Raw genomic sequence first — 72,089 nt, forward strand, 5'->3', positions numbered from 1 at the left:
AATTGTTGAGAGTTAGCATCTATTGTCGAAATCAACTCCCGTGCTCTCTGAGGTGTCATATTAACTAGTGCCCCTCCACTTGTAACATCTATCATTTTCATTTCCATCAAAAGTAATCCCTTTTAGAAATACTGCAAGAGTGATTATTCAGTCAGTCCATGTTGTGGGTAACTTGCAAACAACTATTTGAATCGCTCCCAGTAATCGTAGAGCGATTCAATCTCCTTCTGACGGATTCCTACGATGTCCCTCCTTAGTTCGGCTGCTCGAGCTGCAGGGAAGAACTTGTTAAGAAACAAATGAGAATGTTAGACCATGTGTTGACAGATCCCGGAGGCAAATAAAATAGCTACTCTCTAGCAAAGTTGGCTAGTGAGAAATGAAAAGCACGAAGTTTGATTTGGTCTTCGGTTACTCCCTAAGTCTTCATGCTTGTACACACCATATGGAACTCTTTAAGGTGGGTGTACGGATTTTCGTTCTGTAGTCCACGGAAAATGGTTAGTAAATAAATCAAACCCAACTTTAACTCGACCGGCGTTCTTCCTGCCAAATAGGTTATACATAAGGGTTGTTGTTCATCTGGTGCTACAGCGAGTCTGTGTATCGTCTTTTCAGCCATCTAGTTTGGTTCGTTGAACAAAAAAATTTTCTCAGTGTATGATATGGTTTCGAATCCAGGATTTGGCCATTTACCACATCATACAGCTTCTCTTCGTAGTTGTCGGGGCAATTTCTAAATTTTTTGTTCAAACTCTAGAGTTCCCGATTCTGATCTGGTCATAAGGTAAACAAAATTAGAAAAATATCTCTAATAACGGTGCCAAAATTTGATGAGCGTCGAAACCAACAAAAATAATTCTTATAAAAATAACTCTAAATTGTGGTGAATAGTGGTGGTAGGGTCAAGTCCACAGGGATTGTATGTTGTAATCAACTTCCGTGTTCACTTATGAAAAGAATGTTCGTTGTGTCAAACGTCGTGAGACAAGAGTCATGCCCACGACTCCAAACGTACCTACAAAAAAATTAAACAAGTAATCGGGGGGTTTCGAGAATGTTTAAAAAGTAAATAATCTATCAGCGTAAATAAACAATTAAATAATATTAGATGTCGAAACCATTTTCTTATTTTGAAGAAAAAAACGGGAATCAACTTTTAAAATCAAATGCGGAGTCGCCACCAATCTTTTTGTTTTAGGTGTGATTGGATCACCTAATAAAACATTTTGCGCCATTTAAATCAATTTTGATCTACGCAAGTTTAAAAATGGGTTCGGGAGTCGGTTACACGTGAGGAAGGGTTAGCACTCTCACTACGCCCAAAGATTGGTACCAGATTGATTACGCGCTGTCCTTATGTTTAAGGTTTTAGAAAAGAAATTTTGAAATATGATTATTATTAAAACACATGTGTGGTTCAAATTGGTTGTCAAAATTCTCTCGTTTCAAAGGTATATAGCATCACATCCAGCACAATTGGACAAGATTCTTCATACCTTTGAAAATATGATTGATTTTTGACTTCCAAAAGCTTTTAGGTTAAAAATTATAAAAGGATATCCAGATATTTAGTCCAACGAAAAATCAAAACCCAGCACGATAGGGCATGATTTCTCGAACTTCCAAATATTGCATATTGCCTGGCTTTTAACAAAGAATTTAAATAAATGGTTGTAAATTATCTCAAAACACATTGATCTTATTGGAAATAAAATGGAATAATTGATTTCAAAGAGTTAAAAACCACAAAACAACATTTTGTAAATCAAGAGGAAAATAAGTAATGAATATGGGTTAATATGCATGAATAACGTACAATACTTGATAAGTGCAGATAACATAACCTTATTTAATCAATCAAATCAAACAAACAATTAATTTAAAACAACAAAATTTACAAGCATGGGTGAACAACAATTGATTTAATAATACATAAAAACAAGTAAACGCGATGTAGCAAATATACATGAGATGATGTGAGGACAATTAACTCATGAAATATCAAACAATATAAAACCAATATAATACTAAAATAATTTCTGAAAATGAAGTACTAACGAGCAAATAACATATGCTAGGACTTGAAATAATTTATAAAAGAAAAAACTAAGAATATAAATATATAATTAAAAACATTTGAATCAAATAAAATGCCAAATATTTAGAAATAGAACATTTATTTGAAATTAACAATATCTATACAATAAAGATAATTTTTTTAAAAAAAACATAAAATATGAAAAGATTGCATTTGTATAAAATATGAAACTAAATAATTGTATATGTGAATAAATTTCAGAAACAATTATATACAAAAATAACATGGAATTAAAATATAAACTATAAGATTAAATTAAGTTCACCATAAGTTATAGTATACGTAATATATTTTAACAACATAATTATATATACAAATAGATTTCTTTTTAAAAAACTATATATTTAAAATAACATGATCAAATATATGCACCAAGTATGTGAATAATAATAGTTTAAATGATACATAAAATATATGGATTTTCCTTCAAATAAAAAAAAGAATATATAACAAAATATAGGAATAGGTTTAAAAGAAATCATATGTATAAAATAATATAAAATTAATAATGTATATAGAATAAAATTAATTTTATCATGAACCATATATATATAATAAAAATATATAAGAACATTTATACAAAATATTATATAGAATATTGAAATAATATGATATAAACAAACTTTACAATAATGATTTAAAAAAAAAGTAAAATTATCAAAGTAGCTAGAAATATAAAAATAAATAATCAAGAATTAAAAATGTATGTTAAGTGGATTTTTAAAATAATAATGAATTATACAAAATAAAAAAACTCAATTAAAATAAAGTTAAAATGAAAGGGATAATTAATAAATTAAGCCATTGAAATCGAAAAAGACTAAAGCGCAATGCGCGCGAATGTGCAGGGATCAAAATTGGAAATATTCCAGATCCTAAAACGCAGAGTTTATGCGCGAGCTAAATTGCAATAGCACACAGATTTTAGGAAAAAATAAAAAAAAACAAATAAACACAAATAGGATCCAATTGAAAATCAGCGCGAAAGAGAGGGATCAATTGCACAAATTAACCATCCGCAACAAAAGAGCGCGGATCCGACCTGCAGATAGGGTCTATGCGCTGATCCCTTTCCCTTCGAAATGGCGTCGTTTCTTCCCTTCTATAAAACCAAACATTTGCTTCAAAAAAAAACCAAAGAAAACAATCGGCCCCTTCTAAAATAACCCTAGCCCCTTTTATTTCCCCATAATTTTCTCCTTGGTTGACCTTAACCCTTCCCTTTGAATGTCGATCCGCCACCATAACGGCGACAAGCCTTTCGGTTATTCAGCCTTAGGTTCCCTCTATGCCTCGACTTTGACAAAGCAAAAGGAATCCACGGCATTTGGTAAGGAACCTCTTTAATTTTTGTTTTCAAATGCTTTAAAACTATAATGGAAAAGAATAAAGGAAATAGAATAAAAAAGGAAGCATAAAATCCAGAAAAGTTGAACCTAAAATCACCTTTTGAGAACTAATTTTAGATTGCTCTCTATTTTTCTTCAATATGCGTGTATTTCTGTGAAAAAAATCATCCCCTTTACATCGTTTTCATTCGGTTTTATAGCCGAAAAATAAAATAAAAAATAAATTTCCTTGCTGTTTGCTGCCCATGGCTTGTTTGCTGTTTTCGTTTGTTAATCTATTGCAGGAGGAGCTAGCTGGAAGTGGTGGCGCACATGGAGACCTATTCCATACGAGGCTGCGGCGCAACTTGGTCCTAGGGTTTCAGCTCCTAGTGCTGAAGTTTGGGCCATCTGGGCTGTTTTAGGAGTGGGCTGGGATTTGATTTATTTAGTAATTGGGCTGGGGGTTTCAGGTTTTGGGCATTGGCTGTTAATTTTGTTAGGAATTTGGGCTAATGAATGTAAATGGACATTGGACCTTATTTTATTTTTACTATTTTTATATTTTGGTTTTTTGGTTCTTGTATGGGCCCGGATGAAATGGGCCTATTACATTAGAAATAAATTTAGTTCGAGAAATAAATTCAGAATTTTGAAAATAGGAATAATAAGCCTTAGCCTTAGACTCGGTAAATTCTGTATCAAGAATCAATCCTCGAAAATTAATATTCTACTCCAACGATAAGTTGGTTATAGTAGTTAAGAACGTCATAACCACCAGTTCTTCCTCTCGTAGCTGGTCCCGGTACGACTTGCAAACCAACCCTTACTGATTAACTAACCGAGATACATGAGTTCCAGATTCAAGATTCCGGCAACCTTGCGTTCTGAAGAACCCAACTCGAATTAACGATCTCAACCGCGTGGGTCATTTAAACTCGATCACTTCTTCTTTAATTTGTTCTCGGAGATCCGAATACAGCACAGCCGACTGGTCTCTCCAACTGTTAGCAAACATGACTTCAACCCAACTCGCACTTTGACTTGAAATTGAGTTTAACTTTAAGGGATGATTGGTCTATCCCGATACTTAGGAAAAAATGAATACCGATTAGAAGAATTTTTAGCACAAATTCGCATCTCACGATTCCCAACCGGGAAGAGCACTGGCCTAAGGCTAAGATGAAATTTAGTGAAGCATGAAATTATTCATTCTTTGTAGCTTTGGAAAGTGGTTTGATGATTATGGTGAAGAAAGGAATAGAAATGACTTGGAAAGAAATTAGCCCAAATTTATAAAAGCAAGAAAAATGCAAATGAAAGTAGCAGTATGCTCATGCCAATCTGAAAGACAAAAGAGAATAATTCAATTCCAAATTGAAGTAGGAATGTAGAACTAAGTGATGCTTTTCCTAAGAACATTAAGGCCTATTTATATACATAAGATTTGCTATTTTTGGCCTCAACTAATTTAACATAAAATAAATAATAAATAATAAATAAAAGAAGATTTTTTTTCCTATTTTTGGCTTTTTACAAAGTCAAAATTCTGATGAGTCCTTGGCTTTCTCCACATTTTTTATTCGGCCTCATTTTTATCGATTGTGTTTCAATTTAGTCCTTTTTTGCTTGTTTTTGTCTCTTAGCGTCCCAATTGCATCCCTGACAAGATAAAAACATAAAAGTACTAATTTAGCATGGATCAATTCAGAAATAAACTGAATTAAACATAAAATAACATGCAAATTAATATGTTATCAGTGATTATATAGGTGTATTAAAATTTGGTTTTGACATTTAGATAGTTAATTAAGTACAAAGGACTAAATTATAAAAAGTGTCAAAGATAAATAATATTAGTTTAATTGATCCAAAGGGATGAAAAATCATTATAGTAGAGATTTATATGACAATTAAGCCATTTCTAATTTAATGGACGGGATGTATGTATGTTTTAAATTAAAAATATGTTAGTTAATGACATTTTTGTAACTTAGTGAAAATCATAAACAAAGTAAAAACAAAAGAAAAGCTATCATCTTTATTCTTTTTCATTTGGAAAAACCTAATACACCATTGAAGCACCTCCAAGCTTTCCATCATCATAGTTACTCTTGCATGGTAAGGAATTTTAAATAGTTTTTTCATGATTTTTATGTTTTTGAGATCATTATAGCTTAATCTAGCTAGTATAGGGACTAATTCGTGAAATTAGCAAAGTATAAAAAATATATCATTGATGTTTTTAATTTATTTTGATGTTTATTGGTAGAATACGATGTTTAGGTGTTTAATAGAAATATTTTGTTGAATAATTTTATATAATTTTCAAATTTAAGGGTTTAATTGAAAATGAATTAAATTAGACATGATTTTATTGTGAAATTTTAGTATGTCTGGACTGATTTGGTATATTTATAAATTTGGTATAATGAGTATAAAGTTTAATTGTATAAATAATCATGTTTTGGTATTAGGGACCAAATTGAGTAAAATGTGAAAGTTTGGGGTTAATGTGAAAAGTTGTAAGTAGAAAGTTATATGTATTAAATTGGAAAATATATGAAATTGAGGCTAATAATTGAAATAAATTATATTATAGATCAAGAACAAATAGATCATTGAGGAAAAGGGAAAGTTGTTGAATAGTCTTTAAAGTTTTGCTGACTTTGCAGTTTAGCCTTAGTAAGTTCATACGGTATTGTTTTGACTATGTCTTAGTAATGTTAATATTATGAATTATATTATTTGTTAATATTAGATATATATATGAAACATTAAGTTTGAATTGGTGAAAATTTGATTAAAATGGAAATTGTTATTTGATTTTCTATATTGGGCCCGGATAAACATAAGATATGATACAATTGGCATGCCAATAGGTTATATTGCACGTTGTATGGGTCTGACTTGAGTTGAGATGATGATTCCTGATTTATTCCTATCCACTTAATATACTAGAGTCCAACATTTGCTGCAAACTTTCGTATTATATTTACAGTGTTTCTGGCATGTTATCGTGGGTGGATATAAAGCCTTCAAGCTTGACAATTGGTGCTGAGGTGTGTTTTTGGAGGGATGCTAGCCTATAGGCTAGGCACTTGGTGCCAAGGTGTGTTCTCAGTTGGTTTGGCTTGTTGGATCTTTGTGGTGTGTTACGGTGGATAACCACGTATCCATATATGTGATATCTTCAACGGGTAGATTTTAAATGGTTAAATGACTTACGTATTGAATTGTATAAATGTTTGATTGATTTTCGAGAGTATATAATGAATTGATATTGATTGAATTTGTACTATTGAACGAATTATGCAACTTATATATTTGTATAACTCACCATTGATTGATTGTGGTTGACAGGATTAAAGGTTTATTAACATTTTAATTAAATGATTTTGTATGTTTATTCGGTAAGTTTTATCATTTTAACTTGTGAACTTACTAAGCTTATTAAAGCTTACTCATGTCATTTTTTTGTTTCCTTGTAGATAACATTTTGCGAAATCGGGCGATTGGATCAATGCGAATATCACACTATTTGGATTCTTTTGGTAGATTTTGAAAAAGTTTTATTGTGGGATATGTGGCATACAATAAGAGTATCTCGTATATGTTTTAAGTACTTACTACAAGTGGTATGTTTATACTTGTGTGATGAATGTATGCTTTAGTTAATATTTTGTGGCATATAATAGGAATATTTCGTATATGTTTTAAGTACTTACTACAAGTGGTACGTTTATACTTGTGTGATGAATGTATGCTTTAGTTAATATTTTGCTTGTTCATGGTTTGATATGAAAATACAAATATGGTATGGAACTTGTCATGTAATAGGTGAAATTGTTTAAGTTTTGATTCTGTCATATATGTGGTAATGGTTAGATTGATGAAATAATGTTTATGTTTTGTAATAGCTATATGTGATCATGTTCTATACATTGTGTGATTATGGTATTGTTATGCTATTTGGTCACTTAGTATAAATCTTATTTAGGTGGTTAAATTATGGTTCATTTGAATGAGAATAGATGAATAGAGGAAGGGTAAGTTTTATCTTGAATGTAAGGTAGTTTATGAGATTATGTGCTACCATTTGATATATGCTTGTGACATAATAACATAGCTTTAAATTTTGGATTGTTTAAGTGTTTGAATTGTGGTGTCAAGGATGACACATTGGTTAACCACATAGGTTGATTATTTTAGGATGATTTGAGTATGTTTGATTGTATTTTGAAGGCTTGTAAACATGTGTCTTTGGTATGTCTTGACACATAGGCAAGTGGGTTGAAAGTGGCTTGTTTTAGGAGTAATCTAAGCAGTACATGGCCTGGGACACAGGCTATCACACGACTTTGTGCCACACACGGCCACCCCACACGACCGTGTGTCATTATTGTTTCATATGCATGTTTCACACGGTTTGGCACATGGCCTGCGACATGGTCATGTGTCCATATTTTGAATGTCTACACGGTCTAGGTTATGTCACACAACCGTGTGACCCTTATTTCCCTAACTTTCAAGTTTTTTTTCAAAATTTTCTGATTTGTTTCAAATTGATTCAAAAATGTTATCAAACTATTTTTAGAGCTTTTGTAAGCTTGATTTAAGGCATGTAAATGTACTTTTATCCCTATTTAAATGAATTAGTGAATGTTAATAATTATTTTGCATATTTGTTATGTTTTGAAAATGAATGTTTTGATTTGCTTGGTAACGCTCTGTAACCCTAATCTGACAACGGAAATGGGTTAGGGGTGTTACAAGTTTGATAAATTATATCTTGGGCATACCATTTGAGTTTTTTTTTGTACTATTGGGATAAAAAAGCTAACAAACAAATACATAATAATTACAAATAAAATTTAGAAAACATCACATTTTTTCACATAATAATCTTCTTTATACTAGTTAAGTAAATAAAAAAAACTCTCAGAAATTTCAACACAACGGGACCATCTATTAAGTACATAAAAAAATAAATAATGTTAAAAAAACAGAAACATACCTGCCCCTTTCTTCAAAACACCCTCCCTACAAAACAAACTATTAAAAACAAAACTCATACTCTTTCTGTTACTTGCATCTAAAAAACAAAAAAACTTACACCCTTTCTACAAAATAAAAACTCAGCAAATTCAACACAACCATTTGCAAAATAAATAAATCAAAAACAAAAAAAATCATAACCTATAAAACAAAAAAAATACATGTTTCATTTCTTTCTTCCTATTCTATCAAAAGCAAAAAAAGCAAAAAAAAAATCTAACTACAAACCTCATCCATATACACTCTCATATATATGCTTAAAGGAAACAAAAAAAAAGCAACTAAAAAGTCAATTTCAAGCCCTGCGACCTATTGGTCTTGTCCGCTACATGCGGTCACTGGGCAAAACTGGTGCTGCCTATCGCCAATCCTCCACCCCACCTGACACATGCATTACAAGTCTCATAACCCAAGTCCCCATAAACCCCTTTAAATTTATTATTTACTAAACGATCATATATGGTGTAGACACTCAATTTTGCTCGGGCCCAGAAATAATTTCAAAAAAAAAACAAAGTCCAAGTCTAGTACAAAATTACAAACATATAATTTGGCCCAATCGAAATGGCCCATTACTTGAAAAGATTGAAGGTTCATCTATGAGCTTGACTCATATGGAAATATAATCTTTAAGGATATGCAATCTTAGATATGATATGCAATCTTAGATATGATACAATCTTAGATATGATATGCAATCTTAGATATGATATGCAATCTTGAAGATATGATCTTGTAATCTTGGAGATTTAATTTGTAGATATCCTTTAATCTTAACTGTTGATGTAATTGATCTGTATCGTTGGATTTGCGGAGGCTCAACTATAAATAGAGGCCTCTCCATTCATTGTAAATCACTTGAGTTTTGGGAAGCAATAAGAATTCTTGAGAGCATTCACTCAAATTTCTCTCCCTCTTGCGTTCTTACTCTCTGTGGTTTGTTCTTATTTTATTCTTCGTCTATCTTAGTTTTTCAACCTTTTTTATATTTTAATTTCTTCATTTTTCAAATATGTATATTTATTCCTATCTTTTATACATTTGATTATGTATTTTATATATTATAATATTTAACCTTTTTATATAGTTTATTTTCAAATATATATTTTCTATGCATGTATATATATTATATTATAATTTCATGTATTTTGAACTATTGCATTATATTTTTATAATTTGTAAATGTTCTATTTATTCATTTTTTTAGTGTATGTCATTTATCTTATTTGTGCATAGTTTCTTTTTTTTATATGCTATGTTTAATTATTTCTTTTATGTGCTATTTTATGATATATATATATTGTTGTATAATTTTTGCATGTATTATGTTTTTATTTTAGTTTACTCATGTTTTTATTTGTTTATTATCTTATATTTACCCTAGTATTTTTTTTCCATTAAACGTATGTTCATGTTATTTAGTTTTGTCTTAATGATATTATTTATGTTTGTATGGAAATGTTAGAATATTTTGTACATCTATGCTTCATGATGCATTAATATGTCATCCTAAAACGTCATTTAAAATAATATTCCAAGGTTTTTTTAAAAATAAAAAAATAAAAGGCAATGCTTGATGTTTGGAAACTTCGAGAAAGGTAGTGCCCTAACTTACTAGGTTGCGACTTTTCTCGTTGAATTCGAATAGTCAAGCACCCTTCTAAATGATTTTGAGTTTTCAAAACTTAAACAATTATTTCGAGATTTCAAAACATAGTGTCCTAACTTACTGGATATGGCGTTTTGTTGTTTCGAGATAGAAATTTTCGAAAGACGAGCTTAGTTTTGAAGGTTTTAAAATGTTGCGTCCTAACTTACTGGATGTGATGTTTTGACTCGTTTAAAATAAGTGAGCCTTAATTTTCAAAATTGAGACATTCTAATTAAAAGAGGTTTGCATCTTAAAACTTTCAAATTTCCGACATTAAAGACACTTGATAATCAATTAGGTACCAATTTTTGGGCGTTACGAGGGTGCTAACCCTTCCTCGTACGTAACCGACTCTCGAATCCATTTTTTCGACTTTCGTAGACCAAAATTAATGTTTTAAAACAAAACATTTTATAAGGTGATCCAATCACACCTAAAAAGATTGGTGGCAACTCCCGTTTTTGTTTTTCTTAAAGTCGATTCCCATTTTCCAAAACTCGATTTAAAAATGGTTTCGACAGCTTGGCGACTCCGCTAGGGACTAATAAGAGAGTCAAGCCGTGTACTTGATTATCTCTTGTCTTAATGTTGGAAATTAAAAATTTTAAAATTTAATCCTCTTTGCATTACATGTGTTTGTATTATTGCATATGTTATATATTCTGATACGCATTGCATTTGCATGACCGTTGTGGTCACACCCTTAAGTGGGAGTGAGAAACTACGCCTTCGTGAGGTTTTCGCCTCCGTGCAGGATAGTGGATCACTTTTGGGATACATCCGTACCTATGGTTTCGTGAGATTTTCATCTCCGTGTAGCCATAGGGAAATGTATTCCCCTGAACTGAACTCAATTCAAATGAGCCTATAATGGGTGAAGATCGAGGAATCTGCTGGTTCGGATACCTCAAACTTTAGAAACAAACCACATATAGAAAAACAGTAAGAGCTCAATATAGACAGAATTATACTTAGGTTATCTTTGTGTTTATTAATATCATATGATACTGATTGTTTTCTTTCTTTTGTGCATGTCATATTGCATTTAAAAGGTATCGATTCACAGTCAGTTTCTAAGTTAGAAAGTTTTATTATGGAGAATGGACTTCTTGATAGAATGGAGGGCAACGTTAATGTCCATAAATGGTCAAAGGAAATGCTGAAGGATATACATCAGAATTATGGGGTTACACTCGCATCAGCGTGGCGCAAAATAATCTCCAGGAGTTAAAGGAAATATGAGATCAATGGAGTAATGAAGCCAAGCAGTTGTTCTACAATAATTAAGGGGACTTGCAGTATTTGCTTGACAGGAGGATAGATGAGCAATTCAAAGTGAGTGTGGGAGTATTGATGGACACTTCTACCATTATAGCATTTCTCTTTCATATGAAGACGGTTGCCATGTGGATGGTAAGGGTATTGGAAGGAAAGTGATTGATAGAGTGCATGAGACCTACAAAAATGAGTTGGATGGAAAGAATTTTGCCTATGATGGTAAAAAGCTCATTTACTATAGGACTGCTACCAAACAACAAGCTTGAGTTTACTATTGTACTTATCAGAAACAATGGAAATGCAAGCCCCGATGGCCTGGATAGCTCAAGTAAGCATGAAAGAAAGCGATTAAAGAAGACCGTATCATACAAAGACCTTTAGAAATTAGCTATGCTGTGAAGGTACCAAGGCAGGATGCTCTGCGTGGGTAGAAATCTAAAAGCTCTCAAGAAATATTAAGGATATAAGATATTATTTTAAGGTAGCATACTGCAGAATGGGATACCTACCTGTTCGCTAATCTATCTCAAAATAATCAGAACAACTTCACAGGTATTGGAGGAGGTGCCCTTAGCTGCACGGATTACCCCACAGGTGAGGTCGTAGCTCAAACTCAAGAGGCAGCTGATTATTTACAGACATTGGCGGCACAGGCTGACATATTGAGCACCAATATGAGCTACAATCTGATCGTGGCCAAGAGTTTGTTTTGTTAAAACTTTAGGCATTAGGGCGAAAGCGTATTTGAAATCCATTTATATGTAAAGATATTCTTTTTCTAAATAAAGTTTTCTAAATGAGATTGAATCGAGATCGATACCTTTTGCATTCATTTGCATCTTATAGCATTTCATTGCATCATTTGCATTCAAAATTATAAAAAGACCCTAATTAGTTAAAGTTATTAAAAAGAGAAAGAAAAAGAGAGAGAGGGAAGAGGGTCACAGCTGAGTGAAAAAGAAGTTGAATGGGAATTAATGACGTTCCCTTACATATCCCCGACTTTTGTGTCAGGAGGGATAGCTTACCTGGAGAAGGGGGTTTGGAAATGAAAATCATCCCATCAATGTCATACATGAGAAAGGAACTGAACAAAGAAACCTTGAGGGCATTCGCCCTTATGAACTGGGAAGTTCTTTAAACAATTGGACTGCAGAAGAACTTCCTATAATCTTTAGGAATTTTACGGAGTAATATTCAGAACATTCTTGTTGTTCTAAAGTCTAGGAGTAATGAGATTTCTTTTGATAAGTGGACTCATGTTCAGAATTTTTATTTTCAATAAAATATACTTTTATTATTTATCCGAGTAAATATTCTTTCATTCTGATTCTTTTGACCTTTAACATTCTTTATAAATTTTCATTTCATGTAAATAGTCATTCTTGAATTCATTTATTCCTTGTATATTCTTTTGTGTGCCTATCATAGATCCCTAGATATCAATGACACGGGCAACGATACTATAAATTCAGAGTTCCTTTTGAGTGCGATATGTGTTTAGAGGAATCTCAGTACTTTGAAGGTGACAGAAATTGTGACTTGTTTCTGAATTTGTTGAAAATGGTTTTTACCCCATGAAGTGGTGGTAGGAAATATAGCCTTAGAGGAAGGAAAGATTGCGAAATTGGAATTAGTTGAGGAGACAAAACAAGACCTTGTTGAGAATTATAGGAATTCAAAAATATGGTCTAAAGACGCATGCAGAAGGATTTGCAATTGCCAGGATAAACATGAGGTTTTGGGGCACTGTTGGTCCACCATGGAAAGGGATCGCATAGTTGTACAATGAATGCCAAATTTAAAGGAGTCAAGACTTATGAGGCATGTATGTTATGGGCCCGAGCTCGTCAAAAGTTTCAAGCTGACAATGACTCATCTTTGTAGACGTCAACTACTCCATTAAGAGGGCTAGATAGCTTCATATGCCAATATTACAAAGTCAAAAGTCATCCATTTCAAAAAAAAAGAAGAAGATCATATCCAACTGCATAATGCCAAAAGTTTGCAGTCTTTTCAAAGATAAGGCGCCATACCACAGTACAACAAAGGTTGCCAAAAGAAAAGAAAAAGAAGAAAAAATAAATTACAGAAGATGACTGAGATTGGTAAAAATTGGCATAAGAAACTACCTCTTACTCTCTATGCTTACGCTGGGGCAAACACCTTCAATTCCAGTTGTTTTAAAGGTTCCAGTCATCATCCTTGGAATGGGTGCATTGTTTGGCTCTCCTGAGCAGTCTGATGTGCCGTCAATAGCTGTGATGGTTAGCTCCAGGCGTTGGCCATTGATTTCCAGGGGCATCAGGTCGTACACAGTCTCTGAAACTTAAAATGATAGATTCTTTCTTCAAAACCAATTTCTGACAAAGTGGATGACAGTATCATGAAGGAAGCTCTCTTAGACTTCTATACAAGTTCAGGGAAGAGAAAGCCTGATCAAATCATTATTTTCAGGGATAGGGTTAGCGAGTCTCAATTCAATCAAGTTTTGATCAAATTATTGAGGCTTGCAAGTTCCTTGACGAGAAGTGGAACCCTAAAGATTGTGGTTGTTATTGTACGAAAAACCATCATACCAAGTTTTTTTCAATAGGGATCTCCTGACAATGTGCTACATGGTATTGTCATTGACAACAAAGTATGCCATCCAAAGAACAATGATTTTTACCTTGGTACCCATGCTGGAATGATTGGAATCATGAGGTAGACCCGCTATCATGCTCTCTTAGACCAGGCTGGGTTTTCGGCTGATGATCTGCAAGAGTTTGTTCATTCTCTATCCTATATGTATCAAAGGAGCACCACAGCCATATTTTTTGTGGCTCCTATTTGCTACGCTCATTTGGCAGCTTCACAGGTGGGGGCAATTTATGAAGATTAGGGATGCTTCAGAAACATCATCGAGTCATGGTGGGATGTATGTTCCAGGTTGAAGGATAAAGTCAGCAACTTCATTCTTGTCTGCTGAGAATCATTGAACCATCTTTTTGTAGGGTTTGACAAATAACAACCAGGACTACTGCTGGGGCAATCCCTTTCTCATGGGTTTATGAATCAAGATTTTTCCTCCAAGCTTTGATGGAGTCAAGAATTGAACACCTCTAGTAAATTTAACTTGAAAGTATTCATCCTAAACAAATGTACCAAGAATGGATGACACAGACTTATGACAAAGAAGGTTCGTCTAAAAGAATTTCATAAAGGAAACCTTGTGCTGAAAGAGATCCTTCCCATGCAAAAGGATTCTGAATTGGGAAGGGTCATATGTTGCGAAGAGGGCTTTCTCTAGAGGTGCACTAATTTTGACAAGAAATGGATAGGAAGAATTTATCTGATCCAGTGAATTCAGACTCGGTCAACGAGTACTTTGTCTGAAGGAGAAGGGAAGCCAACGTGAAAACCCGCAAAGGGCACTTTGGGACTTCTATTTCAAAAAAAAAGGAAAAAAAGAAAAAAAGAGAAAAAAATAAAAAGAAAAAAGAGAAAAATGGAAAAAGAAAAATGGAAATGCTAAGGTGAAAACCCGCAAAGGGCGCCTTGAGACCAAAGGGGTTTTGAGTTGAAAACCCGAAAGGGCAGCTCAAATTTTGAAGAGCACACGATAATCTTGCTATATCTGATTCAACGAAGAGTGAAGCGCGTTGCATATCGGGGCATCAACAAAGTACTTTGGATCTTTTAAACACATGTTGAATTCAAGAAAGTCTTCATGGAGCTGGCATATAAACGCTCAAGCGGCGATATCTAGGGCATCTAACTTTTGTCCTGTTTGCTATCTTTAGATTCTTTTTCTTCTCAAAGATAGGCTTTCAGATTAATGTCCTTTGTATTTTTGACAAATTTATTCAAATCTAATTATTCTCAAGATTAAATTATCTTCCATTATCCTTAAAGTATGTTGCATTAAAATAATGATAGATGAACTAAATATCTTTACAAACGAAGTTTTACATATTACTCTGGAAATTTCTAGATAATACAAGAAACTGAAACAAGACAATTGTTTAAAGAATTTCCATATTTAAGGGTCAGATGTACTCAGGGAAATTTCTTCTTCAGTCCAAAAGGTGGTTGGACATTTTAAGCAATATTGATCTTAAGAAAGGATCATTCCATAAACATCTCCAGCGGGTCACAACATTTGGAGAATGGTACAATAGGAGTAAGTTGATTCATCAAGATAAAACTTCAATGAGAGAATAAGTGATGACGTCTGAAATAGGGGTCATATTCATAACATTTTGCATTAGGAGAATTTGACTCACTTCGATCATAGCATCCTAATTATTAGACACGAACTCATATGCATTCTATAGGTTATGTCTCTTATGGGGCAATCTAGATCAAAGAAACAAGATTTGGCATCCCTGTGTTTATAGGGAACAAATCGCAGATAGCAGATCTGACACTCCTGTGCTTACAGCGAAGCAGATCGAAGATTTTAACATGGCATCCCTGTGTTTATAGGGAACAAGTTGAAGATTTCAGCATGGCATCCCTGTGTTTATAGGGAACAAGTTGAAGATAGCAGATTTGGCATCCTTGTGTTTATAGGGAACAAATCGAAGATAGCAGATCTGACATTCCTGTGCTTACAGCGAAGCAGATCGAAGATTTCAGCATGGCATCCCTATGTTTATAGGGAACAAGTTGAAGATAGCAGATTTGGCATCCCTGTGTTTATAGAGAACAAATCGAAGATAGAAGATCTGATATTCCTGTGCTTACAGTGAAGCAGATAGAAGATTTCAGCATGGCATCCCTGTGTTTATAGGGAACAAGTTGAAGATAGCAGATTTGGCATCCTTGTGCTTACAAGGAACAAATCGAAGACATAGCTGATTTGGCTTTCACGGTTTACGCTGAAGCAAATCTAAGATGATTTGGCATCTCTGTATTGTCAGAGAACAAATCGAAGTTTGGCGTCTCCATATTCGACAGAGAGCAGACACATAGCAGATCTGGACTTCATATGTTTATACTAAAGCAGATCCAAGGTGATTTGGCATCCTTGTGCTTACAAGGAACAAATCGAAGACATAGCTGATTTGGCTTTCACGTGCTTACGATGAAGCAAATCTAAGATGATTTGGCATCTCTGTATTGTCAGATAACAAATCGAAGTTTGGCGTCTCCATATTCGACGGAGAACAGACACATAGCAGATCTAACCTTCAGATGTTTATACTGAAGTAGATTCAAGATGATTTGGCATTCTTGTGCTTACAAGGAACAAATCGAAGACATAGCTGATTTGGTTTTCACATGCTTACGATGAAGCAAATCTAAGATGATTTGGCATCTCTGTATTGTTAGAGAACAAATCGAAGTTTGGCGTCTCCATATTCGACGGAGGGCAAACACATAGCAGATCTAACCTTCAGATGATTAGACTGAAGCAGATCCAAGATGGTTTGGTATCCTTGTGATTACAAGGTGCAAATCGAAGACATAGTTAATTTGGTTTTCGCGTGCTTACGATGAAGCAAATCTAAGATGATTTGGCATCTCTGTATTGTCAGAAAACAGATCAAAGATAACAGATTTGGCGTCTCTGTATTAGACAGGGAGCAGATCAAAGATAGCAGATATCGCCTTCCTAAGTTGCAGTGAAGCAGATTGAAGCCGTCAAGAGGCCATTTAAAGAAAATTAAGGATCAAGAACTCAAGACTCGACGAGCTCGGGCAAAATTGTCCTTTTATAGTCTTTGCTCTATTCCTGTTACACAGCAATGAGCAAAGAGGGGCAGCTGTAGACATTCAATTTTGCCCGGGCCCAGAAATAATTTCAAAAAAAAAAACAAAGTCCAAGTCTAGTACAAAATTACAAACATATAATTTGGCCCAATCGAAATGGCCCATTACTTGAAAAGATTGAAGGTCCATCTATGAGCTTGACTCATATGGCAATATAATCTTTAAGGATATGCAATCTTAGATATGATATGCAATCTTAGATATGATACAATCTTGGATATGATATGCAATCTTAGATATGATATACAATCTTGAAGATATGATCTTGTAATCTTGGAGATTTAATTTGTAGATATCCTTTAATCTTAACCGTTGATGTAATTGATCTGTACCGTTGGATTTGGGGAGGCTCAACTATAAATAGAGGCCTCTCCCTTCATTGTAAATCACTTGAGTTTTGGGAAGCAATAAGAATTCTTGAGAGAATTCACTCAAATTTCTCTCCCTCTTGTGTTCTTACTCTCTGTGGTTTGTTCTTATTTTATTCTTCGTCTATCTTAGTTTTTCAACCTTTTTTATATTTTAATTTCTTCATTTTTCAAATATGTATATTTATTCCTATCTTTTATACATTTGATTATGTATTTTATATATTATAATATTTAACTTTTTTATATAGTTTATTTTCAAATATATATTTTCTATGCATGTATATATATTATATTATCATTTCATGTATTTTGAACTATTGCATTATATTTTTATAATTTGTAAATGTTCTATTTATTCATTTTTTTAGTGTATGTCATTTATCTTATTTGTGCATAGTTTCATTTTTTATATGCTATGATTAATTATTTCTTTTATGTGCTATTTTATGATATATATATTGTTGTATAATTTTTGCATGTATTATGTTTTTCTTTTAGTTTACTCATATTTTTATTTGTTTATTATCTTATATTTACCCTAGTATTTTTTTTCCATTAAACGTATGTTCATGTTATTTAGTTTTGTCTTAATGATATTATTTATGTTTGTATGGAAATGTTAGAATATTTTGTACATCTATGCTTCATGATGCATTAATATGTCATCCTAAAACGTCATTTAAAATAATATTCCAATGTCTTTTTAAAAATAAAAAAATAAAAGGCAATGCTTGATGTTTGGAAACTTCGAGAAAGGTAGTGCCCTAACTTACTAGGTTGCGACTTTTCTCGTTGAATTCGAATAGTCAAGCACCCGTCTAAGTGATTTTGAGTTTTCAAAACTTAAACAATTATTTTGAGATTTCAAAACATAGTGTCCTAACTTACTGGATATGGCATTTTGTTGTTTCGATATAGAAATTTTCGAAAGACGAGCTTAGTTTCGAATGTTTTAAAATGTTGCTTCCTAACTTACTGGATGTGATGTTTTGACTCGTTTAAAATAAGTGAGCCTTAATTTTCAAAATTGAGACATTTTAATTAAAAGAGGTTTGCATCTTAAAACTTTCAAATTTCCGACATTAAAGACACTTGATAATCAATTAGGTACCAATTTTTGGGCGTTACGAGGGTGTTAACCCTTCCTCGTACGTAACCGACTCCCGAATCCGTTTTCTTGACTTTCGTAGACCAAAATTAATGTTTTAAAACAAAACATTTTATAAGATGATCCAATCACACCTAAAAAGATTGGTGGCAACTCCCGTTTTCGTTTTTCTTAAAGTCGATTCCCATTTTCCAAAACTCGATTTAAAAATGGTTTCGACATATGGCCTATTTTCTTACTGGGTTTTTTCAAACCCTGATATTGGTGTTGCCTCTCATACGTCCTCCACCCATTTAATATATATATATTTTTCACAAATCATATGCTAATGATGGTTCCATAATTGCAACAAAAAAAAATGGTGGTGTCGCCACCCTAACTCCCTCCAACCCCAACACTATTAAAAACATATCATTTTGGTAAATAATGGTATTGGCATACCATTTAGGTATTTAAATATTAATTTTGTATTATCTAAGTAAAAAAGCTCATATTTTCCTTTAAAAAGTAATATTATATTTGGTACTTGTATTTTTATAAAGTGTCTAATATGGTACTTATACTTTAAAAATATCCAATGTGTTACATGAACTTGCAATATGTGTTTTATTATGATACTTGCACTTTCATAAAATATCCAATGTATTACTTATATCTTGAAAATGTCCGTTATGATACCTAAATTATCAATATGTATTTTATTATGGTACCTAGTGTTAAGAACGTTATGGTGAATTGCTAAATCGACTAATAAAAATTAAACAAATAAATTTTTTTTCCAAATCATCAAGTGTGTATGGATATTATAAGTTATAACATTATGTGAAAAACTAAAAAAAATTTAAATCTAATTAAATTTAAAATAAATAACTAACTAACATATGGTTAATAAAAAGAAGTAAATATTAAATTTACATAATAAAAAGAATACCATCTATTTAAAATAATATTTTTTATTATCCAAGAAAGTACATATAAGTTTAGTATTTACTTCTCTTTTTATTAATCATATGTTTAGTTATTTGGAAAAAAATTACGTACCAAATTTTCATTTATTAGTTTAGCAATTCACTAACTTCCTTAACATTAGGTATCATAATAAAACATATAGTAAAAGTTCAAGTATCACATTAGACATTTTATGACAGTACATTTATCATAATAAAACATATATTGAAAGTATTGATATCAATTGAACATTTTCAAAGTACATCTACTACATTAGACATTTCATTAAAGTACAGGTATCAAATTAGACATTTCATTAAAGTACAGGTATCAAATGTGACATTATCTTCTTCTTCTTTTTTAAAAAAACCTTTAACTACTTGAAAAAAAACCTCTTTATAATTATTATTTTAAAAATTCATATCCATTTATAAAATATTGTTATTTATTTAAACTATTTATTATTATAATAATAATTTTATAAAATTCATATTCATATTGCAACATGTTGTGACCTACTCTGATGATATGTGCAAGTATTAATTTGCCAATGTCGTGATTATCATCTTTTGTTGAACTTTCATTTTTAATGATTATAGTGCTTTTTATTCATTCTATACATTTTGAACAAGGTAATTTAAAGGTTGAACACTAAAATTCATTCAGTTTGCTCGTTGCTAATTCTAGTATCAGTTTGATCAAGAAAATTGGGAAACATTTTACATTTGACACTCTCATTCTTTTCTCAAAAACTCAACCCTTCATCCTTCTCCACCCCTCTTTCCATTCTGAAACACATTGTCTCAGATCAACATAAAACAATTTTAAATAAATTCATTTAAACCCAAATAATTTCAAACTCCTTTCTAGTTTGCACAACAACATTGAATACCCCTGTAACCATCGCGAGATTTTGAACTTCAACTCAACATTCAATAATCTTTTGCTGAAATCACCTTCAAAATTATTCAATTTTTTGGGTTCAAAACCAACAAAAGAATAATAATTTGAAGGTGAATAGATGAAGATGGGCTGGGTTCATAACCCCTAAATTTTTCGGAGCAGAAAAATTATGAACAAAATTTTTAAACATATTATGAACGTAATTATGAAATCACATATTATCCTAGTGTAACCAACCGAAAAATGAGAGAGATTCATGCAATGCGTAGTTAATGATATAATACGAAAAGTAAAATTATGTAGCATTTGGGACTACAAGCAGGAGAGACACTAAGGGGTGAACAAATTATGAAGTATGAAAGCACAATAATGAGTTGGGAGATCAAACCACACCGATGCAAGCATCGGACTCAGACCATGGTCTTATGTTCAGGCCTATGTGTAAACTCAAAATCGATATGCACAAAGGCTCGCTCAACTTCTGGTAGCTGCTCTAGCTTCTCCTGCAGTTTCTCACCAATGTTGTGTGCTTTGTTCAGCAGCATGTCTTCAGGCAACACTATGTCAACCTCCACAAAGTAATGGGAACCAAATGTATATGCCCTTACTGTGTCAATGTGTTGTATCTCTTCATGGTGGTTCCATATCAGATACGTCAATTTTGCTAGAAAATCAGGTGGTGCACTTCTTCCAATTAGTGACCATACATTCTCAATCACTGTTCTGGCCCAGGTACTCATCGTGTATAGTGCTATCTGCAATTATGAAGCAATGAGCTAATAAGGATATTAGTAGCATGCATGTGATTGAGAGGAAATATTTTATTTAACTCACAATTATAGCTCCAGTTGGATCAATCCACCAGCGGATATGAATAGCTAGAACAGCTGTTGCTAAACCAACTGAGTTAGTAACCACATCGAAGAAATGATCCTGCGCGTAGGCTCTAACGATTTCGTTTTTGAACTGCCGGCAATAGACCATGAGGACGAACTTCACCACCGTCACCAAAACCATAATCCCGATCATCCATTTCTCTTGCATATGATTGATCTCCGGGTGGGACTATACAAAAGGAACCAAATAAGTAAAAACGTTGTGGCCAATGGCCATACCAAAATGACTTGATGGTAGCTGAGTAGCACACACCTTTGCAATCAGTTCCCTGACAGACTCCAGCAATATTTGTAATCCTAGAGTTGCCATTACTGAAGCAAAAACAATGATACCCTGGAAAGTCAAAGCTTGGTTAATGGACATATTTGCGGTGACAGGAAAGAAATATATATACATTTATTTTATCGAGAAATAACTTACGACGGGCTGCATTCGTTTCTTTCCAATTGGATAGTGATATTGATTGGGGGTTCTCATGGCATGCGCAGTGAACCATAGAATAAATCCCGACAGGAGATCCAAGAGTGAATCCAAAGTTGATGCAATGACTGCCAAAGATTTGCTTTCAATAGAGGCAAATACTTTGGCACCAAAAAGCACCAAATTGGCAGCGTTAGACACATGAACTGCCATCCTCTCACTCCTTGCAAGTTGCTTCATTTCATCCTGAATACAGCAAGGTATTCACTATTAATATAACATTTACAATGCATTGATTTGTTTAGTTGTATTTGATGTTTAAGGCATAATGAGAAGCAGATGTAAAAACCAGTGAAGAAGAAACAACCTCGGTTAGGCTATCGGGCAAACAACCCATCTCATTCATGGTCTCCATCTCATTAAATCCTGCAAGGAGCCTTTCTTGCTTTTTGTAGTACTCTGAAACCTTCCGCTGTTTCTCTGAATGAAAGGGAACCCAAAAATAACCATAACATCATTACAAAAAGTCTTCATTAATTACTACATGGGAAACAACATAGGGTAATAACGAAATCAGAGTTTTATGTATCATTCAATATCGTCGGTATCTATTGACACGTATTGATTTGAAAGGTAAAATATATCTATAGATAATAATGTTAGATTTAACTATCCACCTTTAAAAACTGTCAAATTTGACTTTACACCTTTTGAAAAGAGTTAAATTGCTATTTTTAATAGAAGTACTGACTAAAATATTAAAATTTTAAACATTTTATAAATTTTAAATTATTTGTTAACATGACAAATAAGACAAGTAAGGTCATGTGGACATGAAATATCCTAAGATTGTCATGTGGGTTGCCATATTAATATCGTTAAAATTTTAATATTTTAGTGTTGTTTGAACGGGACTGAATCGATCGGTCAAATCAATTGAACCAGGAACCGATCAAGGACAGGTTTGGAGAGTAGCTTTGAGTCAGTTAGATTGAGAACTGACTAAAATAGATTTTTTTAAAAAAATTTATAATAATTTTTAATCATACCGATTGGACCGGTTGAAACGATCGAACCAGCAAATCAGTAACCTAATCAATTTGATTATCGATCCGATTTAAATAACATTACATTTCTATTAAAAATACATTTTAACGTTTTTAAAAGATTAATAAATAAATTTAACTAAAAAAAGCTAAAATATCAAAAGATATAAAGTTAAATTAAGGGGTAATATCAATAAAGTAGCATTGTGGTTTTAGGTACCACTCATACCTGCTTGGGCCGGTTTATAGCTAGCTAGTATTAATCTATAACAAGTTTCCTTTTTTAAAGGCAATTTTAACTGTTTTTATTTATTTCATAATTAAATTTAAAATAAAATATGATTTTTGCATTTAATTAATATTTTAAAGTATTTTTATATTTATTTAAGTTGAAAATTAAATACTTAAAAATTTAAAAATTTTATTGGCGTATTAATATATTTATACATATTGGATTGATGTATCTTTACATGTGTACATAATAATATGCGTCCAGGAAAAAAAATATGTTCATAAAATACATCAATAACTGGAATAGATGTTGGTCAGCTTCTTCCTGACTGTCTATGTTGCAATCAGAAGATTTCCTTTACAGCTAGCAAATGCATACACAAAATCTTGAGATGCTTTTTTTCTTTTCATGAAGAATTATTTTCATCCTTCAATTTTTAAGGGAAAAAAGTATCTTATTTATTCATTTAATTTTTATTTTTTAGTTTTTTTAATAATTTTATTATAGGTTCTGATCTATTTGTTAAACTCATAAATAATAAGATAATACGCTTTAGCACATTCAAATATACATCCTCCTATATTGGTAACAATGTCTATGTCAATCGAGTTAAAACTCCATTAACTTATCTCTTTTAGTTATTAAATTTATATTTTTTTATCAAATTACTCCAAAATAGATAAAAAAAATAATGTTTGTTAACTTTTTTAAAGTGACATACACATGGATTACTACATAGATTACATGCCAGCATTTACTTAATTTTTTAAAATTTTAAAAATTCAAAAAAATTATAAAAACTATTTTAAAAATTTTAAAATCATTAAAGTTATTAAAAATTATTAAAAATTAATTAGATGTTAACATATTATCTACATAACAACTCACGTATATGTATTTTTTAATAAAGTTAACAAATATTAATTTTTTCATCAGATTTTAATAAAAAATACAAATTTAAAAAATAAAAACAACTTTATCTATAAAGCTAAAAGCGCTAAAAAATTCATTATATATATATATTGTATAACATTACAAAAGATCCCATAACTAGTGTCAGCTTAGCATTTTGTTTATAATTTAATTTCATGTGTAAGAAAAATCAATTTAGGCCTTAGAAATTCACCACAAATAGAAGAAATTAAGCTGGATCCTCGATTGCTCTTCAATTTTGTCCTAGGTCTCATCTCTTAAGTGTTATTATTATTATTTATTATATTATTTCATCAAGGGCTGAATTCCCTAGAAAAGTGCGCTTAATAATGATATTTGCATATATTGTTGGGATAATGGAGAAAAACACTTCTGCCTCTATAGCACCTAATATTCTATAATTAGTTTTTTTTTTGTTCAATAATATTCTATGCTTAGTTTATTAAACAACAATGGCCCCTTCGAAAAAAAAGAAAGTTTGCTATGAAATTCATGTTTTTTTTTTCATTTTTCGTGTTAGGGGAAATGGAGAAAAGTTTTTGCAGTGTTATTTTTTAGTAGTTAATTTGAACATTGAACGATAAAAACATTGTACTCAAAGTGTTTATGATTAATTTTATTGATGGACCCTAGGCGTTTCGATAAATTCTATAAACTTCTTTGAGCTCTCTTCAGATTTTTCTAATAGAGACACACTTCAAGGACTTCTCTCAATAAGAGAGTTGATTCCTCCTCAATTGTAGTTCATAATTTATTTTCTCAACAATATCATTTTCAATATTCGAATCTACATCTCCTTTTAGAATATAATGTATATTACCATTGCACCCAATTAATAGGAGCAAATTAAATCACTACTAACACTCAACAAATAACACTCTTACGAATTGAACCTAAAACAATTTCTAAATAAAATAAACAATCAACCAATAAATTACAATTTAGGTTCAAAATGGTGTGATTTTAAATAAGGTAATTATTCCCTATATAATTAATAAAATAATAAATTTTATAAGTTGATTTAAGATTATTTTTTAAATATATTATTTGGATACATAATTTCATTTTAAAATCGATAGTGATTGTTTTCTTTTTCTTTTTCTTTTTTAATATCCTAGAAACTTTATGAATAGAAAAAGAAGATGATGACAAATAAGGTCCCTAAAGCTTTATAAGTGCTAAGCTACTTTGGCCAAACCTGACCTAAAAGTTTGAGAGACAATGTAGTAGGATTCCACTAGCTAATTAGGAAAAATTGCCTGGATCATGTACATATATATCAGTATAAAAAAAAAGTGATAAAATTATTAACAATAATGCACTGATTCTACTAATATTCATCATATAGCAATTAATTCGTTATAAGACTCATCTAATCATTATTAACAATTTCCTTTTATGGATTGTCAGAAATTCAAATTTCAAGTTGCTACTTAATGACTTACCTTCTTCAATCATGGGATTTCCTTACCAAAAAGTAGAAAGATAAGCATTAATAATACACATGCAATTTAGGCAAAAATGAGGACTCTGAATTTTTAAGTATCGTTTTGTATATGACTCTTCGCACAAACAAGGACCAGCCAACAGTTAGAAATTATGCAAAAAATAAAACAAAATTCTCACAATATTTCTCTCCACAGTAAAGCTGTTGAAACGAAATTCTTCAGAAAAGAGCATAAACCAGTATTTCATGTGTAATATTTAATTCCTCCAATCAATGTTCTTGTTTTCCTCTTAAAACAACAGAAGAAGAAAAGAAAAGAAATCAACTAAAGGTTTGGTTGAAAATCAGCTAACCATTAATATGTTACGTTGAAATCTAAACAACCCTTTCTTTTAAGAAAAAAGACTGGATTCATCGGACTTCTTTCTCTTCACAAGAGAAAAGAGAAATCTAAATTTGGAGTTCAATTCAATACTATTTTGAAAGCATTTGTTGTTCTTCATAGATTGCTCTCCTTTTATAGGTAGAAAGGAAGCAGAAGGAAAAAAGAGAAGAAAGGAACTTACTAGGGGTACAAAGCAGGCGAGAGAAAGGATCGTCCCGAGAGGATAAGCTTTGTTGGGGAAGGCGAAACTCGTCCAGGTTGAGACGCCATGAAGACGACGACCTTTCATCTCGCTGAGGCAGAAGTTCTGTATTGTAATCGTCGTTAACGTTGTGGATGCCACTCTCATTGCGCTCCATTGTTATTTTTACTCAAACTACTTCCCTAAAACCGCTCCTTCCTTTCCTTATTATATATTTATCACGCAAAGTAGGGGAAGAGACAGCTTACCCTGTATTTCCTCCTATTTTACTCTACACATGACATGCCCTTCTCTTCCTGAATTTTGTTTTTGTTTTTTTCCCAGATATTATGGTTACATTGCTCAACTTTTTTAAATGCCTTTTTCAGTTTTTCTTTTCTTTTCATTATATCCAAATATTCTTTTTAAATTCATTTTGTGTAATATTTGATTCCTTTTAAATAGCATTGTTACATTAATAATTTCATCCTAAATTTTAAGATTTTAATCTGATTTGATTTTTTTAAGATAAAAATACTAAAATTTATTATGAAAATGTTAATATGACATAAAACTATTAAAAAAAAGATAAATGACAAACGTCATTATTTTATATAATCTTTTTCCACATTGCAACAATTTATAAATATTGGTAGCTTTTTTTTTTCTGTAATAGATATCAAATAATATGCCATTATTATTATTTTTTTGTGTACAACAACACAAAAAAAAATCACAGCTTGGAAGATTTAAGTACCAGAATGCTTAGAAGGGTTGAAAGAGTTATGCATTTCGAAAGATAGTAGTGAATCAAATATGTACTAAATTCTATCAAACATAAAAATTAAATTTACAAATTTTTAATGTGACTCTAAATAACATGTTGAAAGCTCTTAAACAAGACAAGACAAAAACATGTGATGCATTTGAGCAATTGATTTGATGCATCAAAAAAAATTACAGCTTTTATTTTCCTCTCTCGGCAGGAAGTTGTCTTTCTTTTCCTTCGATTTTTTCAAGAATACAGAACATTCTTGGAAAACGCATGGATGAACATAAATTAGGCAATATGTGGCTTTTTTTTTAATATAATTTTTTTTATGTATAAAAACAATTATGGGTTGGTTTATTTAAAAAAAACAATTGTTTATAATTTCAAGTTTTTATTTACGTAAATTATATATGTATTTTTGGTTTAAATTTTTATTGTAGTTTAAATCTTATCTAAATTTACTATAATTTATGTTTAATTACCAATTTGATCATATTTTGTGATGGATGTATTAATTTAGAGGAACAAAAATTTGTATTTAAAGATGGTGGAAAATTAGAGATATTAAAGTTGAAATATTTGAGGAAAAAGTGCAACTTATTTGTCAAGAGTTTAAAATGAAAAGGTATTAGGGAAATTGGTTGGGGACCATGAATTAGGGTGTGGTATGAAATTGAAAACTATTCCTACCCTCTCCTTTGGAGGGTGGTCCAATCTTCCTTGTACATATCCTTCCCCTTCTTTATCCTCTTATCAAAATCATCTCAACTTTGTTGAAGTATGATGTTGTTGAGGTACACAGTTGATCTAAATAAGTTACTTAAAATTTTTAAAACCTTGGGTTTAAGTACAGTTACTTAATTGAGTTGGTATTATTTTTATCATATTAATATGAAGATTGTGGATTTAAATATAGTTAAAAAATATAATATCCTGTGATTTAAGTATTTGAAGAGTTTATAAATTATATAACAAAATATTGCTTGAGTCCTTGTTATCAAGCCGTATATGCCTCAAAATATTCTATATGCACATTACCTCATATTACATAAATGACTTAACGTATTATGAAACACTTTCGTTCCAACCAACCACAGTAATGCAATTAAGTTTTAAAGTCTGAATTTTTTATGAAATTCAATCTTTACATTCAAAAGGCCAATTTTTATTAAGAAAATAGTAATAAAAAATTATTATTTTAAAAAATAAAAACATATAAAGTGATATATGTTTTACTGCTAATATATTAATCATCAAAATAACTATTATCTCTTATAGTTTTTAGTTTTTTTCACTTTCGTATTTTATTTTTAGCTTAAAGTATCATTTGGCCATTAAAATATACTATTTTTCTCATTTTGGTACCTAAATATTTTTAGCTCACATTGATACGTAAATTTTATATATTAGAAATATATTTTTTAAAATTTTAAAAATTATTATGAGGAAAATATTTTTAAAGTTTTAAATAATTTTCTAATATAAAACTTGAAAATACTATTAGATAATGCCAGTCAATGGTCGAACAACATCAGTAAATGATCAATCAATTCTAGCCAAAGTTAAAGGGTAGTGTTCTATAATTTTTTTATTAATTAAATTATTTTTAAATTTTTATAATTTTTATTTGTTTTTTAAAATTTTTAATCTATTTTTATTGTTATAACATATGAATGCTACGTGGCACTTTCTAATTGGAATGAAGTGCCACATGGCACATTCTATTGAACCACAGTTCAACCCGTTTTTTCAACGGTAATGAATTGAATTGATTAACAGAATGTAACTTTAGATAGAGACCAATTTGAACGAAAAAAAATTATATACTAAGAAAAAGGGTATAAAAAAATTATATACTAAGAAAAAGGGTATACTTTAAATGCCAAATTATACCGTCGAAACCATTTTTTTAGAGAAAAACGAGAATCGACTTTTTAAAACAAAAATTTGGAGTCGCCACCAATCTCTCGGTTTAGGTGTGATTGGGCCACCTACTAAAATGTTTTGTTCCATTAAAGACAATTTTGGTTCACGTAAAATAAAAAACAAATGGGTTCGGGAGTCGGTTATGCATGAGGAAGGGTGAGCACCCTCATTACGCCCAAAAATTGGTACCAAATTGATTCGATGCTATCCTTATATCAAAGATTTTAAGAAAAAAAGATCTTTCAAAGCATGATTCTTTAAAATGTGTGAATAGTTCAAGTTAACTGTCAAAATTCTCTCGTTTCAAAGATATGCAGCATCATACCCAGCACGATTGGATACGATCCTTTATACCTTAAAAAATACGATCGATTTTTTACTTTCAAAAACTCGTACACTAAAATTATAAAAGGTTATCCAAATATTTAGTTCACCAAAAAAATCATACCCAGCACGATTGAGCACAATTTTTCGAATTCTTAAATATTGGATATTGTCTTATTTCAGAATTTTTGAATAATAAGGAAAATTGAAAATTCACTCAAAACACATTTATTTGTTTTTAAATAGGTAGAACACTTAATGCATTGTATCGAAACATTTGCATAGAAAAGGATCAATGAACAAGAAATGATATGATATAATAAGCCTCAATTTAATAAATCCAACAATTATGTACAACTATTCTAAGTAAAATATAACCAAATTCTTAATCATGAATGGAGAGTAATTGATAAAACAGTGACTAAATAATATACCACAACAATAAATGTAAAACAACCCACAAAACATGTACAAAATAAAGCGGAAATTAGCAAAAGATGTAGTATAAGACCATTTTTATAATAATTATGAATTAATGAACACATAATATACATACTATATGAGTAGATTAATTTGCATAAAAACTAAGAATATATAATTATTGAAATAAGTATTAAAACATTTGAATTGAATAACATGCAAGATATTTTAAACACAAATTCATTTAAAAATTAACAATATACATAATAGTTTATATAAAATATAAAAGAATAATAAAATACATGATAATAGATTTACAAAACATGCATATGTACATAGAAATAATTATTTGTAAAAAATAGCATGAGATTAATAGTATATAATAATTATGTATGCAAAAACTATATGTATAAAATGTATGAATTGAGTGATGCTTATAAATCAAGCATATGTTTTAATTTATGTATGTATGTGTAAAAAGAATTTTGAAATAAGCAATGTATAAAATAAATTTATATGAAATAAATTAATTTTGGATTAATGATACGTATTGATGATATATGGACAAAAATAATAAGATATGGAAGTTCGTAAAATAAGTAAATTGTACAACTTAAATATAGTCCTTAAAAGAAATAAATTATACACATAAGTAACTTTAAAGGAATACATAGAAAACTATTTACATGGAATAATATGAAATCAATGACGTGGACTATAGCAAAAATAATCTAATATGAATTATTTACATATGAATAAATTTTAGAAACAATTGTATGCTAAGATAAACAAGGAATTAAAATATGAAGTATAAAATTAAATTAATTTTATCCTAAATTATATATGTAATAAATTTTAAAAACACAAATATATATAAATATATTTTTAAAAAAATTTATATGTATAAAATAACAGATGAAAGTGTTGAAAATATATATATTTATTGTCGTAACCATTTTTTGGAAAATAGGAATCGACTTTGGTTTTGGAAAATAAAAGAACGGGAGTCGCCATCAGTCTTTTTTGATGAGGTGTGATCGGGTCACCTCGTAAAAGTGGTTGTTTTTAATAAATGGTTTGATTTATTTCAAAAACGATTTTGGTCCACGTAAATCAAGAAAATAGGTTCGGGAGTCGGTTACGCACGAGGAAAGATTAGCACCCTCGATACGCCCAAAATTGGTACCTAGTTGATTAATTAGTCTCTTAGTGTCGAAGATTTGAAAACTTGAAAGAATTTAAAACACAATCCCTTTTTGAATTAAAGCTGATCTAAAAATGATCGAACAAGTTAAACGGATGTTAATGACTCCCTCATTTCGCAATAATAAAACGTCACGTCCAGTAATGTTAGGACATGACATTTCGAACTTTGTGAACAAGCTTGCCTTTATTCGAAATTCATGTATTTTAACCCTTTTTAAAACAAGGGGTATTCGATTAGTTAGGGTGAACAAGGAAAATCGAAACCCAGTAAGTTAGGGCACGTTCCCTCGAATTTCCTAACACCGAATATTGCCTTTATTCGCGAAAAATCTTATTTCGAAGTAACAGAATGTCATACCTAGTAAGTTAGGGCACCACACCCCGCATCTCCGAAAATAAGCCTTTTTTAAAGCTCGTATTGCGATTTAAAGGAGTATTCCGTTATTTAGGTAAAATGAGAAAAATCGAAACCCAGTAAGTTAGGGCACGATTTTCTCGAAATTCCAAATACGGAGTATCACTTTTTATGAAAAGATTATTTTTGTTGGGTAAAGGATGATATAACGCAAATTTGTAAAAAAACGAAAAGAAATAAATCATGATGTTTACAAGCATAATAATAATAATAAATGAGTAGTATAAATGACAAAAATGAAAGAAGCAAACAAGCTATGTAAAAGAAGAGAATAATAGGTAAAAATAATAAATAACGATGAAAGTAAAAATAAACAAGAATAATAAGAATAAGTAAAAAGGGAAACTTAATAGTAAACCGATAAATAAATAAGTGATATATAAAATAGAAAAAGAAAAATAATAATAATGTTGCTAAAAGGTAAAAATGTGTTAATAAGGATGATAATAATAATAAAAATAATATGCTAATAATATAATAGTAATGATGATAGCAATAGCAGTAAAAATAAAAATAATATAGTAAATAGAATAATAATAATAGCAATAAAAAATTCATAATGGCGATATTAAATAAAGTGATTGTAATAGAAAGGGTGCTAATATCGATAGTAACAAAATAAAGAAGATAACAAATTGTAATGATAATAATGATGTAAATAATATTATTAAAATAAAAATAATAAGTAACAATACTGAGAATAATAAGGATAGTAAAAAATATAATGATACATAAAAATAATGCTATATATAAAAAGCATATATATATACGCGTATAATGAAATACATACAAATATTAATAGTAAATATAATAGGGGTAAAAATAGATATAATAATAACATGGGCATAATACGGTATTAAGAAATATTGTATTAAGAGTGTATACATAGTATATATGCTAGGAACAATAATAATAGTAAAAATAATGCTACATAAATAGATATAGTAATAGTATATACATAATATAGTTATTAAAAACATATACGTAACATATAGAAAAACACAATACTAAAAGGATGTATATATGATACGCATATATTATAAATGATAATAATGTTAGAAAACAACTATTAAAGATATTGCATAAATATACATACATATATATGAAAAACAAATACATGATAATATTAAAAGTATGTACATAATATATATATATATTAGAAAATGTACACATAATATGTAAAAATATATATGCATATATAGTATTTAGAAAAAGAGAAATATACATAATATAATATTGATATACATATATACGTAGCATGGGGTATAATTAAAAGTATATATATGTGAATACAAATATATTAACAAAAGCAATATTAATATTAAAGGCTATTAATAATACTATGTAATATATATATATATAAGTATTAAGTAAAAAAATAATGATGGGACACTAATAAACAAAAATATAATAATAACAGTAATAAAATACAATAGCATGAATAATATTAAAATTAAAGTAAAATAATGAGAAAAAGTAAAGGAGGGACGAAAATCGAAACAAAAACGAATTTTGGAACAAATTTCAAAGAGAATAAAAAAGAAAACGACCAAATTGCAACATGTGTGCAACCTAGAGGTACTGAAAATGCAATATTCCCCCATTCTAAAGCGCAGCGCCTGGCCGAGGACCAAATTGAAAAGCGGGACAAAATCTAGGGCCGAATTAAAAGTAGAAATAACTTGATTGTAGATACATGAAAAAGTGGAAGGGCTAAATACGTAAATAGCCCTTCCTCTTAAAAAACACGCGGATCCTCTCCCCAGGCGGGTCGGGTCACGGGTTCCCTCCCCAAAACGACGTCGTTTTGCGTCTGGGGAGGGAACATCAAAATGCTGCCGTTTTTTTAGGCTATAAAAGCCAAGTTTTTTGGGCAAAATTCATTTATGCTATCCTCCTTAAAAAAAAGCTGCTCTCTCACGCGCGCAGTGGCCGGAACCCCGAAGATATATATATATTTTTTACTTTTTTTGTATTTTTTTATGTACTTATGATATATGTGTATATGATGGTAAACAAATTCGAAAATAAAAAAGAAAAAATAAGTAAATAGAAAGGAAATAATAATGATGTAATATCACCTTTTGTTTTAGATTTCGATTCTTGGTATTTCAACTTTTATTTTCCTATTTCTTTGGTGTTGCTAAGATCTATGCTTTCGTTTGTGTTTTAGATCTAAAAGTTGTCAATTGCTTTTTGTATTTGCTAAGAAAAAAATGCCCAATCTGTACAATGGTTTTTGCTTGACTTTTTATAGCCATTACATGATTTTTATATTTTTGTTGTCCTTTCATTTTAATGGCTTGCAGGTGCTGTGGCGATGGATTTGACCTGTCAGTGGAAGCAGAGGCAGTGGCCAGGCAAGTGGTGATAGACCTGGCATGGGCGATTAGGTTAGGGCTTTTATTTTTGTTTTAGGTATTGGGCTAAGGTTTGGGCTTAGGTTTTTGTAGTTTTATTTTTTGATTTAGTGGGCCGGGTAGGAATGGGTTTCTACATTTATAATAAAATAGACTTTTTAAAAGAGCTAGCTTATGTATAAAGATATAAAAAAAATATATGTATGTGAATAAATTCAAGAAGTGATGTATACATAAAATAATATGAAATCAATAATATATATAAAAAATATTGTATAATATAAATTTTAAAATAATATATAATGTATAATGTATAAATTTTGAATACAAAAATGCATGTATAAAGAAAATTTTAAAATAGAAATTTTACATAATAAAACAATTTAAAGAAACAATTATACAAATGAATGAAATAACAAATTAAAGCAATATTTAAAACGATGTTAAGATAATTTTCAAAAAAAATAATAAAATCTTAAATAAAAATGAATAAAAACATAAATAAGTAAATAAAAACTCGATTAAAATAAAAATAAGATTAAGAGGACGATCTATAAACAAATAAAATTAATAAAACCAAAGAATAAACTAAGATGAAACATGCACCAATGGTCAGGGATCTAAAATACAAATATCCCAAGCTTTGAAACACAGCATTTAAACAAGGACCAAATTGTAGCAATGCGTAAATCACAGGGAAAATGTAAAAACAAATAAACAGAATCAAGGCTAAAAAACAAATCAATGTAGGATAAGAGGGACTCGGCGTACAAATTGACCTTTCAAGGTGAAAAGGCAAGGCCATAATAACCTCTGACCGAATATTCTTCTCAAAACAGGTTTCAAAACCCTTTTCTCTCAAAATTTTTCAAGCTCTTTTCCCTTTCAGTCGACTGAACCAAAAGGTTATTCACTCTTTGCCTCCACGTTATCAAATCGGACCCTCCTAAATCCCCATCAGAGCTTCGATTTCAACGAATTCAACAAGGATTCGAAGGCTCCTCAAGAAGATAAGTATTTTTGCTTCTGCTTATTTTATTTTTTACACACACAAATAACAAAAAGCAAAGAACTCAAAGCAAAATCTACAGAAAAATGAGATTTTAAAATCACCTCTTGAACTGTTCCCGTTTTTCTATTCAAACTTCTCTGTATAGATTTGTATCCCCCCCTTTACATTGTTTACAAATGGTCTTTTATAGCCGAAAACCCCCAAAAAATGAAAAGAAATTGAGACTCTCATCATCCCTCTTTTCTGTTATCTCTTTGCTGTTAATTATCCTTGCTGTTATTTGCTTTAGTTATTAGTTCGTTTTGCAGGTGTGTATGGCGTGGAGTGAAGCTGTTTGTGGGCGTGCTGGCGTGGAGGAGGCAGTTGGAGGCTACAGCAACTGAAGCTTTTAGGGTTTGCTGAGTAGTTTTTTTGGGGGGGGGCTGGGATTTGTGTTATTTGTTGGGTCTGGTTTATTCTTGGTTTTAGGGTTTACAAATGGTCTTTTATAGCCGAAAACCCCCAAAAAATGAAAAGAAATTGAGACTCTCATCATCCCTCTTTTCTGTTATCTCTTTGCTGTTAATTATCCTTGCCGTTATTTGCTGTAGTTATTAGTTCGTTTTGCAGGTGTGTATGGCGTGGAGTGAAGCTGTTTGTGGGCGTGCTGGCGTGGAGGAGGCAGTTGGAGACTACAGCAACTGAAGCTTTTAGGGTCTTCTACATATACTTTAAACCCTTTTTTCATTATTATTCACCTGGTGGATGGGTCAATCTGTAGCTAGAAAGAAATTTATAATAGTTATATTGTCAAAATGGTTTTACAAGTAAATGCTTGAATTAGAACTCAACATTTTAGAGGTTGCTCATATAAGCGTCAAACCTTTTAAAATGGTCAAATAAGAATTTAACATTTACAGAAGTGCTCAAATAAGGGCACTCTTTAGCTCAATTTATGGGAAAATTTTGGTAAATACTAACATGTTTAAAATAAAATACATAACACCTGAACTAGATATTGCTTGAAAAGAAAAGAAAGCAACTAGAGCATAATTTGAAATCTGATATACAACTTTTGAGAAGCCCTTATTTGAGCAATTTTGAAAAAGTTTGACTCTTATTTGAGGACTTTCGAAAAAATTTAGGTTTTTATTTAACCATTTTGAAAAGTTGATCCTTCATTTGAGGACTTTTATAAATGTTGAGCCCTTATGTAATAACTTTGAAAAGTTTAGCTCTTATGTGAGTAACTTCTAAAGAGTTAAACCCTAATTTATGCATTTAGCATTGGTTTTACTGATAATTTGATAGATATAAATGATAATTAATCTCATGATGACAATTTGCAACTAGCGGTTGCTATGTATTTGTGTTTATATGAATCTTAGGGCCTAAAACATACTTAGTTCATGGTCTTGTCCCTTTGGAATTAAATAAACTCCGCATCATGAAAAGAAACTGTGAAGGTTTCATATGTGCATCAAATATAACAATAGAGTTAAATAAAGTTTAAGATGTATAATTATGAAAGTTTGCAAAATTAAATTAGATTTTATAATTGTTTAATGCGTGATTTGGATTTAAAATTTTGAATTTGGGTTTCAATTATTATGTAAATGGTAAGAATGAAGTGGAAAAGAGAAGGGCTTGTATAAAATTGTGATTCTACATCATTCTTATCCCTTTTCAATGATCCCTTTTCAATGAGAAAATGACAAGTTAATTTTTTTTTTCCTGATTTTCAGCTTTTTCCTCTTGAAAAAATTTAAATTCAACTAAAAATGCTAAAAATTAGGAAGAAAAATCTGATTTGTCATTCTCTCATTGAAAAGGGATAAGAATGACGTGAAATTACAGTTTCGTACAATCCTTTCTCCAATATAACTTATATTAGAAAAGTATTAAAACATGGATTTATCAAATTAAAATTTTCAAATTCATTACTAAACAAGCTTCTAACAAATCCATTGACAGGGGTGAAGCCAGAAAATTTTTTAGGGGGGCCAGATGAAATTTTAATTTTCTATAGTTTATATCTTTATAATTTGTAAAGGATTAAATCAAATTTTTATAATTTTAGGGGGTAAAGTATAATTTTACCTTTACTAATTTAAAATTTTTAAAAAAATTAAAGGACCAAAAATATAATTTTACATTTTAGAGGGCCGAGGCCCATGCCAGCCCCTCTAGCGACGCCCCTGTCCATGGATTTGATAAATGGTAATGAACTTTATATTTCTAAATAGTTTATTACTCAATTTACACTGTTTTTTAAATCCAAACTCAAACTCCAAAATACTAATTCCCAAACGCTTCCTAAATGAATTTTGATATATAAATATTGAGCTTTTAGCGCTTTCATAATTTCGCATATGAGATTAAGTATTTGATTCAATTATATTTATTATTATTATATATATATATTATTTCCAAAAGACTTGATAATGATATATTCTAAGATTATTGCTTGATGATGAAATTATTTACATTAAAAAATAAAGATAGTTTAGAATACATCTAATTAAGCTAGTTTTCTTTTAAAGATATATTTAAATTCTTAAACGTGCACAATTTATTAAAGAGAAGAAAAAAAAGTACAATATTTAAGGAATTGCTTAGCATATTTGCATCCATGAAATCATGCTAGTGGAACGTCAACAAAGCTACCAAGCAACAAATTGAAAGGGTTGCGTACCAAAATCACTAATTTTTTTTTTTTGGAGGGACACTCACACGATTGATGTGCCAAATTAAATTGATGTTGAATGCTCACTTTAGTCTTTATCTATGATGGATGAGGAGGATAAAATGTCTTTTAGAAAAGCATTATAGAAGATGATCCACTTTTATTCATGTGATGAATCCAGGATAATATATCATTTTATTAGGCAATCCCTTTAAAAAGTTAAGACTACTTTCTATCTAAATTAAATTTCTGTTGGTGTTAACTTATTTTTTTAAAAAAGTTTTAAATTTGAATCATCATTATATTAAATAGGATTAAAAAATTCATTTTAAATATAGTTTGATTAATTAACAGGATGAAATTAAAATTTATTCAACCAAACATACTAAGAATTAAAACCAATTAATTGAACTAATTAGACTGGATTAAAACCCACACATATAGCAACCGCATATGATAAAATTCAGAGACCTACATATATAATTAAATATGATAAGTCTCAAACCTAGGTTCTTAAAACCCAAAGCCTTCCCCTTTATTAACAGTACTAAGGCCTCGTTGACATGTAAGGTACTCTTTTTTATTTTTTTTTATAATTTAAAGAACTATTAAGGTACATATAATGAATGAATTTTAATAAGTACACATTTTTAATGTTGAAAGTAGGAGTAAGGATTAACCTCCCAAGTATCACATAAACTTTTTTTCATGAACATGGATAATTTGGTAACAAAAGAGCAAGAGTAGGACATGTCCATTAATTAACTTAGTTTTACTTGCCACCAAATTATCCTGCTCTTGCATTTCAGATCGCTAAATTAGGGTTCAATCCTCTTTAAATTGATTTTCTCTTGTGTTCAACAACTTAAATTCAATTCTATCTATTGTGCCTTATCATTAACATTATGATAAGTTATGTCTTATAGAAGTACTATATAAAGAGTTATTGATATCTCATTCCACTCATTCTTAATTTGTGGTATATCTTATTTGATTCAAAAAAGAAAACGTTTATAATATATGGTTGGCATATTTAACCAAAATTTTTTTAAATACATGATTTTCATCATGCATAACTAGAGAAAGGAAAATCATAATATGGCTTGAAATATATAAATTTATTAATCTAAAAATTCTCACTTATAAAAATTCAACATCTAGATTAGAATTGTCTAAAATTGATTCTGAATTTATCAATTTCAAATTGTTGACATTTAAATAAAGAAAATTGAAGTCCAAATCCTTAGTTGAGTTGCTTAATCCAAGCATAAGGTAAACCATTTCGATGGGTTTTTCTAATATGTTCAATTGAGGTGGGCCTAAGTTCCTTCGCCCAAACTAAATGCTAGTAAAAGGTTTATTTTATTTTTTTCGGTTTAAGTATGGATATTTTAATTGTGATAAAAAATAAAAAATAATTATAAACAAAATTTAAATTTAATTATATTAAACAAGTATTACTTAAATGCGTGTATATTTTAAGTCAATAAATTAAAACAATATTTTAGTAAAGATTTGGATTCTTTTTAACTCTTAAAAAGTTTGGTCTTCCATTTATTTTTCAAAATATTAATTAAACATAGGTGAAATTTTTTTAATTCACTTAGAAAATTAAAAAAAAAATTACATTATCAATGTACCAATCAATTTGATAATACGTTCAATTTACACGATTATTATGTTTAATTTTAATAATTTTTTTAGTGAAATGTCATTAATTTTAAGCTTATTATTTGATTTTTGATTAGGTGCAAAAGCAAAATCTGAAAAATAGAAAAGAGTCAAAGATATGGGTTGTGTAAAAGTTTTGGGCCAAAAAAGATATTTATTTTAAGATTGTAAAAATTATACTTTTAAATTTTTCATTATGATAATATTTTAATTTTCTAATATTTTATCTTTTAAATTTTTCGAATAGCTCTTCAATACTAGATCAGATTACAAAATTTTAGTAAGACTAAACTTTTATTCCAATTGAGTCAAAAAAGTAGATATGATTAGAACTCGCACTTAAAAACTTTCATTTCGGTATTTTTTTACTTCTCTGATTTAGGAGAGGGACACCGTCTCATAAAAATCAGATTTAAACGACTTGCATGATTGAAGTTGTTGATTCGAGTTGGGCACTTATAATTCACGAAGCTAGCGAAGTGTTAAATCGTGGATATGCATTTTGTGGTTGTTCGTTTGGTAAGGGTTAGTTGTTAGGCATTCCCGCAATTAATTTAGACAAGGAAAGGTTGGTGGTCTGAGGCATCATTGACCACTATAACCAACTTATCGGTTGAAGGAAAAGATTTGTTATCAAGGATCAGTTCAAAACAAGAGTCAGAATTGAGCCTGAAGTTAGAATATTATCACATCGCTTTATTCAATCTAATTTCGTTTCTGTTTATCTTTACTATTATTTTGATTTTAATTATTTTTTATTTTAATCAAATTTAATTCCCATTTTTATTTTAGCACAGATCGTCATACATCGTGGGCACAACAGTTACCTAGCATGTAATTTTGTTAAATCGAATGACAATTTTAGATATCCTAGTCTCTATGGGATTGACCCTACTCACTATACTTCTATTTATTTACTATTTAGGCATAGAAATTTTATTTTAGGTGGACTTGACACCCATCAAAATTTGGCCTTGTTGTTAGGGATTGAAAAAATTCTAATTTTTGTTATTTTCTCTTTATGATTAGGTTAGATCCAAGAGAACCACTAGAGTTTGACCCCAAAATCAAGAAAATCACTCGAGCAATATGTAGAGAAACAATAAGACGGGACAAATGGTCAGACGGGTCTGAAGTTTCAGACAACGAAATCAAAGAAGGAGGTAGAGCAATGACAAAAATCGTTGACAAACTATCTTTTTAACTAGAAGTCATGGCTCAAAATCGCACCATTAGGCAATTTACCGAGGCACTTGATGAACAACAATCGTTGGGTATTGCTTACCTGACAGTAGATGCATCATTTGAATTAAAATTAGGTTTGATACACTTATTATCCACTTTTTATGGTCTGCAAAACGAAAACCTACATAAACATCTTAAGGAATTCTATATGATTTGCTTGAGTATGATTTCGCGCTTTCCTTTTTTTTCCATGATCCAAGACCAAATTAAACTTTGCACTTTCATTTTTCTTTTCTTTATCCAACTCTGCTAGAGAGCAATTATTTTATTTACCTCTAGGTTTAGTTAATTATTACATCAATCACTACAAGCATCAAATTAATTGATTTACTCAATAATTAATTAAATTCAAATTAACTATAATTAAAATAAATGTAGAGGAGAATACTTACTTTATGACTAACTCCATGATTAATTAACTAACCAACTATAATGAGAATAAATTAGAAGAAAACTTACCTACTTACATAAGGTAAAACTTAAACTTAAATTTTTATAATTTCAACTTAAAGCTTAGCAATTGACATGCTATTGAGTTATTAAAAGTTCCTTTTGGGGCATTAAAGATCTGTGGCCTATTGAATTAGAGAGGTGTCTCTCTTGCTGGCATTTGGTCCCACCAATGGGCCAACCATAATAAATATATTGTTATATATGGGGGATAACATAGAATATCCACAAATATTTGGATCACGATGATACTGCTTTTCAAGGTATTTTGAACCATGCAAATATAATATGGTTAGGTATTTTAGGGCTCCTCTAAATCCTCGATTAGTTCCAGTGCAGTGTGACATGGTACAAAATTACAGTTGGATGGCAAAACTGTGATGCAACTGAGGGGTGTAATCACGCCATTCTCATTGCTTGTTTTTTTATCCACATAATATTTGAAAGCTGCATTTGCAGTTTTTGGTTTTTTTTTTCCTCCTTCTTTTATTAATGAATGGAATAAAACAATCCAATGATAGCCAAAAAAATATTTATATATATAAATAAATAATTATAAATAAATGTAAAAGTAAGATAATATATATAATTAAAATAAGTTCAAATCGGAAAATTAAATAAAATAATTTTGAATAAATTTATTCAAATTAAATTTAATAAAAAATTAAAATATTAAACTCGTAAAAGTTTAAATTTAAAATAATTCCGATTTAAAAATAGATAATATCGAAATTGATCTAACTTAAAAAAACAAAACCTGAAATCGTAAAATTCAATTTCTTCAAAATCAAAACTTTTTTAAACATATACCTGTCGTAATTTTTCAAATAAATTCCTCACTTTTATATTATTCTCGTATTTTCACAAACACGCATATACTGACATGTAATATATATATATATAAATAATATTTTGATATCTTAATTGTTTTTCCTAATTTTGTTGACGTTAAATGTGGTGTTGGAGATTAAAGGTGATTCATATAAATGTGGTCTAGAGAGCTGTGCTGAGACTTCGAAAAAAGTATCGGTAATGGAGTAATATCTTGGATTCTGATGTAAAAAGTTAAATACGGAAGTATATTTAATATTATTGATGTATTAAAATTTTTGAGTTTTGTGGTTTTGATTTTCTAAATTAGCATATAACTTTTTAATAATATAATTCTCTCTTGTTTTATAAAAAATTAATGAATGTTCAATGTATGTATCAATGTCACTTTTTTTTAAAGATTTTATTCGCCCCCACTTATATTTTGATAGGCAAAATAGTTACTAACAAATGAACATCGGAGATACAAAGAACCCCAATGACTATCAGTGTTTTGTACAGATGAAAATAGTCCACTGAGCATCGAGCGGAGCATAACAAGAGTGTGAAATTCTATAAAAAAAAAACTTTTGCAGTAATTCTTTATAGAGCAATCAAGGAATATTAGATGCAAGAGATTAAATTAAAGTTTTGTTTATTAACTTTTGATGTGTTTTTGTGTACCAAACAAATGAACTGTAACTCTTATTTATAGGAGTTTTCATGCCTCTTTATATATCTATCCAAATGGATCGCCACGTCTTTTAGCAATAAATATAATTATTCATTAGATATCTACTTAAATAATTATGACTTTTTGTTAGTAATTAAGTGACAACTCTTGACTAATAACCAAGGGTGGAGCCAAAATATTTTGATTGTAGGGTCCAATTTCAAAAAATTAAAACTTCTAAAAAATTTATATAAATTAATGCATAACACGATTAAATATAAAAGTATTACAAAACTATTTAAATAGTAACTAAATAAATCTAAGTCCTAAATACAAAAATATTCATGAAGTCAACCATAACAGCCCGATTTTGGGCCTAGTCAGAACAGTAATTTCGGGACCAAAAATCTGACATGGTAAAATTATATTTTACTATATTTTTATGGTCTACAATTTCATGAGATAAACTCGTGAAAATTTTGTTTGAAAATTTTGACGTTTGAGCACTCAATTTAGTCAAAAGGACTAAATCGTAAAAACTACAAAAGTTGAGTTCTACATGCTAGAGGTGTCCAATTGTTATGAAACTTTAAATTAGAGGTTCTTATATGGTAATTATACCATTGGTTAAGTTGGTGGACAAAAATGGATATGGTTAGGTGAATTTTGAAATAAAGGCATTAAGGGCGTTTTAGTCATTTGGTAAATAAATGAATTAAAAAGGGAAAATAAGCCAAAATCCTTGTCCATCTTCTACCTCCAGCCAAAATTAGAAGAGAAGCCATGGCTAGGGTTTTGTTCAAGCTTTCAAGCTCCATAGTAAGTGCATCCTAGCCCCGTGTTTAATGTTCTTTACATTTTTGAAGTCCTCGTAACCCGATTTACCTATTTCTACCATTGATTTGAAGTAGGGTTCATGTTTAAAAATTTACCCATGTGTGACATGTATGTGTTTTGATGTTTAATGGAGGAATATGTAAGTTTGATGTTAGAGAAACAACTTTTGCTAAGTAATTTTCAGTAAAAATGCATAAAAGAACTAAATTGTAAAAGTTAAGAAACTTGTTTAAAAATCTATTTTAATGGAAAATGTGGGCTGCTATAAGTATGAAAATGATTCGGCTATGCATGGGTAGTAAAAAAAAATTTAACATATTTCATTTTTAAGAGCCTAAGGGCAAAAGTGTAAATATGTGAAACTTTAGGGGCAAAAACATAATTTTACCATAATGTGATTTTTGGGTCACATTGAATAATTTGACTAATAAATAAGTTAAATGTGATGTTATAGATTAAAGAAAACGAGGTTCGGACCTAGAACGGAGGAAATATGAGAAATTGACGGTTTGGTCCTTTTTTGCCGTTTTTGGTATCGAGGTAAGTTCATGTGTAAATAACTCAACATTATGTTGATATGTATTTAATACCTTGATATTGCTTGAATTGTATAATTGTTTCTATGAAATTGATTAATGACGATTTTGACAAAGTTTCAAGGAATGGAAAGAATACAAATGTCATGATATTAGGGTTACCGAGATTCCGTATAAGACCAAATCTGGGATATGACATCAGTATGTGATTTCGTATAAGACTATGTCAGGGACATGGCGTCGATATGATATTTCATGTAAGACCATATTCGAGATATGGCATTGATATGGTACTATAAGTATGAGATCCCCGAGTATCCTCAGTATTCCAATGAGTTCAACGGGTATGTTAAGAACGAGAAAGTTTGTGACTATGTTAGGAGTGGTATAGGTATGTATGTAGAACTCATGTGACGTGAATTCGGTATATGATGAATTCTTAGTAAGAATGTATACGAATAAGTTATGCTTGCGAGATATTGATAACCTTGTGATTAGTGATCCACATTCATGATGATTGGATGCATGAGAAGAATTGATAATGATCATGTGAGAGGTTTGTGAGCCTAATTGATTTTTGATATAGTACGGTTCATTTATTTAAATTGTGTTTCATTGGATATGAGAAAAGGAAAGACCGGCATAATTGCCGAATAAAGTCGTTATGAGAATTTAGTAAGATACGAGTTTAGACAAGTGAAAGGTGATTGAACTATATGTTGAAATTATGATTACTCACAAATAATATGCATGTGATTAAGAGGATGGAAATAACTTGTTAATCAATGTGATATGTTATAAAGAAGAGCCCATGATGGCTAGGCTAATGCCAAGGCATGTAAAAGGTGTTTAGAAGTTAAATGAGTAAGCACTATGAATGAATAAGTGGAAACCATGAGATTTAAAGCAAATAGTAATAATAGTATTCTTACGAATGAATAAAGTAAATGAATGTTAATAGTTGTTTATTATTTGCATATGTACTTACTAAGTTTTAAGCTTACTCCCACCTTCTTTCCCATCTCTTATAGGTTAATTTAGCTAGCTCGGGTTGGAGACCGCCAAAGATGCCATCACATTATCAAGCTATCACTACGGGTATTGATGAATTCAAGTAGTTTGAGTCTATGGCATGTATAGGGACTTTGTCTTTTGAGTAATGATGTCATCATTAATGTGGCCAAATGTGTTGACCTAGAATAGCTTGTGGTCCAATTTGTATAAGGCCATGAGATGTGGCTCGTATTGGTTATTAGGTTGTAAGCCTAATTGTTTATGCATGCATGTGTCGAAGTCTTAGTGAAGTGGTTGCTTGATGATGATGGATGATTTGATATGGCATATAGGTATGATGAATGAATGATGACAAATTGGTATGGCTATGATCATGGTTTAAATGTGTGAATTGAGAATAGATTAATAGTATTTGTAATGGGCCTATTTTGCCCGGGACCCAAATTTGAAACAATAAACCCAATAAACCAAAATAGTCCAAAGTCCATTTACATCAAAAGCCCAAACAGCCCAAATTACATTTAACCCATGTTACAAACAAAACTAAAATCCTTAACCCAATTCATATTGGCCAAATAGGCCCAAGAGACTAAACCAACTCAGAAACCCTAGGGTTTCTGAATCATCTTAGTGCCGCACCCCTATGTGCCTCGTCCGTAATTCCAACGCCCGAGGCTCGACTTTTCTTGTCCCGTTGCACCAAAATGGAAGCCCTTCCTCGTTGACTTCCCTCTTAACCTGCAAACACACCAAAAAAGAATGGGAAACAACAACACGCAAAGACAAACAGAAAAGAAATGAAAAAAAAAGAACTACCATGTAATCGGCTATAAAAAGCCCCAAGTATTATCAATGTAATTTTTTATAGACATTCGGATTCAAAAAATATCAATTGAAACAGAAGAAAAATTTGCTAAAGGCGATCTTTTATTTTTCTTCTTTTTCATTTTAAGTTTTTTTTTTTAAAAACAACAAAGAATAAAAAAAGGGAAAGGGGTTTACCTAGTCCATCGGCTTCCCTCCGATGACCATCACCGGTTCCTGGACTCCCCGTAACCCGTTGGGTTCCCGATGAGGGTAAAAAAGGGGAAAAGAACCAGAAACCTCATTTTTATTTATTTCTTTTCATTTTCGTCGTTCTCTTCGGTTCGAAAACACCCAAAATCGGGTTTGCAAAAAGAAGGGAAGTCTAAAGGGCCAGTTTGGTGCACCTCTGGCCAGTTTGAAATAGGTTTAGTCCCTATTTCGGTTTTTATTATTTAGCTTATTACGATTTATACTCAAGTTTTGTTTAAATTTTCAATTTAATCCCTTTTATGGTTATTCATTCATTTACTATTATTTAAGACTTTAAATTTCATTTTAATTTCAGTTCACCCTTTTTTACTTTGTTTAAGTTTCAATTAAGCTATTTTTATTTTAATCAATTTATTTATTTATTTATCTATTTACTTGTTTACATGTTTATTATTCCTTTATTTTATTTGTTTGTTCATTTACTAACTTATACATATACATTATTCATTTGTATTTTACTTTAAATATTCTTGTGTCTATCTATTTATTGTTCTTTCATTTATTTTACTTCCTCATTAATCATTTATTTTATTTATACCTTTACTATTATTACTATTTTATTATCTATCATTATTATTTTATCTTTATTTATTCATTTATTTATGTGTTCCCTTTTTATATATTCTTTTAAAATTGGATTATTTATGTTTTACTATATGTATTATTATTATTATTATTATTATTATTATTATTCACATATCTATTTTTTTACCCTTTTTATATTTGTATGTACATCTTAAAATTTAGATTATTTGTGTTTCTTTGCTATATGTATTATTCTTATTATTACTATTATTATTCATTGTCATCATCGTTTACATACCTTATTATAAATTGTACTCTTAATTTCATTCATATCTTAATTTGGTCTTTGTATTCTTGATATTCTTTACTTATTTTCTTTAACATTTATTTATCATGACTATTTATTTATCCCTTTACCCTTACATTTTATTATTATCATTATTATTTTTACAAAAAAAAATCTAAACTTGATAGTATGTACCTATTTTACGTACTCATTCGTTTTTTATTCCATGCATTTTAAGTATTTCTATGTTATGATTGCTCGTCTTTATATCATGCATTTCTATCTTATCGCTTCACTTATTCATCGAGACTAGTCCACTATTATTGTATTCATCTTTATAATTGCATCATTGTTATTGTAATATTTTTTCGCATGTTGTATATCACTTCAAACATTGCATTAATTTTCACCAAGATTCATAAAAAAATGGATTCTTTAACAAATGCAATATTCTGTGTTTTAGAAATTCAAGAGATCGTGCCCTAACGTACTGGGTTTTAGAAATTCAAGTATTTCTATGTTATGTGTCGAAACTATCCTTTTTTAAAAAGGGAATTTTGAAAAACGGGAGTCGCCACCAACCTTTTTAAGTGTGATTAGGTCACCTTATAAAATATTTTGGTCTACGAAATTGTGAGAAAACGGGCACGGGAGTCGATTACGTACGAAGAAGGGTTAGCACTGTCGCAACGCCCAAAATTGGTGCCAAATTGAATAGTTTTGTCTTAATGTCAAAAGCTTGAAAGAATTTAAAAATAAGATCTCTTTTTAAAACCGTAATAATTTGAGTTGAAAATCGAAATTCTTTCGTTCCAAAAGAGTGCGAATATCACATCCAGCATGATTGGACACGATATTCTTAAACTTTCATAACTAAAAATCATCTCGTGATTTACAAAATCTATTTAAAAGGATACTTTAGACATTTAGACAAACGGGAAATCGCAACTCAGCATGTTAGGGCACTATTTCTCGAATTCCTAAATACAAAAGACATTGCCTCGTTTTTAAGATTCCTTTGGATTAAATGAAATATAAAATTTAAAAATGATGATGCGTTTGACATCTTATAACATATCAATACTAAACAATATAAACTACATGCTTTAACATTTCATGCAACTATAATATAAATGATGAATAATGACATAAATTATAATATACATTAACCTTTCATGCAAATATAAATGACATAAATATACATGCATTAATATTTCATGCAAAATATATCATAGAAAAATAACGAATATAACAACATAAATTACATATACAATAATGTTTCATGTAACTATAACTTAAATCAACATAAATAATTAATTTTCATGCGAATATATAAAAACAATAACATAAAATAACAAATAATTTATAAAAATTTAACCTACTAAAAAAATATTAAAAAATAAAAAAATACAAAAATAAATAAACAAATTATAAACATATAAAAAAATAAGTCAAAAAAATAAAAATAAAGATATTTAAAAATATTTAAAATAATATAAGAATGATAAAGGAGAACCCTTTTTTAAAATGATTAATATATATAAATCATATTATAGGATATAATAACTTAATATATTAATAAATAATAATAATGTGCTAAATAGAAACATAATTTTATAAAAATTTTAAGAATGTTAAGTGCTAAATATTGATATTACACATATTTATTTAATAATAATAATTAAAAAATATACGTAATTAATGAGTAATAAAATAATATATATTTTATAATAAAATAAAAATAATGTAAGGAATAATATATGGTAAAATATATAACATATAATAAAATTTATAAACAAAATATATAATAATATAAACAATATGATAGATAATATATAAATAATATATATACTATTTACATGTGACTGATGTTTATAGAAATAAATAATACATATAGTTTTTAAAATAAATTAAATATATATAAAAAAAGGAATTAAAATTGAATTTAATTAAAAAAACTAGGGTTAATTTACAAATAAATAAAAAATTTTGGGCCTAATTGAAATGCACATTGAAATCTGAGGGACTCATTGGGCAATTAGCTCTAATCCCTAAAAACGACGTCGTTCTTCAGAATAGATTTTAACGGCCCTTGGGACTAAATTGAAATGAAATATAAAGGTTAGGGCCAATTTAAAAATAAAAATAAAATGAAATCACAAGTTTTAAAAATGCGGAAGGATCGATTGGGCAATTTGCCCTTTTACTAAAAACGCGCGGATCCTCCTCGGATCACGGGTCAACACGCGGATCCTTCACTTAAACGGTGCCATTTTAGCACTTATTGAACTAAGCAAAACGACGTCGTTTTTGTAATACTATATATGTCAAATTTTAGCCCAAAATTCATTTTACAATTAGTTTTCTAAAAAAAACCTAAAATCCTCTGAAAGAGGAGAAGAGAGGAGCCCTCCAGCTCCGGCCTCCGGCCACTGGGCTGCACGCACACACGCGCCACACGTGTCGCCGTACACGGCCGTTGGAAGGCTAAAAGCCTTCGTTTTTTCGTGCAAATCAATGTAAGCCTTTCTTTGCTTTATCTTTTAGTGATATTTATGTGTATTCTGGCGATTTCATAACGAAAAAAGAAAAGAAAAGAAAAAGTAAAGCAAAGCACCTCTGTTTCTTCAATAATTCCCTGGTATTTTATTGTGTATAAATGCGTATATCTGTTTGTATATCTGGAAAAAGAAAAATATCCTATTACAGTAAAGGTATTCGACTTTTATAACCTCTGTTTACAAGTTTGGTGTATTCCCTATTCGATTTCTTGCCATGTTTGCTGTGTTCTTCTTTCTCTTTTTGCAGGTGACGACGAGGAGACTAGCAATGATCGGGCACTGATGATGGCACACTGGCATTGATTCGTGCGCCGATCACGGCGCGATACGGAGCTTGGAATCACGGCACTGATGGAGGCATCGATGAAGGGTGGCGGTTGAAGTGCTTGCGGCGCCTAAGGTTTCTGAAACCCTAGGCTTTCTGTCTTCTATCAACATTTTGGGCCATTTGGGCCCTGTATATTTTGGGTTGAGGGTGTAAACGGGTATTGGGTAGTTTAGGTATTTGGGCCACCCATTTGGACTGTAAAGGACATTATTATTATTTTTTGTTTCTTTATTTATTTTATGGGCCGGGCAAACTTATGTTATTACATTATGATTGTTCGTCTTTATATCATGCATTTCTATCTTATCGCTTCACTTATTCATCAAGACTAGTCCACTAATATTGTATTCATCTATATAATTGCATCATTGTTATTGTAATATTTTATCGCATGTTGTATATCACTTCAAACATTGCATTAATTTTCACCAAGATTCATAAAAAATGGATTCTTTAACAAAGGCAATATTCTGTGTTTCAGAAATTCGAGAGATCGTGCCCTAACGTACTGGGTTTCGATTTTTTCATTTGATCCAATAACTGAATAACCTTTTAAAATTAAAGTGCATGAGTTTTAAAAATCCAAAGACCAGCTTATTCTCGAGGGTTTAAAGCGTCGTGTCCTAGGTACAGCAATGCTGAACCTTAGCGGTTACCCAGATATGTGTTTGACTATTTTTTGTTTGCTTTGAATTTTATCATTTGTATATGATACTGACTTGTTATGTTTTGTTTTGGCTGTAATTGAATTGCATATTTAAAGAGGTGTCGATTCCTGTTCGATTACTAAGTTAGAAGGTGATCGCGTGATCTCGTGATAGGTTTTACATATTTATAATTAATCATTCTTGAAACTAACTATTATCGCGATGTAGGCAAGTGTACCTATCGAACAGTAGTATAGTTTTAGCAAGACTGGATTGTCCCAAAGGAACTAAAAGTACTAGTAATGACTGTCTTTTATCATCTAGCCTAAGAATAAAGAGGTTTTGTTTTAACTAACTAATTATCTAAACTAAGAATTCATAGAGAATTGAATTGGGGAATTGCTTTTGGGAAAATAGATTGAATTAAGACAATACCTAAGGAAAAATCCACCTAGACTGTACTTGTTATTCTGGCTCCGAATCGGATGATTTATTCATTTAACTTGTTCCGTAGATATCCCTAAGTTATGTTATTATCCCTATTCAAGACTAATAACGTCTAATCCCTAGATTGAATAATTGAGACCTTTCTCTAATTAACACCCTAGGGTTGTATTAACTCGATCTATGGATCCCCTTATTAGGTTTCACCCTAATCCGGCAAAATCTTATCACCCTATGTCTAGGCGCGCAAACAACTCCGCTTAATTATGACAAATGTACTCTTAGACGGGGTCTATTCCTCCTCTAAATAAGAGCTTATCTTGAATCAGTATCCTGGGATATCAAAACAAGAATTAAGAACACATAATTAATAACAAGTTAAATATTTATCATACAATTCAGAAATAATAACAAAATTCGTCTTAGGTTTCATTGCCCTTAGGTATTTAGGGGTTTTAGTTCATAACTAAATAAGAAAACATCTCAGAATAATAAAGAATAAAAAAACATAAAGAAAACCCAAAACTCATGAAGGGAAAATTGAGGAGAGATCTTCAGTCTTGATGATGAATCTGGCTTCTGAGATGGATCAATTCAGCTTCCTTGGAGTAATTCCTTACTCCCTCCCTGTGTGTCCCTTTTCTTCCTCCTCTAGGGTGTATTTATAGGCTTTGGAATGCCTAAAAGCCCTCAAAATTAGCCTTTTTCGAATTGGACTCAACTTGGGCTTGGCAAGGACACGCCCGTGTGACACGCCCCTGTGCGATTACTTCAGGCCGTGCTCAAGCCTGCCAAATTGACACGACCGTGTGGTCTGCCCGTGTGAGGAGGTCCAGGCCGTGTTGATTTCATACTTTGGCCCATTTTCTCCGTTTTTGGCTCGTTTCTCGTTCCTTTTGCTCTCCTATGTTCTCCTAAGTATAAAACATGAAATTAAAGCATTAGGAGCATCAAATTCACCAATTCTAATGGAAAATCATCCATAAAATGCGTTAAGCATGGGGTAAAAATATGTATAAATTACGATTTATCAAATACCCCCACACTTAAGCATTTGCTTGTCCTCAAGCAAAATTCTCAACTCATAATCAAAATAAATTCTTCTCAACTTATAATTTCTATCGATAATATCTCAAAATAATCCATAGGTAATCATACATTGAGAATTCAACTAAAAGAACATCACAATTTCAATCGTTCCAAGTTGAGCATTTTATTCCGAAAACATAGGTGTCTCCCATCGTCTAGGTAATTACCTTTGATTCAGAATATCACAGAGTTTCACATCCTCACTAAAGATTCACTTAAATCACTCGAGGTGTTTAAGGACAATAATTGAAGCACTCAATAGTTAATAATGAAAAATTACTACCATAGGCTTGTATGAAAATCAAATCTTCACCACTATAAATTGAGATAATACATCAATCAAAAGGTCTTTAGAGGGTTGTAATGAGGCTTGGTTAGGGGGTGTGGTCACAAGCTGAAAGAAAGGGTTAGAATCGAGATTGAGTTGAAAAATTACTTAACTAGAAAAAGATTTAATCATCACTTGCATACAACAGAGCTTTTCTCAAAAAATGGAATTTAACTTCTTTAGCTCAAGAGATACTACTATTAAGATGTATACACATTTTTTTGTTTTTTTTAAGAACAAGTTAAATAACATAGACTAACTATTAAGAACAAGACATAGTTAAGCAATTTATTCAACTCAAATCTCGACAAAAATAGGGATCAAAAATAATTGAGGGGATTTCAACGAAAAATGGGTTAAGGGTTAATATTAAGGGTAATACAAGAAATGGCTTGTTAGGCTCAAGGAGGTTTACTAGGGGTTAATCGTGGAGGTACGCTTTTCATGGCATAAGTGGGTTAATCCTAAATGCCTTAATCATTTCGACATGTCAAATCAAATGGTGTGGTCTTGACATGCATAATCAAGCAAGTTCTTTGAACAGACGCACTCAAAGCAATAATAAAAGTGAGCATGAAAGAATTAATAGATGCTCAAAAGGCTCAAGAATCTCACAAAAATTATGGCTTTTTGATGTTTAAAACTTGTGAATTCTAACTCAAAGTAATACCTAAACTTTGGGGAAACAACCTAAAATTTTAAATTCTTAAAAATCAACTTATCATGCTTGATTCTCTAATGTCTTGAGGTTTAAACAATCAATGCATAAATGCCTATGTTTTAATTCAATATTTATCAATCAATGTCATAAATCAATCAAAGTTTATCCTAAATACGATATGAGATCTTTTCAAGAGAATAAGGCAGTCATTCAGGGATTTTTCTAATAATGAAATAAATACCCCCCACACTTAAGTTGTACATTGTCCTCAATGTACAAAGATAGATATATTGAAAAGAATATAAAAATAAGATAGGGAGAGAAGTGAAACTTCCTGAATTAAGAATGGATGATATTCTTCGATTGGCGAGATCGAGTATTGGAAATAAAGTTGGAAGGCAAGCATGATTCTGAATGATAAAAGGAGAGTGAAGGGAATAATCTAATAGTAGTCATAAAGATAAGTCGTGTTTAAAAAAAACAAATGAATCTTAAAAAGTTAATAAAATAAAATAAAATAAGAGAAATAATCTAATTTTTCAAGTGGCACGGCCAGTGCACACGTCCGTGTAGCTTGTGTCTCGTCTGTGTTCGTCCCGAATTGAGATGTCGTCACAAGGCTTTCTGTTACGCCCGTGTATCTAGGCCGTGTGGCAACATGATATTGTCGTACAGCCGTGTCTAGTGTGGTTCGCTTCTCCCACGGTCGTGTACATCTGCGCACGCTCGTGTTATTTTGATCGTGTCATCCACGGGTGCTAGACACAGGCGTGCCGCACGCCCATGTTCATTTGGCAGATTTTCCCATGGCCAGGTCGTACGCCCGTGTTGTTTTGGCAGGCTCGACCACGGCCATGTCGTACGGCAGTAACATTTTATCGTAGCCTGTGTTTGGGGAAATCTTTGCCTTATTTTCACACGGCCCTAAGCACGCCCGTGTGCTTGGCCGTGTCTCTGTGGAAAACCTGTATTCAAGAGCTCCGTTAGTAAGTTAGGTGTTGAAGACTAAATTTTAAAGAAGTTAATACAGTTAGTGCTTGGGTTGCCTCCCAAGAAGCGCTTATTTATAGTCTAAGCTTGACTTACCTCTCCGTTGAATAATCATGGTGGTTTGAGGAGTTTATACTCCTCATTCCTACTATCAATCTCATCAAAATAAGGTTCTAAACGAGTGTTATTTACCTTAAAAGTGCCAAACTTGGGATGACTCACCTCGACTGTACCGAATGGGAAAATGCTGAGTACTGTAAGAAGGATTTCTTCATTTGGTGTGGTAGCGACAATGTGGGGATCTGCGGCATCTAATAAGACTCTATCTCCAACCTTAAGTTGATTTAGAAAGGTATTGAGCTCGTTCTATCGTAGATTCAATTTTTTCGGTGTTCTCGGTTTATGCGTCTGCCATTCATCTAGTTCCTCGATTTGTAGCCTTCGATCTTCATGAATAGGTCATCTACTATTGCTTGAGAATGTCTCATGTACTTCCTTCAGACTCATTTCCTGCAAAGAAGGTTGCACCATATTGTCAGTTTTAGTAGAATGGTTTAAACAATTACCTTCAATTTCCAATGTGTTGCCGGAATTGCGAGCTTGAAGGGTGATTGTTTTATCTCCGACACTGAGTGTGAGTTCACCTATGCCAACATCAATAATTGTTTTAGCAGTTGCTAAAAAGGGTCTTCCTAGAAATTAAAGTAGTGTTGCTATCCTCCTCTATGTCTAGAACAATGAAGTCAACGGGAAATATAAATTTATCGATTTTAACTAGCACATCTTCAATAATACCCCTAGGGAATCTTATAGTTTTATCTGCTAATTGAATGCTCATCCTAGTCTGTTTGGGTTTCCCGAGGCCTAGTTGTTTAAACATTTTGTAAGGCATGACGTTGATACTAGCCCCTAAATCAGTTAATGCATTATTAGCATCTAAACTACCAATTAAGCAAGGAATCGTAAAACTCCCTGGATCTTTTAATTTGTTCGGTAGCTTATTTTGCAGAATAGCTAAGCACACTGCGTTTAGCTCCACATGCAACGCCTCGTCCAACTTCCGCTTATTTGCTAAAAGCTCCTTTAAAATTTTCATTACGTTTGGCATCTGCGATAGAGCTTCAATAACCGGTAAGTTAGTGTGTAATCTTTTTAAGAGTTTAAGGAATTTACCAAATTGTTCATCTGAGTGGTCTTTCCTTGTTGCGTTAGGGTATGGCACACGAGGTTTATATTCGACATTCACTGATTTGTTTTTATTATGACCTACCTCACCTTGACCTTTGCTTACTACAGTTTCTTGCCTCGGTTCTGGTTTAGGCTCAACGACTCTTTTGTCATCTTGAATAGTAATTGCGTTGAGCTGTTCCATTGGGTTGGGTTCAGTATTACTTGGCAAGCTACCTTGTGGTCATTCGGAGATTAGTTTGGAAATCTGGCCTATTTGAGTTTGAGCCTTTGGTCGATGCTTGTTGATTTTTAAGAGTTGTCTTGGTGTTCTGAAAACGGGTTTCTGACACCGATATAAACTTTGAGAGCATCTCTTTAAGGTTCGGCTTCTTTTCCTGCTCTTTGATTTCCTTGACTGCCCCACGAGAAATTGGGGTGGTTCCTCCAACCAGCATTGTAAGTATTACTATATGGGTTATTTTGGGATCGAGAGTTATTGTTACCCATATATTGGACTTGTTCCTCCTCGATGCTAGAGTTGAAGGGTTGATACTTTGTGCATGCTCCTCCTCTATTCGCCTCGCACCTCATTACTGGATGTACCTGAGTAGAACCAAGTAAACCATCAATCTTTTTTATTTAGAAGTTCTACCTGGTTTGACTGCATAGTAACTGAATCGATGTTATAAACGCCTACTGTTTTAGTCGGCTTAGTCCTCATGACTTGCCACTGATAGTTATTCAGTGACATCTCCTCTATAAACTCATAGGCATCTTCAGGTGTTTTAATATTGATGGTTCCGCCAATAGCTGCGTCAACCATTTTTCGAGTTGAAGGATTTAGGCCATTATGGAACGTTTGAACCTGTAGCCAAAGCGGTAACCCATGGTGAGGGCACCTTCTAGTAAGTCTTTGTATCTCTTCCATGCATCGTAAAGAGTTTCTAAGTCCATCTGTACAAACGAAGAGATATCATTACGTAATTTAGCCATTTTAGCCGGCAAAAAATATTTTCATTGAAATTTTTCAGTTATTTGTTCCCAAGTAGTGATTAACCCTCGTGGTAATGAGTTCAACCACTATTTAGCTTTGTTTCTCAATGAAAAAGGGAATAACCAAAGATGAATGGCATCATCAGAAACACCATTAATTTTAAATGTATTACATAGTTCTAAGAAGTTTGCTAAGTGAGTGTTGGGATCCTCATCTTGGAAACCATCAAACTGAACAAATTGTTGTATCATTTGAATAGTGTTAAGCTTTAGTTCAAAAGTATTTGCAGCTACAGCAGGTCTAACTATGCTCGATTCAGTTCCTGTTAAAGAAGGTTTAGCATAATCATACATAGTACGTTGAGCAGGATTTTGATTAACCGCAATTGTAAGAGTTAGCTGATTGTCTTGGTTTTCAGCCATGTCTTCGGATGGAGGTTGAGTATCGCCTTATTACTCGTTCTCTGTGTATCTTAAGCTTCACCTTATTTCTCTTTAATGTATGTGAACTGTGCGATCGATTTCTTTGTCAAAAAGTAGTGGTACTGACAGGTTTCTTCTAGTCATAAACTATAAAAACTTGCCAAGAGAAATAAAAAAATAAATTAATCAATAATAATATATAAAAAAATTAAATTAAATTAAATTGCAAGAAAAATAAATGGCTAAAGTAATCAAAATTAAGCATTCCTAATATTTTAGTTCCCCGGCAACGGCACCAAAAACTTGATCGCGTGATTTCGTAATAGGTTTTAAATATTTATAATTAATCGTTCTTGAAACTAACTATTATCGCGATGTAGGCAAGTGTACCTATCAAACAGTAGTATAATTTTAGCAAGACCGGATTGTCGAACCCAAAGGAACTAAAAGTACTAGTAATGATTGTCTTTTTATTATCTAGCCTAAGAATAAAGAGGTTTTGTTTTAACTAACTAATTATCTAAACTAAGAATTCACAGAGAATGGAATTGGGGAATTGCTTTTGGGAAAATAGATTGAATTAAGACAATACCTAAGGAAAAATCCACCTAAACTGTACTTGTTATTCTGGCTCCGAATCGGACAATTTATTCATTTAACTTGTTCCGTAGAGATCCCTAAGTTATGTTATTATCCCTATTCAAGACTAATAACTTCTAATCCCTAGATTGAATAATTGAGACCTTTCTCTAATTAACACCTTAGAGTTGCATTAACTCGATCTATGGATCCCCTTATTAGGTTTCACCCTAACTCGGCAAAATCTTGTCACCCTATGTCTAGGCACGCAAACAACTCCGCTTAATTATGACAAATGTACTCTTAGACAGGGTCTATTCCTCCTCTGAATAAGAGCTTATCTTAAATTGGTATCCTGGGATATCAAAACAAGAATTAAGAACACATAATTAAGAACAAGTTAAATATTTATCATACAATTCAGAAAATAATAACAAGTTTCGTCTTAGGTTTCATTCCCCTTAGGTATTTAAAGGTTTTAGTTCATAACTAAATAAGAAAACATCTCAGAATAATAAAGAATACAAGACATAAAGAAAATCCAAAACTCCTGAAGGGGAAATTGAGGAGAGATCTTCAGTCTTGATGATGAACCTAGCTTCTGAGATGGATCAATCGGCTTCTTTGGAGTAATTCCTTACTCCCTCCCTGTGTGTCCCTTTTCTTCCTCCTTTAGGGTGTATTTATAGGCTTTGGAATGCCTAAGAGCCCTTAAAATTAGCCTTTTCCGAATTGGACTCAACTTGGCCTTGGCAGGGACACGCCTGGGTGACACGCCCATGTACGATTACTACAGGCCGTGCTCGAGCCTGCCAAATTGACACGGCCATGTGGTCTGCCCGTATGAGGAGGTCCAGGCCGTGTTGATTTTGTACTTTGGCTCGTTTTCTCCTTTTTGGCCTGTTTCTCGTTCCTTTTGCTCTCATATGCTCTCCTAAGTATAAAACATGAAATTAAAACATTAGGAGCATTGAATTCACCAATTCTAATGGAAAATCATCCATAAAATACGTTATGTATGGGGTAAAAATATGTATAAATTATGGTTTATTAGAAGGCTTGCCATGGAGAACGAATTTCTTGATAAAGTGAAGGATAATGCGGTTGTCCGTATATGGTCAGAGAAATTGCAATTAGAGAAAAGGGATAGTCTAGCTGAGGGGTATACATCGGAGTTGTGGGACTTCACCTGGATCAGTGTGACACAAAATTAGCTTCAGGAATTGAGAGACATATGGGCCCATTGGGATGATGAGATTAAGCAGTTGTTCTACCATAGTAATGGCGATCTACCTTACTTGCTCGACATCAAGGTGGACAAGCATTTGTTTTGGGCTATAGCTTAGTTTTGGAATCCTGCCTATAATTGTTTCACTTTCGGGAAGGTGGACTTGGTGCCCACTGTGGAAGAATATATCACTCCGTTTCGCTGTCCAAAGATCCAAGTCAGCAAAGCTTACTCTAAGGCCACTAATGTCCCAAATTTTGTGAAGAAGCTAATGCATATTACCGGGATGAGTGAACATTGGGTTACGGCTCGAATTCAGCAAAAAGGGGATGGTAAATGCATTCCTTGGGTGAGTTTGAGGGACCTGATCCTAGCACATCGGATATAAAGAAGAAAGTTGACGTCTTCGCCTTGAGTGTTTATGGTTTGGTAATCTTTCCTAAAGCTTTAGGACATATAGATGAAGCAGTCGTCGATTTATTTGATTGACTTGATAAAAGGGTCACATTTGTACCTGTAATTCTAGCCAAGACGTTCAGATCTTTGAACATGTGTCGGAGGGCAGGTGAAGGTAAATTTACCGGATCCGCACAACTATTATAGGTATGGTTTTACGATAATTTCTGAAAGGTGGAAAAAGTCTCTTACCGATCTCCTCTGAGAATTATTCCCCACTAAAGGAGGAAGCAGCTACGCAAATAAGGGACGACATATCGAAGGCAAGGTGGATGGCAATTCTTCAAAATCTCAAAGAAGAGGATATTGAATGAAGAGCCCTTTGGACGGTCCCCGACGAGATCCTTTATCGGTGTAGGAGTTTTGATTGGGTACCTTTGCTTGGAATTTGATGAACCGTTGGATATGCCCCTTTGCTCGTATTAAGGCAGTACAAATCAAGGCAGCTTATACCGGTGACATATGGACTTGCTCAATATGAGTTCTTGTATAAGGGGGACAATTATAAAAAAAAGTTCGAGAAATTTCTGATGCTTGGAAGCAGACCCGCTGGATGAAGAGATTGGTTGTTGGTTCAATGATGACTCTTAAATACAACGGATGGTTTAGTAAAAGGAGTAATGACAATATCCTTGGGCCGAGTTTAGAGGGTGCTCGATTAATGGATGAATACTTGCAAGTGGTCCCATCAGAGCTAGAGATCATAAGGTAAGACTTCGAAAGGAAGAATTCAGAGCTTGGTAAGAAGATAGAACAATTGGAAGATGAAAAGATACATTTGAGACTAGATGTCGATGTTCCGAAATTGGAGACTAAGAAATTGAGAAAAGGAAAAAATAAGGCCGAGGAAGATTTGGATAGTCTCAAAACGGATTACAAGAAGTTGTGCCTATCGATGAGAACTGCAGGGTTGGGAAAAACGTCTGAACAATGGTGACACGGGATCCAAAAAGAGCAGGCCAAAGCTGATCGGTGGGAGAGAAAATATCAAGACGCCCAAAGTTGAAAAGAAGCCTTAGAAAAGAGTCTGTCGGAAGCCCAAAATGAGAAGATCAGATTAAAAGCTAGAATAGCAGAACTAGAAAAATCACTTCATCAGCATCGTAGCCGTAATTCTGCAATAGAGTTGAATGCGAGTTTGGATAAGATTGAGGAGCTGAAAAGGAAGGTTGAAAAACTTAAGATTGCGTTACAAAACAGTGAGCTCCAGGTTGAGCTACTTGAAGCAAGTAATGAGCGATGTAATGAGCAACTCCATTGATCTCAGAGTCAAATTAGGGACAAAGACTATATTATGGGCGAAGTTGTGGCCTAGGTTCAAGAGGTGGCCGACCATTTATAGACTTTAGTAGTTCAAGCAGATGTATTGAGCGTGAAGTATGAGTTAGAATCAGACCGAGGCTAGAAATTGGCTTGGTTGCTTAGAAAAGTAAAATCTTTGAACATTAGGGCTAGGCCGTATCTGTAATCCATTTCTATGTAAAGAATTTTGTTTTCTAATAAAGTTTTCTAAATGGGGTTGAATTAGAATCGACACCTTTTTTTTTGTTGCATTCATGCATCTGCATTACATTACGTCATATGCATTGAAGTCCACCAGAAGATTCTAATTAAACAAAATTATTTCAATTAATCTGGAAACCAACAAGAGTCAACCAACTGAATACCGCTACAATAACCATCACAAAACCAAAGCAATAGATCAGAGATTAGAAAGATTAGGACAGATGTAGAAGGAAATACAAGAACAGATGCAAGCACAAATGCAAAAACAGTTGGCAAATATTCAACAAGATATGAGGGACCAGATGCTGGAGTCCCTAAAGACCATGATGAATTAGTTGACTCAGTTGTTGACTGGGGGGCAAGAAAAAGGAAAAAGCCCTATGGTCAATCCTGGGGACGATAATGAAGACCACGCTTATCCTCTTGGCTTCACCCAAACGTGTGCCCAAGTGCAACCAAACGTATCCCTACTAAGGGTGACTGTCAACTTCAGGCCCCAACAATATCAGGCTGATGCCTCGGCACTAATGAATTTTCCAATAAGCTCGAGTTCTAATCCAGGGGATAGTCTAACTAATCCAGTTGTCCATGACCTTGATAACGCGGCAGAAATGGAAAAGGCAAGAGTAGATCTGCCAAAGCAGCTCGAGAATCGATACAGATTGTTAGAAGAAAAATTCAGAACAATGGAGAATGCTGATTACCATTGCAGAATTGATGCCAAAGACCTAAGTTTGGTCTCGGATTTAGTACTCTCTCCTAAGTTCAAAACTCTTGAGTTCGAGAAATATAATGGGACTAGTTGCCCCGAGGCTCATACTACCATGTTTTGTAGATGAATGACTGGGTACGTCAACAATGATCAATTATTGATTCTCTACTTCTAGGACAGTCTGGTTGGGGCAGCATCCAAATGGTACAACCAATTAAGCCATACTAAGATAAACTCATGGAAAGACCTAGCTCAAGCTTACATGAAACAGTATAGTCATGTGACAGATATGACCTCAAATAGGATCACCTTGCAGAACATGGAAAAGAAACCGAATGAGAGCTTCTGGCAATATGCCCAAAGGTGGAGTGAGGTTGCTATACAGTTCTAGCCACCTCTCCTAGGAAAAGAGACCACCATGCTGTTCATCAATACCTTAAAGGCTTCATTCATCACTCACATGTTGGGGAACGCCACTAAAAGCTTCTCAGATATAGTGATAACCTGTGAAATGATTGATAACGCAGTAAGGAGCGGTAAAATAGACGAAGGGGAAGGCACCAAGAGGTCAGCCCCAAGGAAAAAAAAAGAGAACAAGGTGAACAACATGAGCATGTACAAAAAAGGTCATTCCAAGTCGTTTACAGTGAGCCAACCAAAGACAGTAACAACCAACCATCAGAGCACCCTGAGACAAGAATCCAGTACGAGGATGAACACCGAAAGGCTACAGTTCACGCCTATACCCATGACGTATAGGGAGCTGTATCAGAACCTATTTGATGCACATGTAGTGTCTCCTTTCTAGTTAAAGCCAATGCAAACCCCGTATCCCAAATGGTACACGCAAATGCTCAGTGTGAATACCGCGCTGGAATCAATGGGCATTCAATTGAAAATTGCACTGTGTTCAAAAAGTTAATTGAAAGATTTATTAAAATGGGGATTGTGAAGTTTGACGACCCATCCGCGCCTAATGTAGCAGGAAACCCACTACGTAATAATTCTGACTAAGGGATAAATGGGATAAACGAAGGTAGGAGCAAGAAGGTCAAACACGAGGTTGCAGAAGTCAAAACCCCATTGAGAAGGGTTTAAAAAGAGATGATAAAGAGAAGATTAATCGTATTAGATTCAGAAGAAGGATTTGAAGAAAAGAGGAACTATTGTGAGTTCCATGGTGAAGAGAGGCATGAGATCCAGGAATGTACTGAGTTCAGGATCTTAGTGCAGGACATGATAGAAAATAAAGAAATAGAATTTTATGAAGAGATTGAAAGCCCCGATGAGGGAAATATATGCACGTCAGAAGGAGAATTGACGACGTGGACCCAAAAAGTTAACTACCCCATGGTCATCATTTTACGACCCAAAAATAATGAAGTCGAAATGCAAATGGCGCCACGAGTCATAATCCAAAAACCCGTATCCTTTCCCTATAAGGATAGTAAAAGGGTTCCTTAGAACTATAATTGCAATGTGACAATCCCGGGAGAGGAAAACCCGGTTAACGCTTCAGAAGAAGGTCTAAATACGGGTTTTTACACACATAGTGGGAAATACTACAATCTAACGAATTTGAGAACGGAGTCCGTGAGAGGAAAGGCCTTGGTAGTAGAACAAAAAAAAAGAAAAGACAGCTAGAATTGAATCACCTATCAACGATCCGATAAATGAGAAAGAAACAAAGGAATTCTTGAAATTCCTTAAGCACAGTGAGTACAATGTTGTTGAACAACTGCACAAGCAGTCGGCTCGTATATCGATACTGGCTCTACTCTTGAATTCAGAAACACATCGCACTGCACTGATATAGGTGTTAAACGAAACCTATGTCACCAATGATATCTCTGCAAGCAAGCTAGACTACCTCGTCAACAACATAAGTGCCGACAATTCATTTTCTTCAATGATGATGAAATATCACCTGGAGGAATGGGATCGACTAAGGCCTTGTACATTACCACTCGTTGTAAAGGGTATACATTACCAGGGGTGTTGATTGACAATGGGTTGGCCTTGAATGTATTACCATTGTCCACACTGGACAAATTGCCTGTAATCAGCTCTCACATGAAAGCATGCCAGAATATAGTGTGGACATTCGATGGCATAGAGAGAAGGGTAATGGGCAGAATCAAAATACTTCTTTTGATTGGCCTAAACACATATGATGTGGATTTCATGGTAATAGATATTAAGCCTTCATACAACTGCTTATTGGGAAGGCTCTGGGTACATTCAGTAGAGGTGGTGCCTTCATCGCTACATCAAAAGCTGAAATTGGTAACGGAAAGGCGACTAGTGACGATAAATGCTAAAGAAGACATCATTGCAGCAATGACCAGTGACACTCCGTATCTAGAGGAAAACGATGAAGCAATCGAATGTTCCTTTTAATATTTGGAATTTGTGAATGCGTCATTCATTACTAAAGGGAGCAGGATCCTAATGCCCAAGATATCCAAGACCGCAAGAATGAGCCTACAATTTACTGTCGGAAAATGTGCTTTATCGGGGAAAGGATTATGGGGATATCTCCAAGGAAAAGTTAAAACACCGGTGCTGAAAGACAAAAGAGACCACTTTGGCTTAGGATTTAAGCCGAACGTGAGACAAAGAAAGAAAGAGCTAGAAAAAAAAGTAAGAGAGAATGAGGGCATGGTTGAACGGGGAGGAGATCAAATGGGAACCAATGATCTTCCCCCACATATCGAAGACTTTTGTGTCTAGAGGAATCATTCACCCTGAGTGGGGGACGCCAAAGAAAGAAATATAGAGTAAATTTTGGGAAACTTAAACATCAACGCAGTATCTGAAGAGGGAACTGAAGGAGGGAATTTGTCGGGCATTCACCCTTATGAGCCGGGGAGTGTTTTGGACAACTGGACTGCAGAAGAGATTCCTATAGTCTTTAGAACTAACACAGAGTAATATTCAAAACACACTTATTGCTCTAGGCCTAGGAGTAATAAGAGTTCTTTTTATGAAATAGACCTTTGTTCAAAATAATTATTTCAATGAAATGCATTTTTGCTATCATTTTTGAGCAGATATTTTTTTCATTCTTTTTATTTGTAATTACACTATGCAAATAATTATCCTTAGACTCTTTTGTCCTTTGGACTTTCTCTCAAAAATTCTTCATTCATGATCATATCATGCAAATAATTATTCTTAAAATCTTTCGTTCTTTGGACTTTCCCTTCACCTCCATAACAGGTCACCGGATATCAACGATATGAGCGATGATGCTAATGACTTAGAGTTTCTTTTTGAACGAGATATGTGTATGGATGATTCTCAGGATTTTGAAAATGATCAAGACTGTGACCTGTCTCCTGATTTGTTAAGGATGGTAAAACAAGATGAGAAACAAATCCTACCTCACAGAGAGTCGATAGAAATCGTAAGTTGGGAGAAAAAAAAGAAGTGAAGATTAGAGTCGGTATCGCCACGGAGACAAAGCGAGACCTTATTGAGTTGCTTCAAGAGTTCAAGGATGTATTCGTATGGTTATACCAGGACATGCCTGAGTTGAATACTGATATAGTGGTACATCGACTTCCCATAAAAGAAGAATGTAAGCCAGTTCAGTAAAAACTCCGAAGGATAAGGCTCGACGTCTTGTTAAAAATAAAAAAAGTCAAAAAGTAATTCGACGCTGGATTTTTAAAGGTGGTAAAGTACTCAGAATGGGTAGCCAACATCGTCCCCATCCCTAAAAAAGATAAAAAAAGTACAAATGTGTGTAGACTATAGAGATTTGAATAAAGCCAACCCGAAAGATAATTTCCCACTGCCTCATATTGACACCCTAGTGGACAACACAGCGGGTTACTCACTGTTCTCCTTCCTGGATGGTTTCTTGGGATATAACCAGATAAAGATGCATCTTAAAGACATGGAGAAGACCACGTTCGTAACCATGTGAGGAACATTTTGCTATAAGGTGATGTCATTCGAACTGAAAAATGTAAAAGCAAGATACCACAATGTCATAGTAACCTTGTTTCATGACATGATGCATAAAGACATCAAAGTTTATGTTGATGATATGATCGCAAAGTCCCGAATATAGAGAGAGCATGTACAAGTCTTGAGGAAATTACTCTTGAGATTGAGAAAATTCCAGCTGAAGTTCAATCCAACAAAATGTACTTTCGGAGCCAGGTCGGGAAAATTGCTAAGATTTTTTGTCACTGAAAAGGGGATCGAAATCGACCCAGATAAAGTGAAGGCTATACAAGAATTGCCTCCACCACACACTCAAAAGGAAGTTTGAGGTTTCCTAGGAAAACTAAATTACTTCGCACGGTTCATTTCACAACTGACTGAGAAATGCGACCCTATATTCCGTCTCCTTAAGAAACACAATCCAGGCGTTTGGGATAAAGAGTGCCAAAAGACTTTTGACAAAGTCAAACATTATCTATCTAATGCCCTAGTACTGATGCCACTTAGCCTAGATCGATCATTGATATTGTACTTGGCAATATTCGTGAACTCCATGGGATGCGTGCTTGGTCAACATGATGAGTCAGGAAGAAAAGAAAAATCTATATACTATCTTCGTAAGAAATTCACCGAATGTGAGACAACATATTCACGATTGAGAAGCTATGTTACGCCTTAGTCTGGACAATCCAAAGGCTAAGACGGTATATGTTGTAATACACCACCTGGCTATCTCGAAACTAAACCCTCTGAAATACATGATGAAGTCAACAGTTTTGAACGGAAGGATGGCCCAATGGAAAATTCTGCTTTCCAAATTTTACATAGTCTATGTGAACCAAAAGGCAGCCAAAGGGAGTGCAATAGCAGATTTTCTAGCCAATAGAGCTCTAGAAGATTACGAGCCTTTGAACTTTAATTTCCCGAATGAAGATCTAATGTATGTTGCGACCACTGAAGAAGACTCTCAAGAAAGTCATCATTGAAAGCTAAACTTCGACGGAGCCTTAAACATCATGGGTAACGAAATTGGGGCAGTCTTAATATCCCTAAACGGAGATCATTATCCCTTCACTAGTAAATTAGATTTTGATTGCACGAACAATATGGCAGAATATGAAGCATGCATCATGGGCATCCGTGCAGCTATAGAGCGTGAGATCAAAGTGCTAGAGGTATATGGAGATTCTGCACTAGTAATCTATTAGCTCAAAGGTGAATAAGAAAAGAGATCCCAAGTTGATAAATTATCGAAGGCTGGTTCGGGAGCTAATTGAAAAGTTTGATGACATCACCTTCTGCTATCTTCTACGAGATAAAAATCAAATGGCTGATGCTTTGGCTACCTTGGCTTCAATAGTTAAAGTGAACAAACAAGAGGATGTGAAACCTATCCAGATGAGTATCTATGAGACTCCAGCTCATTGTTACAGCATCGAAGAAGAAGAAAAGAACGATCACCCTTAGTTCCACGATATACTACGATACATGAAGAATCGTGAATACCCTAACCAAGCAACTGAGATCGATAAAAGGACGTTGAGAAGACTGGCCAATGACTATGCCTTAGACAGAAAGATCCTATATAAAAGAAGGAATGATCAGGTACTGCTAAGGTGTGTGGATGCTGTCGAGGTGAAGCAAATCTTGGAAGAGGTTCATGAGGATGTCTGTGGGATGCACGCTAATGGTTTTACAATGGCCAGACAAATTATGAGATTTGATTATTACTAGTCCACCATATAAGGGAATTGTATTAATTATGCCAAGAGATGCCATAAGTGCCAAATCTATGGAGACAATATTCATATGCCTTATTCACCTCTTCATGTTATGACTTCTCCATGACCTTTCTCAATGTGGGGCATGGATGTGATTGGGCCAATATCACCAAAAGCTTTCAATGGACATCGATTGTTCTTCGTGGTCATCAATTACTTTACCAAATGGGTAGAGGCCAATTCATATGCCAACGTCACGAAGTCAGCAGTCAGTAAATTCTTAAAGAAAGAGATCATATGTCGATATGGAATACCAGAAAGGATCATATCGGACAATCCACTGAATTTGAACAACAGCATAATAGCGGAGGTCTGTAGCCAATTCAAGATCAAATATTACAACTCATCACCATATTGATCAAAAATGAATGGTGCAGTGGAAGCAGCTAATAAGAATATCAAGAAGATTGTGGGGAAAATGACTGAAACTTACAGAGATTAGCTTGAGAAGTTACCATTTGCCCTCTATGCTTATCGAATGTCCATCAGGACCTCCACGGGGCAACACCTTTTTCTTTAGTCTACGGAATGGATGCGGTTCTGCCTATCGAAATTGAGATTCCTTCTCTCTGAGTTTTGTTAGAGGTAAAGTTAGATGAAGCAGAATGGATATAGTCGCGATACGATCAGTTGAATTTGATTGAAGAAAAAAGGCTAAGGGCTATCCGTCATGGTCAGATGTACCAAAAACGGATGATGAGAGCTTATAACAAAAAGGTTTGCCCAAGAGAATTCAATGAGGGAGATCTGGTTTTGAAAAAGATCCTCCCAATACAAAAGGATTTCAAAGGGAAATGGATGCCAAACTAGGAAGAACCTTATGTGGTAAAGAAGGCTTTTTTCAGAGGAGCACTAATCTTAACTGAGATGGATGGTAAAAACTTGCTAATCTTATGAATTTAAATTCAGTCAAGAGTACTTCACCTTAAAAAAAAAAAGAGGGAAGAGGCTAAGGCAAAAACCCGCAAAGGGCGCTTTGAGACCAAAGGGGTTTTGAATTGAAAACCCAAGAGAAAGGGCAATTCAAATTTTTGATCAAAGGTGGGGCATGCAATAGTCTTGCTACACCGGAATTAACAAAGAAGAGAGATGTTGCATCTTGAAGCATCAGCAAAGTCTTCTAGGTCTTCTAAACACATGGCGAGTTCAAATGGTCTTTGAGAAGTTTTGGGCAGAGAAGCTCATACTACAATATCCGGGGCACCTATTTTCATATTATTGACCTTGTATTTTGGAAAAAATGCTATCTTGATTAATTTATTCTCATTTTGTACTTTAGTAAAATTTGTTGTCATGATTAATTCATTTCGAGCTTTGCTCCCAATAAAATTCCATCTTGTCCGTGGTGATAATCTTTTTCAAGTATTTTTTATTGAAATAACGATTATTTGACTGATAATATTCACATAAAAGAAGTTTTGCGTATTATTCTGAGAAGTTTCTAAATAGTATAAGGACCTGAAACAAGACTATTATTTAGAACTCACCAAACTCAAGAGTTGGAAATATTTGAGAAAGAAGAGTTTAAATTATGACTATTTCTCCGGGTTCTGTGTCAAAGATATTAGCTGAACAAGAAAATAAGACATTGCGTCAGTGATAGAACCTTGATGAACAATAAGCAATGACAATCCAAACATTGAGAAGGGATCATTCTCATGACATTCTGCATTCATGCAAATATCATCGATACACATCTAGTTAGGGGCATTTGATTCATTCTGATCATAACATCCTAATCATTTGGAATAAGCATAGGCCCCTGAAATCGATTCTACAGGTCATGTCCCCCAGAGGACGATGTAGCAAGATTGCTGAAGACAACAAATCTCATTTCCCTGAAGTAGCAGTGAAGCAAATTGAAGTTGAAGATCTTACCTCCCTGAAGTAGCAGTGGAGCAGATTGAAGTTGAAGATCTTATCTCCTTGAAGTTGCAGTGGAGTAGGTCAGATATGGCGAATCTTATCTTCCTAAAGTTGCAGTGAAACAGATTGAAGCTGTCGAAACCACCCTTTTTATTCAAATATTTTAAATTTTAAAAAAGGAGGAAATCGACTATTTGGAAAATAGAAATATGGAGTCGCCGCCGATCTTTTATTTTAGTGTGATCGGTTCAATTAAAAGATAAGGTTAGTTTAATAAAACATTTTTTTGGTTTATTAAAACGGGATTTTGGTCTTACGAAAATGTGAGAAAATGGGTACGGGAGTCGGTTACGCATGAGGAAGGATTAGCACCCTCACTACGCCCAAAATTGGTACCAAATCGATTAAATACTGTCCTTATGTCAAAGCTTAAATTTTTTTTTTTGAAATATGGTTCTTATCAATAACGTTTAAATAACCCGAGTGGGTTACCAAAATCTTCTTGTTTCGACGTTCGAAAGTCTACAATTTGAAATTAACAAAAGGATGCCCAACTGTTTGGTCTAACGAAAAATCGAAACCCAGCACAGTAGGGCACGATTCCTCGAATTTCCAAATATTGTCCATTGCCTTACCTTAGAAAATAAGGGTGAGATTCCGAAGGGATCCTTGATGGTTTTGAGCAAATGAAAAAGCGCAACCCAGCACGATAGGGCTCGATTCTCAAATTGCCAAACATCGAACATCACCTTCGTTTTGAAAGGTTTCTTTAATAATTATGAATAAAGACCTAAAGGAATACTCGATTGTTTTGAACAAACGAGAAATCACAACCCAGCACGATAAGGCATGATTCTCGAATTGTCAAACACCGAGTATTGCCCTCATTTTAAAGGATTTTTAGAAGAGCCGAGTGAAATTTTGAAGGGATATTTGATTATTTTAAACAATCGAGAAATTGCTACCCAACATGTTAGGGCACGATCCCATGAATTGTCAAATACCAGATATCGCCTTCGTTTTAGGGACTTTAAAAGACACGAGCGAAATTTTAAAGTGATATTCGATTATTTCGAGCAAATGCGAAATTGCAACCCAACACGTTAGGGCACGACTCCGCGAATTGCCAAACATCAAATCTCATCTTCGTTTAAGGGATTTTAAAAGATATGAATGGAATTTCGAAGGGAAATTCGATTATTTTGAGCAAATGCGAAATTGCAACCCAACACGTTAGGGCACGATTCCGTGAATTGCCGAACATCAAATTTTGTCTTCGTTTTGAAGAATTTTTGGATGAATACTTAAAAACATATTAATTCGATTTGAAATAAGATGACATTAATCGTAAAAAATTGGGTTTTATAAAACCGCATTTCAAAAGTCAAGTAAAAAACGATGAATGGGGTAATGGACATGTATGAGATACGATCAACTAACAAACTGGTAATTAAATATAGCTAACTTAAAAAATGCAACCCGATTACAATAATGCATGGTGAGTAATTGATATAATAATACAATGACGAAAATGATAACAATCACACAAGCAAAACAATACATACAATAATATGCCACGATAATGTACATAGCATGATATAGAATAACGAATGCAAGATATAAAAACAACATAGCAATTAGAAGCCAATGTGCTATAAAACGGTTTTAAAATAACAACGAATAAATGGACCCATATATATAGGTTGACAAATTTGCATGAAAACTAGGGATAGCTATATGATTTTTAGAATAGATATTATTATAGAATAAAAATTTGAATCAAGTTGCGTGTAAAATGTTCTAGACACAAATGCATTTAAAAATTGACAATGTACATAATAATTTAAATAATGTATATAATATGAAAGAATGATAAAGGTATATGACAAGATATAATGCACTAAATAGATTTATAAAACATGTATACATAAATAACTTTTAAAAATAATTATTTGTAAAGACATAGAAATACCTACAAGCTTAAATTAATTTTATAACAAATTGTATAATGGACTTAAGAACATGCTTATATATATACAAAGAAGACTATATGTATGAAACACATGGATTTAATAATATATATAGATCAAATGTAGGTATCAATAAATATACATACATAAATAATGGTTACTTAGAAGATATATTACGTAGGACTATATAATGAAATTCAAGAAAAATTTGAGAAATCATGTGTATAAAATAATATAAGGTTAATAATATATATACGAAATAAGTTAACTTTAATATATAAAAAATATGCTCATATGTACAAAGTATGTTTTTTTTAAGGAGTATCTAGTTAAAAATGACCATATACATAAAAAAAATAATTTAAATGACATATACACCATATATATATAAAAGGATCGAATATGAGGATAAAATATAAATATGTATATAAAAATATATGATTTTTTTTAAATGAATGATAAAACGATTTTAAGGATACATCAAGTTTTAAAATGGGAAAATATGTAACAACACAAAACAAGTAGTATGTATATAAAATAAATAATATATGAAAACCTTAGATTAATAATAAAATAATTTAAAAGCGAAGGTTACGACAAATTTTAAATTAATATGGAAAAATGGCTAGAACTTAAATATGTACATAAAAATATAAAATAAATAATACACAAAATGATTTAAAATTAGTTTATATGATTTTAAAATAAGTAACAAACATGAAAGTTTGAGATAAACAAAAAGATGAAATAGCTAAAACAAACAGTATACAAGTTAGTAATGTAAAAATAATTTTAAAATAAATATCAAAAGAAGAAGATTAAAGTAAGCATACATGAAATAATATACATTAGTTTAAATAAATAATGCATATAAATTAAAAAATAGTTTAACGTAAATAATATATATAAGAATACTAATGCATAAGAGTATTTAGATGAATAACATGAAAAATTTAACAAAGGAAAGTGGAAGAGAATTTTAGAATAAATAGACATATAATAAAACAAATAAAGCATATATCCAAATGCAAGCATAAAAATTACATACGAATATAAAGTAAATTTGATAACATAATTCAAAACCATATGTTAAAACAGTTTAAGAAAAAAAATAAAATTAAAAAAAATGAAGAATTACATGACTAAAATAAGCAAGCTCAAGTGAGCTAAATACGAACTAAAAAGGTTAATTAATAAATAAAACAAACTGTTGAAAACGAAATAGGGACTAAAGTGCAGTGCTCGCGAATGTGGGATGATTAAAAAATGTAAATAAACCAATCCTGAAATGAGACTGAAATGAAATTGACACAAAATCCTTAGGCCAAATTTAAAAAAAGAAAAACAAAATGAACAGGGGCCTAATCAAACAGCAGCGCAAAAGGGAAGGACTGGCCATGCAAATAACCCATTTTAGGCGGGAATGTGCAGATCCTTACCCCTTTACCCAAACAAAGTCGTTTCATTTATCATTAAAACTAAAAGAAACCCATGAATGGCAATCTGCCATTTTCTTCAAACAATTGAAACAACACCCTAATCCCCCCCTTTCTTTAGTCGATCCTCAAAGACCAAGCCTTAGCCACCATGCAACCACCACAAACGGTGGTCGACGGATGGTAGATTACCCCATTCAAACTCGTTTGAAGCCACGTTTGAAGTTCTAGCACTTCCAACCGCAAGGAATCAAAAGAAGGGAGTCCCCACCTCCGTTGGATTTAGGCTTTAACGGAGAAGAAAACTCCGACAGTGTCCCAACGGTTCAGGTGAGGCTTTCCTCTTTATCCTTTTCCCTTCTTTTATTTTCTTCTTTGTAAACGATGCAAGAAATGAATAAATAGTAAATAAATAAAGAAGAAACAGAGGAACAGTAAAGAAGAAAAAAAACGAAAATGCTATCAGATTTCCAGAAAAACCACCTTTCAATAATCTCTTTTGTATTCAATCCCTTTGATTTTTTTTTCCTTTTTTTATTTTGATGTGAAGAACGAAAAGGAAAATAAAAAGATCAAGAAAAAAGAACGTAATAAACCCGATATTCAAAGCAGGAAATCACCTTGCTCTCTTTTTTACTTTCTATTACTTCTGTATGCGTGTGTTCGTAACCCTTACAAGGATCAAAAGCTTGG

General features: G+C 32.2%; 1 protein-coding gene, 2 long non-coding RNA genes, 1 other non-coding gene and 1 pseudogene across 4 annotated transcripts in view; 4 read left to right on the forward strand and 1 right to left on the reverse strand.

Annotated features, from left to right (window-relative positions):
* The first annotated feature begins 13,560 nt into the window (after window positions 1-13,560).
* On the forward strand, window positions 13,561-15,622 carry LOC121210141 (protein argonaute 4A-like; annotated as a pseudogene).
* A 5,137-nt stretch (window positions 15,623-20,759) lies between these two features.
* Window positions 20,760-26,480, reverse strand: LOC107921133 (metal tolerance protein 10). The gene is made up of 6 exons (XM_016851000.2): window positions 26,048-26,480; window positions 22,191-22,303; window positions 21,824-22,069; window positions 21,656-21,736; window positions 21,341-21,571; window positions 20,760-21,261 (listed from the first exon to the last, which is right to left on the reverse strand). Exons 1-6 carry the CDS (start codon window positions 26,223-26,225, stop codon window positions 20,917-20,919), a joined length of 1,194 nt encoding a protein of 397 aa, XP_016706489.2. The 5' UTR covers window positions 26,226-26,480; the 3' UTR covers window positions 20,760-20,916.
* Window positions 26,481-34,089: 7,609 nt separating this feature from the next.
* LOC121229057 (uncharacterized) lies at window positions 34,090-35,871 on the forward strand. The gene is made up of 2 exons (XR_005926495.1): window positions 34,090-34,875; window positions 35,092-35,871. It is a non-coding gene; the product is annotated as an uncharacterized lncRNA (long non-coding RNA).
* Window positions 35,872-55,370: 19,499 nt separating this feature from the next.
* LOC121206590 (small nucleolar RNA R71) lies at window positions 55,371-55,476 on the forward strand. The gene has a single exon (XR_005901660.1). It is a non-coding gene; the product is annotated as a small nucleolar RNA R71 (small nucleolar RNA).
* Window positions 55,477-71,294: 15,818 nt separating this feature from the next.
* LOC107935040 (uncharacterized) overlaps window positions 71,295-72,089 on the forward strand; it is a 2,240-nt gene continuing 1,445 nt past the window's right edge. Inside the window, exon 1 of the long non-coding RNA XR_005926500.1 lies at window positions 71,295-72,089. This exon is cut by the window's right edge and continues 310 nt beyond it. This is a non-coding gene — a long non-coding RNA (uncharacterized lncRNA).

Source organism: Gossypium hirsutum, chromosome A01, assembly GCF_007990345.1.
Source record: "Gossypium hirsutum isolate 1008001.06 chromosome A01, Gossypium_hirsutum_v2.1, whole genome shotgun sequence".
Classification (NCBI taxonomy): domain Eukaryota; kingdom Viridiplantae; phylum Streptophyta; class Magnoliopsida; order Malvales; family Malvaceae; genus Gossypium; species Gossypium hirsutum.

Excerpts from the sequence above, each read along its gene's own strand:
- LOC107921133 (XM_016851000.2), bottom strand. The coding sequence starts at position 26,225 with ATGGAGCGCAATGAGAGTGGCATCCACAACGTTAACGACGATTACAAT. Across the intron at positions 22,304-26,047 it reads TCGCCTGCTTTGTACCCCTA|AGAAACAGCGGAAGGTTTCA; the intron begins GTAAGTTCCTTT and ends CCTTTCATTCAG. Across the intron at positions 21,572-21,655 it reads TCAGGGAACTGATTGCAAAG|TCCCACCCGGAGATCAATCA; the intron begins GTGTGTGCTACT and ends CCTTTTGTATAG.